Raw genomic sequence first — 72089 nt, 5'->3', positions numbered from 1 at the left:
CCGACAACTCAGTAATTCCGGCCTCCTTTTATACTGGAGAGTGCGCTTCTCGTAATATCTATTGATGAATTCCGCCTTCCATAGTGGTATCTGGGAAAGTTTGAGCAGTTGGTATACTTGCTGACGTATGGGTCATGCCGTGCTATTACAGTCCCGTGTCTGCCGATATTACAGGTGTGGTTATCACTTGTCGTTACACACCTTCAGGCTCTCCTTCTCAAACATACCTGTCTCTCTGCCCTCATATGTGGTCACATTTATGAAACTCACGGTCCTCTTAACCCTTAACCATTAACATATAATATCATTCACGGAAGTACCCATGAGTGGTCTGGGAGACCTCAAAAATATTTAATACCAAGAAATCAGATAACTGCCATGGAACTTCTCAACATTGATCTATTTATGCCTTAATGCATGTAACACGAATTACACCATTCCAACTTTAAAAAAAAAATTGACTACATACATATGAAAAAGCCCAATGCATTACGTTTATAACGCTGCTTTTTGTTCATTATACATAGAAACTCTTAGTTTAGGAACGCATTTATATAATTTAAATAAGAAGTTGAGAAGGAATATATTTATTCAAGAAAACTGCTAGCAACATTTTACAACTATAAATTCAGTTGGTTGGATTTATTACATACTTTCATTATACTTAATTACAAGTCTTCTTCGCATTGCTTATCACACATACACAGATAGAGACATATCCTCATGTATGGTGACAATTCAGCAAACTTGTTACATTGGATACCTGAAATGAAGGCTTCGCGAAACAACTGCACTTGTATATCGTTTTCTTCTTTTGCTGGAAGGATACGTACAGCACACTTCCCGCTCTTGAAGTTTCTCTTCAAAGCATGGTTGTTCTCCTAATAAAGTTTAGACATTCAACGGTCAGATGTTTGTCAGTAACTCGAATTTCCGTAAATGGACTAACGAGCTCCATTTCAAGCACTTTCATGAAATCTAATCTAGAAACTGGGGAATTGCTTTTGTAACAGCCGTACATCGCATATTCATTTACTGCTGTAATGTCAAATATTTCGTAAAAAAATGGACACAGACCGTCACCGAGTTCAACGACAGCAGCTATACTGAGTGCATTTTGCATCTTCATTATGTTCTCTCTCATCGTCGGTCATCTCTAGTTGAGATGCCCATTCATGATCAGTATGTACAACGAACTCTTTGTCACAATCACTTACTTCTTCCTCTAACCATTGCAGTATTTTGTGGTCAAAACCGGGATCATTCACCTTCAACCCTCGGGAAGGACCAGCCATCCATCACATAGCTGATACCCAGGTTTGGTCCCTCAGACCACGCGCAGAAATTCGCAAGCCTCAAAGTTGTCCCTAATAAGAAAACTGCAACGAAACAACCACACATCCACTAACCGACAGCTGTGAAGGTATAAGTGTCCGCATAGTTCTGTAAGTATGTTAGTTTAAATGAAGCAACAAGTACTACCAAACTCTGAGGTGTGACAGACAACACGTGGGGATTAATGGTGTATACCACGTTGTCACTGGGTGTTCAAGGGACCAGTGCTTTTTAAATGACCTGTAGCAGCAAATATAAGGGATTAAATTAAGGTGAAGGGGAGACAATGCTAGTGTGTGTGCCCCACGTCTCCCAGCGCTCGGTATGTACTGCGCTACAAGGCGTAGAAAATTTGGCAGTGCACCATTGCGCAGCTCTATAATAACGCAGGTAATTTGAGGCGTAAAATTGGTAATAAAGAACATTTGTTAACATGTCCAGTAAAGTGTACGCATGGCCCTTGAATCTGCCACCCAAAATTAACCACCCGTTGACACTAAAGAGAGGGGTTTAACGTCCCGTCGACGTCGAGGTCATTAGAGTGCTCAACCGAAACAGGTGCTTTGTTCCACGATGTTCCGAAGATTTCTATCTGCCCACACGTGTTTATTCTGGTAAGTCATCCGCCCGATTATCCGTAAATGAAATGTAAGCTATTAACTGTGGAATTCCAGCGCTCTGTTTTATAGCATCTATTGGCAGAACCGTAATCTGGCGTAGCGCCGTCGTAGTCGGACAGCTTTTCAAAATGAGTTACATTGGTAAAGTAATAGTGAGTGCAGAATTAAGTGTTTTATGCCTTGAACAGCTCCGTTTCTCCACATCCTCGGTTCAGGCTATACTTCCTTTCATCTCGACTCTTGCTTCTTCATATCTGGCGCCCGTGAACTGTGCGAAGTCTGTCTCGATCCCTCGATGATGCCTGCGGAAGATTCAGTAAGTCGCAGTTCGTGACCGCTAGCAGCCGGTACCACATGGCAGCCCCGTGAACCGGCTTCCCCTGTCATTCGGAGCCCTTAGTCTTAAGATGCTCGTATAGAGCGAAACAGATTAACGGAATTAAAAACAAAACCAAAATGATGTGATCTAGACTGCTTTTTTAAATTATTAAGTACTACTGCTGTGCTTACACAATTACTCAGAAAATAATAGCAAAATATTCCACAGATATATTGCTGGCTGTTAGCGCCCAAAAAGCTCTATATTTCGCCGATCGATCGGCTATCGGCCGCGATGAAGAACTGACCGCCTGGACCACTGTGGAAGGGGAAGACAGTGCTCAGTCTCCCCCCCCCCCCCCCCATCCCTTCCACACCGCCGTCCATCCCTACGACGCTGTGGCAGTCGAGGCTCCATCAGTGAAGTATCTCGAACAGAACAACCTCTCCAGTGCCAACCATTTGAAATCGAACTCACACTTTCCTCAAGCGACATCCTGAAAGCCATGGATCAAGGCAGTCGGGCTGATGGGCAAATTTTTCGATTTCAGAGAAGAATTTGACTCAGTACCACATCTACTCTTATTATCAAAAGCAAGATCTTATGGAACATCAGGCGTAATTTGTGACTAGGTTGAGCATATCGGAAGCAGAATGATATATTTAATGGACATCAACTAAGAGTGGTGGGTCCCTTTCTGTTCACGTTGTGTGTTTATGACCTTGAGGACAATATTTATAATAATCTCAGATTCCTGTATATGATGCAGTTACCTACAGCTAAGTACAGTCTGAACGAAGCTGCACAAATATTCGTCCAGACCTTGATAAGATCTCAGAGAGGTCCAAATAGAGCAATTTCATTTACATGTTCAGAAATGTGAAACTCCGCACGTCACAAAACAGAAAATCGTAGTACCCTATGAATATAATATCAGTGAGTCGGTTGAAATCGGTAAAGTCATACAAATACCTGCGTTTAGCGATACTAGGGACATGAAATGGAACGATCAAGGCTCAGTCATGGGTAAAACCGGTGGCAGACTTCGTTTTGTTTGTAGAATATTAGGGAAATTTGGTCTTCAAAGTGATCCATCCTGGAGTATTGAGTAAGTGTATGGGACCTTAGCAAATTGGACCAACTGGGCGTATTGAACGTGTATAGGAAAGAGCAACACGAATGGTCACAGGTTTGTCTGACACATGGGAGAGCGTCACGGAGATCTTGGATGAACTGAATGGCAGACTCTCGAAGAAAGACGGAAACTTTTCTGAGAAAGTCTACTAACAATGTTTCATGAACCAGCTTTAAATGATGACTCTACGAATATGCTACAATACCTTGCATGTCGCTCTCACAGGGATTGTGAAAACAAGTTAGATTAGTTACAGCACACACAGAAGCATTTGAGCAATCTTTCTTCCTGCACTCCATATGTGAATGGAACGAGAAAAAAGCCGTAGTAACTGGTACAATGGGACGTAACCGACTGCCATGCACTTTGCTTAATTCGCAGAATGTAGATGTAGAATACCAGGAGTCACCTCCCTAGATTTGTTACAGGTTTCGTCCTCGGTCCCGATTAAACCAATATCGGTGTTCCGAGTTCTCCAGAGGATGCCGTCAGTGTCACGATTCATAAATTGGTCCCTGATTTAAATGGCAATGTATGGTTCAGTTTAGTTGGTACTGAAGACTTCGCATGAAGCATAATTTCTCATCACGATTCCTAGTCCATTTTCCCATGCCGATTTACACTGTGACATAACGTTCGAACTTTCACTACAAATTATATTAAAAACGACGTCATGCCTTTCTTCAAATTAATCAGACGCTCTCACTAGAATCGAATACTCCAGTGCCATTATCAACAACGAATGAATCAACTCAGACAGGTACGTTTTGTTCTCTGCATTTTTAAAGACGTGGTATCTCACCTTGTCTGACCTGTTTTTCTCCTACCTATGTGCATGATGGAAGGAGTTAGAATTACATAAACATCAGTCTAGCACTGGCAGAAAGGACATTTCCGGCCAATAGGATACTGATAGTACCAAACAGAGGTCTTAATTTGTGGAAGAAATTTCTGAGAATGTACGTTTTGAGCTCAGCATTGTATGCAAGTGAATCGTGGACAGTGGGAAAAACGGAACAGAAGAGAATCGAAACATTTGAGATGTGGTGCTACAACAGAATGTTGAGAATTTGGTGGACCGCTAAAATGAAGGATGAGGAGGTTCTCCGCAGAATTGGCTAGAAAAGGAACATACGGGGAATACTGACAAGAAGGAGGATTAGCATGATACATCCTATGTTGCGAAGTCAGGGAGTAACCTTCGTCATACTAGAGAGTTCTGTAGAGAGTAAAAACTGTAGGGAAAGACAGAAGTTTGAATACATCCAAGAAATAATTGAGGACGTTGTATACAAGTGCTTCTCTGAGAGATGGAAAGAAAAGCATAACATACGAGGTGCATTCAAGTTCTAAGGCCTCCGATTTTTTTTCTCCAGACTGGAAAGAGATAGAAACATGCGCATTGTTATAAAATGAGGCCGCATTCATTGTCAATACGTCCCAGAGATGGCAGCACCGTACGGCAGATGGAATTTTACCGCCAGCAGCGAGAATGAGAACTGTTTTAAATACTTAAAATGGCGAAATTATTCTTACTTGAACAGCGTGCAATCATTCGTTGTCTGAATTTGCGTGGTGTGAAACCAATTGAAATTCATCGACAGTTGAAGGAGACATGTGGTGATGGAGTTATGGATGTGTCGAAAGCGCGTTCATGGGTGTGACAGTTTAATGAAGACAGAACATCGAGTGACAACAAACCGAAACAACCTCGGGCTCGCACAAGCCGGTCTGACGACATGGTCGAGAAAGTGGAGAGAATTGTTTTGGGGGATCGCCGAATGACTGTTGAACAGATCGCCTCCAGAGTTGGCATTTCTGTTGGTTCTGTGCACACAATCCTGCATGACGACCTGAAAATGCGAAAAGTGTCATCAAGGTGGGTGCCACAAATGCTGACAGATGACCACATGGCTGCCCGTGTGGCATGTTGCCAAGCAATGTTGACGCGCAACGACAGTATGAATGGGACTTTCTTTTCGTCAGTTGTGACAATGGATGAGACATGGATGCCATTTTTCAATCCAGAAACAAAGCGCCAGTCAGCTCAATGGAAGCACACAGATTCACCGCCACCAAAAAAATTTCGGGTAACCGCCAGTGCTGAAAAAATGATGGTGTCCACGTTCTGGGACAGCGAGGGCGTAATCCTTACCCATTGCGTTCCAAAGGGCACTACGGTGACAGGTGCACCCTACGAAAATGTTTTGAAGAACAAATTCCTTCCTGCACTGCAACAAAAACGTCCGGGAAGTGCTGCGCGTGTGCTGTTTCACCAAGACAACGCACCCGCACATCGGGCTAACGTTACGCAACAGTTTCTTCGTGAAAACAACTTTGAAGTGATTCCTCATGCTCCCTACTCACCTGACCTGGCTCCTAGTGACTTTTGGCTTTTTCAAACAATGAAAGACACTCCCCATAGTCGTACATTCACCAGCCGTGCTGATATTGCCTCAGCGATTTTCCAGTGGTCAAAACAGACTCCTAAAGAAGCCTTCGCCGCTGCCATGGAATCTTGGCGTCAGCGTTGTGAAAAATGTGTACGTCTGCAGGGCGAATACGTCGAGAAGTAACGCCAGTTTCATCGATTTCGGGTGAGTAGCTAATTAGAAAAAAAATCGGAGGCCTTAGAACTTGAATGCACCTCGTACTTCGATACCTGAAAAGCATAATGCAAGGAATAGAAATAAGAACATGGTCAAAAGGATTTTTACTAAAATAATTAGGACGCAGGGGAACAGTAGCACAACTAAGACAATATTTTTATTCATTTTTCATTACTATGTTGGCGTTCCGTTTCTAAAAGGATGAACGGCCTTGACCATGATGCAGAAATTTTAACACTAAAAGGTTTTTGTACTCAAACAAATGTTCTGTATAATTAAAAACTGTATAGAAAATCTAATCCAATGGCAACAGACAGTTTTTAAACATTATTAAGGAACAAGAGTGGCAGGATGTTCATAGTGCTGATAAGATAGATGACAAATACCGGGTGATCAAAAAGTCAGTATAAATTTGAAAACTCAATAAACCACGTAATAATATAGATGGAGAGGTAAAAATAGACACACATGCTTGGAATGACATGTGGTTTTATTATAATAAAAAAAAAGTACTGCAAGACGGGTGAAATATCTCTTGAACGCGTTGTTTGGTGATGATCGTGTGTTCAGCCGCCACTTTCATCATGCTTCGCCTCCCTGGTCCCCAGACCTCAGTTCGTGTGATTATTGGCTTTGTTGTTACCTGAAGTCGCAAGTGTATCGTGATTGACCGACATCTCTAGGGATGCTGAAAGACAACATCCGACGCCAATGCCTCACCATAACTCCGGACATGCTTTACAGTGCTAGTCACAACATTATTCCTCGACTACAGCTATTGTTGAGGAATGATGGTGGACATATTGAGCATTTCCTGTAAAGAACATCATCTTTGCTTTGTCTTACTTTGTTACGCTAATTATTGCTATTCTGATCAGATGAAGCGCAATCTGTTAGACATTTTTTGAACTTTTGTATTTTTTTGATTCTAATAAAACCCCATGTCATTCCAAGCATGTGTGTCAATTTGTACCTCTCTATCTACATTATTCTGTGATTTATTCAGTTTTCAAATTTATACTGACTTTTTGATCACCCGGATAGTGCTTTCCTTAACACATCTCTCACGCTCTTTGAAGTTGCTTTCCATTAGAATTTTCTAAATAAGGTAGTAGCAGTAAAAGGCAGCCTGAGTCTGTTTAGTATGATAAGGATATTATGTAGAAGAAAGTGGGAATTACATGAAAATGTTAGAAGCAGTCACAATTGAGCTACAGCTGCCCATTACAAACACTACTGTAAGGTGCTTAAAATGTTATTTGGAAGGCACAGAGTATGTGGTATCCCAATAGAATAGCTAATTCTCAGGATACTTCCTTGGGGGACGCCAGATGTCACTACCGTTTTATTCAATGACCTTCCCTCAGTTACTACGAACTGTTGGTTGTCATCCTGACAGGATGTATAGTTGCACAACGGAGACGACACTCAATAGACACACAAATTTATAGCTTCTGTAGAACTTAGCACATCTTGAGGATTTTGGGATCTTTTAAATTTGGCGTGCTTTTTCAATAGCTTCTGCAAGATGAAATGTATTTGCCCTTCGTGGCAAAAGTGGATCGAATTGGTGGGTAATCACACAATATTTTATTTCCATAATTTTAGGAAAACGATTCATTGGTCTCTACTCGATACTCCGTCCTGTGCTTCTCGTACGGGATCCTGAAATTGTTCGCCACATTCTGATAAAGGACTTCGCTTCGTTCCGTGAGCGGGGGATCTTCATGGACGACGAGGAGCCACTCAACAAGCACTTGTTCTGGCTGCCTGCTCAGGAGTGGCACCATCGCAGGGCCAAACTGACGCCTGCATTCAGCTCCGGCAAACTGAAAGGCCTGTTCCAGGTGAGTTGAATAATGATAATGGTATATACACTACAGAGTTACGTACTTATTTAGTTCCGACTTAAACAGAACACTGCAAAGACATACAGCAATAATACGGAATGAGTCCTACACTGACGGAAGAAAAAAACCAAGACACCAAGAAGGTGTTGTGTAACATAGACAAAACTTGATAGGCTTGTTTCTACGTCTGATAGGTTATGACTATTCAAATTTTCGCCAGTCGCATAAGAGTGGCGCTGATAGCGCTAGGGTGAGAGTACGAATGAGGTTTACCTTAAGTAGACGCTGCAACGGTCATGAGCGTTAGTTATCTTAAAAGATTGGACACGATGACTTGATGTCAGTTAAAAATGTCTTTAAAACGACAAACACGTCATTAACAACGCGTGACTGATTTTCAATAAGGATGTTGCATCTACAGAATTGCAGAAAGACTTGGCAGGGATATAGCCACCTTACACGGTTGCTGGCAGCGTAGCTCATGACAATGTTCGGTCGTAAGAAGATCGGGCTCTGGAGAGCCTGATGACACTACCGAGAGGGAAGACCGTCATGCTGAGCGTGCATCGTACTGCTTTTGCTGCAGCAATTAGAGCAGCAGTCGGCACAATGATGCAATCAACTGTTACAAATCGGTTACTTCAAAGACATCTCAGAGCCAGACGCACTGTAGCGTACATTGCACTAACCCCAAACCGCCACCATATGCGACTTCAGTGAGGGCTAAGTGGAGGGTAGGGTGGAAGTCTGTTCTGTTTTCTGTTGAAAAGTGGTTCTGTCTTTGTGCCAGTGATACCTGTGTGTTGATTAGGAGGAAGCCGGTTGAGGGCCAGCAACCAACCCATCTGCATGCCAGACACACTAGAGCCAAACATGGATTTATGGTCTGGGGTGCAATTTCGTGTGACAGTAGCAGCACCCTCGTGGTGATCTCACGCACGCTGACTGTAAATTTGTATGTCCATCTAGTGGATCGACCTGTTGTGCTGCCATTCATGAACAGTATTCCCAAGGGTGTTTGCCAACAGAATAATGCTCGCCCACAAACAGCAGTTGTAACCCAACATACTCTACAGAGTGTTGACCCATTGTCTTGGCGTGCTCGATCACTGGACCTGACACCATTCAAGCACATATGCAACATATTGGACAACTCCAGCTTTATCCACAACCAGCATTAACAGTATTTGTATTGTCCAACCAAGTGGAACAGTCATGGAACTCTATCCCATAACTGACATCTGGAACATGTACATCACAAAGCATTGGCACTGGAATACTTGCCTTCAACATTCATGCAGTTTACATCGGTTATTAAAGTACCAACATTTCTCATTTTTAATGACTTATCTCACACTTACATTAAACCACGATCTTGCAATGTTAATCAGTTAAATATGTTACCTAGACAAATATATTCAGAAAATTTCATTACTCTACATAAATATTTTGGTTTTGCGAATTTTTTCTGTCAGTATATAATGGCTTGCCTAACACCATTCTTTTCATTTCCATTGAAATGCCACCAAAGCTTATGACAGCCGAAGTAAAGATTTAATCCTCGTAGTGGATGAACAACATTGGTAGATACGGAAAAAGATTACTTCTTTAGTACAAAGAAGAACATCATGGCCAGACAGGAAGTATCAATTGCACTATGTTTGATGTGAATTGAGACACACACAAGACATGGTCACATGTCAATATAACTTCGTAGATCTACACACTATCGGTTGCTATACAATGATTAGAGTGGCAATTATTCTCGGTGACAGGTAGAACAGTCACCTGACTGTATCACTGTTGTTCATGTTTAGCGTAGGGTATATAAGCAGGTAGGATATAAAGGGGCCGGGACACCTTCAGATGTTGAGTAGTCACTGTGGAGGACAAGGGGATGTCGAGTACTCGTATGTGGCAGCGTTGTCAGCACCTTGTAGGTTTTTAAAGTGGCCTCATTGTGGGTGTCCACAATGCTCGAACAGTATAGTATCTATATTTGTGGGGAAATCCGATGTGACAGTGGCTCATTGTTGGACTGCATGAGAACGCAAAGGCAGGTGTACTCATGATGATGTTCCAATCGACTACATCTGCCTACAAAATTGATGGATCGGTGTATTGTGCACCAAGCATAGCTTCAACACATACACATGCGTGCCTGACATCTGAGAACAAATAACATGCTCCCTGTAACATTCTTGATCATAACATTACTTTGGCCAGTGGCTAGCAGCAGCCAGACGACCGAACGACCATCTCAGCATAAGTTGTTGGCAACACCACAATGCAAAGGGTTGAGTTTGGAATGATTCTGCGATTGGGAAACATGACTGACGAATGGTCTGGCTCTGTGTTGAGTGAATGGTGTGCACTGCCCCAGATTGCCGTCTTCAGTGAGTGTAGTAGTGATGTGGGAGAGGTCTTGGAAAAGTGCAGTGGTGTTAGTCCTGGATATCAAGAATCAGTGACAAAAGATGTGGGCCAGTTTATCTTAAGAGAGGGTACAATGGCTTTATAACACCCCGTCTCAACCGAATTAGTGCATGCAACCACGCCTGAATGGGTGCAATGTCAACTGACAAGCACAAACTGCCAAGTACCAACCCCACAAAGTTTAATTTCGTTTACTCCTCCCCACCTCGATGCTATGCTTTTTCATTAGACACTGTATAAAAATTACACACTATATTCTCACTTCAGTTATTGTTACAAAATTTGATTTACATAATCATCTACAAATTTCAGTTATATGAACAAAAATGAGAAAAAGTTTTCTATCTGGCCTTTGTGAGCCTGTCATAGTGTGGCATGACATATCGATACCACACCATGGGCATCACAACAATTGAATTGCAAGTCTATGGGAGACGCCGACAGCTGTCATGCAGGATGTAGCAGATTCACTGGGCCATTCCCACTATGATACACCTCCAGCAGCTCTGTACTCTGGGCGCCCTCTGCTGCCACAGTATAGGATGGCCGTCGGTAGCCATTCAACCCACTCACAATTGGCGCCCATTGCAGTAACACTGTAGTTCATGCGCAGTACAATGAGCTTCATCCTTGTTGATACTGTGATAGCTGTACTCCACTTCTTGCTGTATATTTGTAATGAGTCTACGTTTGTTTGGAGAAACAGAAGCTAAGTAAATCTTCCATTTGCTGTGTTTCTTGTTCCCTAACCATTTAGGCTTTTGGAATAAAGTGAAACACCTACAGCCATCATTATGATGTTCCAACACCTACAGGCCTTAGTTGATGCTGAAGGGGTTAACACCATCTGTGTACACGCTGTATTAGTGGACAAAATCTATAACTGGTTTTCGCAGACTAACTGTAGCCGCGATTTTGTCTCTCCAACCATCCACTATCAACTGTAGTTCCTAGTTGGAGAGACAACATCGCAGTTACAGGTAGTCTGCAAAAACCAGTTATAGTTGAAGGTTGGAGAGATAACATAGCAGTTACAGGTGGTCGGTGAAAACCAGTTAGGCTAACCACTGATGCATCGTGTATATGAATGGTGTTAACCCCCTCAGCATCAACTAATGCATGAAGACGGTGAACTGAAGCACCGAATCTGGTAGCCATACAATAAATGATGTCATAAGAACGGCTTTATTACCAAATTGAATGGCTGGAAGTAAAATAGTCCCCCATTCGGATCTCCGGGCGGGGACTACTCAAAAGGACGTCATTATCAGGAGAAAGAAACCTGGCATTCTACGGATCGGAGCGTGGAATGTCAGATCCCTTAATCGGGCAGGTAGGTTAGAAAATATAAAAAGGGAAATGGATAGGTTACAGTTAGATTTGGTGGGAATTAGTGAAGTTCGGTGGCAGTAGGAACAAGACATTTGGTCAGGTGAATACAGGGTTATAAATACTAAAACAAATAGGTGTAATGCAGGAGTAGGTTTAATAATGAATAAAAAAAAAAGGAGTATGGGTAAGCTACTACAAACAGCGTAGTGAACGCATTATTGTGGCCAAGATAGACACGAAGCCCACGTCTACTACAGTAGTACAAGTTTATATGTCAACTAGCTCCGCAGATGACGAAGAAATTGATCAAATGTATGATGAGCTAAAAGAAATTATTCAGGTAGTGACGGGAGACGAAAATTTAACAGTGATGGGGGACTGGAATTCGGGAGTAGGAAAAGGGAGAGAAGGAAACATAGTAGGTGAATATGGATTGGGGCTAAGAAATGAAAGAGGAAGCCACCTGGTAGAATTTTGCGCAGAGCATAACTTAATCATAGCTGACACTTGGTTCAAGAGCCGGCCGCGGTGGTCTCGCGGTTCCAGGCGCGCAGTCCGGAACCGTGCAACTGCTACGGTCGCAGGTTCGAATCCTGCCTCGGGCATGGATGTGTGTGATGTCCTTAGGTTAGTTAGGTTTAAGTAGTTCTAAGTTCTAGGGGAATGATGACCACAGCAGTTGAGTCCCATAGTGCTCAGAGCCATTTCAACCATTTGGTTCAAGAATCATGAAAGAAGAATGTATACATGGAAGAACCCTGGAGATACTAAAAGGTATCAGATAGATTATATAATGGTAAGACAGAGATTTAGGAACCAGGGTTTAAATAGTAAGACATTTCCAGGGGCAGATGTGGAGTCTGACCACAATGTATTGGTTATGAACTATAAATTAAAACTCAAGAAACTGCAAAAAGGTGGGACTTTACGGAGCTGGGACCTGGATAAACTGAAAGAACCAGAGGTTGTACAGAGTTTCAGGGAGAGCATAAGGGAACAATTGACGGGAATGGGGGAAAGAAATACAGTAGAAGAAGAATGGGTAGCTTTGAGGAATGCAATAGTGAAGGCAGCAGAGGATCAAATAGGTAAAAAGACGAGGGCTAGTAGAACAAATATTGAATTTAATTGATGAAAGGAGAAAATATAAAAATGTAGTAAATGAAGCAGGCAAAAAGGAATACAAACGTCTCAAAAATGAGATCGACAGGAAGTGCATAATGGCTAAGCAGGGATGGCTAGAGGACAAAAGTAAGGATGTAGAGGCTTATCTCACTAGGGGTAAGATAGATACTGCCTGCAGGAAAATTAAAGAGAACTTTGGAGAAAGGAGAACCACTTCCATGAATATCAAGAGCTTTGATGGAAACCCAGTTCTAAGCAAAGAAGGGAAAGCAGAAAGGTGGAAGGAGTATTTAGAGGGTCTATACAAGGGCGATGTACTTGAGGACAATATTATGGAAATGGAAGAGGATGTAGATGAAGATGAAATTGGAGATATGATACTGCGTGAAGAGTTTGACAAAGCACTGAAAGACCTGAGCCGAAACAAGGCCCCGGGAGTAGACAACATTCCATTAGAACTAGTGGCAGCCTTTGGAGAGCCAGTCTTAACAAAAGTCTACCATCTGGTGAGCAAGGTGTATGAGACAGGCGTAATACCCTCAGACTTCAAGAAGAATATAATAATTCCAATCCCAAAGAAAGCAGGTGTTGACAGATGTGAAAATTACCGAACTATCAGTTTAATAAGTCACAGCTGCAAAATACTAACGCGAATCCTTTACAGACGAATGGAAAAACTGATAGAAGCCGACTTCGGGGAACATCAGTTTGGATTCCGTAGAAATGTTGGAACACATGAGGCAATACTGACCCTACGACTTATCTTAGAAGCTAGATTAAGGAAAGGCAAACCTACGTTTCTAGCATTTGTAGACTTAGAGAAAGCTTTTGACACCGTTGATTGGAATACTCTCTTTTAAGTTCTGAAGGTGGCAGGGGTAAAATCCAGGGAGCGAAAGGCTATTTACAATTTGTACAGAAAGCAGATGGCAGTCATACGAGTCGAGGGGTATGAAAGGGAAGCAGTGGTTGGGAAGGGAGTGAGACAGTGTTGCAGCCTATCCCCGATGCTATTCAATCTGTATATTGAGCAAGCAATAAAGGAAACAAAGAAATAGTTCGGAGTAGGTATTAAAATCCATGGGGAAGAAATAAAAACTTTGAGGTTCGCCGATGACATTGTAATTCTGTCAGAGATAGCAAAGGACTTGGATGAGCAGTTGAACGGAATGGACAGTGTCATGAAAGCGGGGTATAAGATGAACATCAACAAAAGTAAAACGATGATAATGGAGTGTAGTCGAATTAAGTCGGGTGATGCAGAGGGAATTAGATTGGGAAATGAGACAATTAAAATAGTAAAGGAGTTTTGCTATTTGTGGAGCAAACTAACTGATGATGGTCGAAGTAGAGAGGATATAAAATGCAGACTGGCAATGGCAAGGTAAGCGTTTCAGAAGACGAAAAATTTGTTAACATCGAGTATAGATTTAAATGTCAGGAAGTCGTTTCTGAAAGTATTTGTATGGAGTGTGGCCATGTATGGAAGTGAAACTTGGACGATAAATAATTTAGACAAGAGGAAAAATGAAGCTTTTGAAATGTGGTGCTACAGAAGAATGCTGAAGATTAGATGGTTAGATCACATAACTAATGAGGAGATATTGAACCGAATTGGAGAGAAGAGGAGCTTGTGGCACAACTTGACTAGAAGAAGGGACCGGTTGGTAGGACATGTTCTGAGTCATCGAGGGATCACCACTTTAGTATTGGAGGGCAGCGTGGAGGGTAAAAGTCTTAGAGGGAGACCAAGAGATGAATACACTAAGCAGGTTCAGAAGGATGTAGGCTGCAGTAAGTACTGGGAGATGAAGAAGCTTGCACAGAATAGAGTAGCATGGAGAGCTGCATCAAACCAGTCTCAGGACTGAAGACCACAACAACAACATGGCTGGAATCCCCAAGACCTCCAATCACAACGATGTTGTTGTTGTGGTCTTCAGTCCTGAGACTGGTTTGATGCAGCTCTCCATGCTACTCTATCCTGTGCAAGCTTCTTCATCTCCCAGTACCTACTGCAACCTACATCTTTCTGAATCTGCTTAGTGTATTGATCTCTTGGTCTGCCTCTACGATTTTTACCCTCCACGCTGCCCTCCAATGCTAAATTTGTGATCCCTTGATGCCTCAAAACATGTCCTACCAACCGATCCCTTCTTCTAGTCAAGTTGTGCCACAAACTTCTCTTCTCCCCAATCCTATTCAATACCTCCTCATTAGTTACGTGATCTACCCACCTTATCTTCAGCATTCTTCTGTAGCACCACATTTCGAAAGTTTCTATTCTCTTCTTGTCCAAACTGGTTATCGTCCATGTTTCACTTCCATACATGGCTGTACTCCATACAAATACTTTCAGAAACGACTTCCTGACACTTAAATCTATACTCGATGTTAACAAATTTCTCTTCTTCAGAAACGATTTCCTTGCCATTGCCAGTCTACATTTTATATCCTCTCTACTTCGACCATCATCAGTTATTTTACTCCCTAAATAGCAAAACTCCTTTACTACTTTAAGTGTCTCATTTCCTAATCTAATACCCTCAGCATCACCCGATTTAATTTGACTACATTCCATTATCCTCGTTTTGCTTTTGTTGATGTTCATCTTATATCCTCCTTTCAAGACACTGTCCATTCCGTTCAACTGCTCTTCCAAGTCCTTTGCTGTCTCTGACAGAATTACAATGTCATCGGCGAACCTCAAAGTTTTTATTTCTTCTCCATGAATTTTAGTACCTACTCCGAATTTTTCTTTTGTTTCCTTTACTGCTTGCTCAATATACAGATTGAATAACATCGGGGAGATGCTACAACCCTGTCTCACTCCTTTCCCAACCACTGCTTCCCTTTCATGCCCCTCGACTCTTATAACTGCCATCTGGTTTCTATACAAATTGTAAATAGCCTTTCGCTCCCTGTATTTTACCCGTGCCACCTTCAGAATTTGAAAGAGAGTATTCCAGTTAACGTTGTCAAAAGCTTTCTCTAAGTCTACAAATGCTAGAAACGTAGGTTTGCCTTTTCTTAATCTTTCTTCTAAGATAAGTCGTAAGGTTAGTATTGCCTCACGTGTTCCAACATTTCTACGGAATCAAAACTGATCTTCCCCGAGGTCCGCTTCTACCAGTTTTTCCATTCGTCTGTAAAGAATTCGCGTTAATATTTTGCAGCTGTGACTTATTAAACTGATAGTTCGGTAATTTTCACATCTGTCAACACCTGCTTTCTTTGGGATTGGAATTATTATATTCTTCTTGAAGTCTGTGGGTATTTCGCCTGTCTCATACATCTTGCTCACCAGATGGTAGAGTTTTGTCATGACTGGCTCTCCCAAGGCCATCAGTAGTTCTAATGGAATGTTGTCTACTCCCAGGGCCTTGTTTCGACTCAGGTCTTTCAGTGCTCTGTCAAACTCTTCACGTAATATCTTATCTCCCATTTCATCTTCATCTACATCCTCTTCCATTTCCATAATATTGTCCTCAAGTACATCGCCCTTGTATAAACCCTCTATATACTCCTTCCACCTTTCTGCCTTCCCTTCTTTGCTTAGAACTGGGTTGCCATCTGAGCTCTTGATATTCATACAAGTGGTTCTCTTCTCTCCAAAGGTCTCTTTAATTTTCCTGTAGGCAGTATCTATCTTAGCCCTAGTGAGACAAGCCTCTACATCCTTACATTTGTCCTCTAGCCATCCCTGCTTAGTCATTTTGCACTTCCTGTCGATCTCATTTTGAGACGTTTGTATTCCTTTTTGCCTGCTTCATTTACTGCATTTTTATATTTTCTCCTCTCATCAATTAAATTCAATATTTCTTCTGTTACCCAAGGATTTCTATTAGCCCTCGTCTTTTTACCTACTTGATCCTCTGCTGCCTTCACTACTTCATCCCTCAGAGCTACCCATTCTTCTTCTACTGTACTTCTTTCCCCCATTCCTGTCAATTGTTCCCTTATGCTCTCCCTGAAACTCTGTACAACCTCTGGTTCTTTCAGTTTATCCAGGTCTCATCTCCTTAAATTCCTGCCTTTTTGCAGTTTCTTCAGTTTCAATCTGCAGTTCATAACCAATAGATTGACATAGATGGGCATACAAAAATATTTGCTTCTATCCAGGTTGCCACACCATTCTGTAGCCCACCTCTCCTTGTATACAGGTATACAAACAATTCTTTAATTAATACATCCAACCTGTACTTTGAGGTACAAAGGTTGCCACATCCATAGCTCGGAATCATTCCTGTCAACATGAAGGATTTGTACTAAGAGCATGAACCTGTATCGCTCAGTCATATCTAAAATTTGTACGTTTCGATTCTACCAGCAATGTATGAGACTGAATCTTTACTTTGTGACGACACCTACAACGTGCTGACATGAGGAAAGTTTCCATCCGACTTCTCATACACAAACAGTAGTTGACCGTCGTTGCCTGGTGAAACGTTGTTGTGATGCCTCGCGTAAGGAGGAGAAATGCGTACCATCACGTTTCCGACTTTGATAAAGGTCGGAATGTAGCCTATTGCGACGGCGGTTAATCGTATCGTGACATTGCTGCTCGCGTTGGTCGAGATCCAATGACTGTTAACAGAATATGGAATCAGTGGGTTCAGGAGGGTAATACGGAACGCCGTGCTGGATCCCAATAGCCTCGTGTCACCAGCAGTCGAGATGATAGGTAGCTTATCCGCATGGCTGTAACGGATCGTGCAGCCACGTCTCGACTCTGAGTCAACAGATGGGGACGTTGGCAAGACAACAACCATCGGGACGAACAGTTCGACGACGTTTGCAGCAGCAGCTCAGAGACCACGGCTGCGTTTACCCTTGACGCTGCGTTACAGACAGGAGCGCCTGCGATGGTGTACTCAACGACGAACCTGGGTGCACGAATGGCAAAACGTCATTTTTTCGGATGAACTCCGGGTTCTGTTTACAGCATCATGATGTTCGCATCCGTGTTTGGCGACATCGCGGTGACCGCACATTGGAAGCGTGTATTCGTAATCGCCATACTGGCGCATCACCCGGCGTGATGGTATGGGGTGCCATTGGTTACACGTCTCGGTCACCTCTTGTTCGCATTCACGGCACTTTGAACAGTTGACGTTACATTTAAGATGTGTTAAGACCTGTGGATCCCTGCGAAACCCTACATTTCAGTATGATAATACACGTTTGGATGGTGCAGGTCCTGTATGGGCTTTTCTGGATACAGAAAGTGTTCCACTGCTGCCCTGGCCAGCACATTCACCAGATGTCTCACCAATTGTAAACGTCTGGACAATGGTGGCCGAGCAACTGGCTCGTCACAATACGCCAGTCACTACTCTTGATGAACTGTGATATCGTGTTGAAGCTAGGCAGCTGTACCTGTACACGCCATCCAAGCTCTGTTTGACTCAATGTCCAGGCGTATCAAGGCCGTTATTAATGCCAGAAGTGGTTGTTTTGGGTACTGATTTCTCAGGATCTATGCACCCAAATTGCGCGAAAATGTAATCACATGTCAGTTCTAGTATAATATATTTGTCCAATGAATAACCGTTCATCTTCTGGATTTCTTCTTGGTGTATCAATTTTAATGGCCAGTAGTGTAGCAATGTTATAGAAATAAGAATCCTATTATCACGTGTGCATATGTGTTTTATTGGTGTTTTACTAAAATTTTCTATTTTATTTTCTCATTGTAAATAACGGCATTTTGCTATGGTAGCTGGATTTTAAGACTGATTCGAGAAGATACTAGTACACGCATAAGAACAGAATGAAACAAAGGGCGGGATTTTGAGGATTCTAAACCTTAGCTCTGCTTTTCTCTCGAGGTTTTACAAATTCTTTGATTGCATTCCGGCAAAAGTCAACTGACAAAAACCAGTTGCTAATAAAAGATCAGATAGTAAAATAAGAGTTGGTAATTAACTACTTACCTCCTGGAATACATTCCGTTTAAAACATTTGGGTCTGATTCCGCTGAACAAAAATATGTCATCCGAATGGCACAGTACTTCTCCAGGCCGGCTAGATAGGCGCGCGTCTCACAAATAAATGCCGAGTAGGATTTAAAATTCAGCTCCTAACTCCGAACCTTTTTTTACGTCCATTTTTTCAGCATTCTGGCCCACTTTGAGTCGCTGTAAAGAAACTTCGTGACTGAGATGATCCCACAGAACAAACTCAACGGTTGAAAGGTCAGGTGAGCCCGCCGGCCATGATTTGTGTCCAAAAAATTTCGACATCAAGCATCAACCATTAAGCTCCTTGAGATGAAAGTTTGCTTCTTCAGACATCACAGGATTTGTCTGAAATCTGTTATCCTGGTCGATTCAGTCCAGTAATGCACAAAAATTGCACCTACTCTCTTTATCTCGCAGCCGTAACTGTCGAGCTACTCGCAGAATGTAGGGATGAAACTTTAAATCCTCGTTCATAATCCCCTGCAAAGACCTGAGAGAGATTTTTAATATTCCGGAATGATGACTGGCAGGTCACGATGCACTTTTTTGTTGAAGTGCACAAAATCTTCGAATATTTTGAGGCGTAACGACGGCCATTTCAGGTACGTTATGCTTCACGCGGGTTACAGACACCGTCTCACACCGTTCTTTTATCCACATGGGTACACAGGGTGCCAAAATTTGAACACAGATCTACAATCTCTAGAAGCGACAATGACTCTTACCCAGCAAAGCATGGAGTCGAACTGAGCCTGGATGACGACATCAGTCACAGTGGCTAGTGACTGGTGGTATGACAGTCTCTCGGAAATCCGTGACCAGTAGTTTCCAACTAATTCCTAATTCATCATCATAGTTCCCCAGCTCCAGTTTCAGTGCTCGCCACCTCCTCCTGAACAGTGCTGTATGAGCCTTCCGCATGGTCTTTTACCTCAGACATTTATTTCATAATATGTACGGGCTGGTCTTTTCTCGCCCAATATCATAATGTGCCCACAAGACTGCAGTCTGCTTAACACGGAGAAATGTACTGAGAAGTGTCTCCGTTACTATCAGAAAGATTCGGGAACCATGTGATGTTGTACTGACGCACATGCAAAATTTATTTACACATAAAATCCGGTCCGAGATGCAAAGTTAGTGTTTCGTTATTTCAGTTTCACATAATTATACTCGTAGTATTTTACTGGCCCGTAAAGTTCTTTTCAGATGAGTGACATGTCCTGCTGTAGGAGGTAAAAGAAGGGAACCAGCGGGAAAATGCTCCTATTGAAGCAATATATGCTCGTATTTAAATGACTATTGCTGGAAAGTGGGGTACCAGCTAGCTAAATCTCCCTCAGCACATTTAAAAATTTCCCAAAGATTTTGGCATGCGAACATATTCGCCGTTTTTTATGCTGAGAGAGGAGACAGTGGCAGAGGGATAGGGAGGGAAAAGCAAGAAATTCTGCAAGCGTATACAGTGGTTGTAGTATAGAAAAAACATAGGAGCCAGTGACAGTGTGAGGGAGAGAGTGGGATACAGTGGCAGTGGAACATTGTTGACAATTACAGAACAGTGATAGGAAAAGATTGACGGAGACAGAGCTAATGGATGACGAATAAAGAGAAGGAAGAAATGAGTGAGAGCCAGTGATAGCGAGAGAGAATGACAACGGTGACGAGAGAGACTGTGACAGTGAGAACAGACTGCAGTAGTGCGAAGAAATGAAAGAGAGAGTAGCAGCAACAGAGAGCGAGAGGAGACAGTGGTGATTAGAGGAGACAGTAATAGGAGGACTGAACGAAGGAGACTGAGGTCGTGAGACAGGAGACAGTGACACAAAGACACAGAAATATGATGACAATGAGTTCATCCGAATGAGCCAATGAGAATCCGCAATCGGAGGTGGATGGTTGTGAGCGACTCACTGTGATGGCCGAACTGTTAGAGCTTGTGAGAGTGAGTGGTGAGTAAAATGTCACAGAGAGCGCGAACATGTTCGCATGCCAGATGTTTGGGAAAATTTTGAAAGGTGGTGAGGGAGATAGAATGAGGCAGCTGGTACCCCACTTTTCAGTGAGGATCTTTAAGAGGAGCATACTCACCTATTTTAGGCTCCGGTAGAAATATTTTTCCACTGGTCTTTTCAAGGCCTCGCTATTTTGCGCATAAAACTTCACACTCGTGTGATATTTAACTATCGAAATGATTTTCTCCGAATCAAAAACAGAGAACAGAAGACGCTGAGAAAACAGAGGACGTCTCTAAATGATCATTCTTCCTGAACAAAACTTTAAAATGAAAAGGAAATTTGAAAAAAATCGGTCAAATATTTTGTGATATTATTCGTGTAAAGTTAAGAAATGAAACAGATTAGAGATTCATTGGAACCGCCTTCGAGTGATGGTCAAAGTCGGGGACAGCTAATGCAGTGCGTCAGATATTTCTCTAATCTATTTTGTTTCCTCCTTTAGATAAAACATTTCGCAAAACATTTGACCGAGCTATTTTTCACTTTTTAACATTATTATTATTCATATTTTGCCTAACCCTTTTGGGATCACTAATTTCGTAACTATTGTTGTAGTTGTTTTTGTGGTCTTCAGTCCTGAGACTCTCCATGCTACTCTATCCTGTGCAAGCTTCTTCATCTCCCAGTACCTACTGCAACCTACATCCTCCTGAATATGCTTATTGTATCCATCTCTTGGTCTCCCTCTACAATTTTTACCCTCCACGCTGCCCTCCAATACTAAATTGGTGATCACTTGATGCCTCAGAACATGTCCTACCAACCGGTCCCTTCTTCTTGTCAAGTTGTGCCACAAACTCCTCTTCTCCCCAATTCTATTCAATACCTCCTCTTTAGTTACGTGATCTACCCATCTAATCTTCAGCATTCTTCTGTAGCATCACATTTCGAAAGCTTCTTTTCTCTTCTTGTCTAAACTATTTATCGTCCAAGTTTCACTTCCATACATGGCTGCACTCCATACAAATACTTTCAGAAATGACATCCGGACACTTAAATGTATACTCGATGTTAACAAATTTCTCTTCTTCAGAAACGCTTTCCTTGCTATTGCCAGTCTACATTTTATGTCCTCTCTATTTCGACCATCATAAGTTTTTTTGCTCCACAAATAGCAAACTCCTTTACTACTTTAAGTATCTCATATCCTAATGTTATTCCCTCAGCATCACCCGACTTAATTCGACTACATTTCATTATCCTCGTTTTGCTTTTGTTGATGTTCATTTTATATCCTCCCTTCAAGACACTGTCCATTCCGTTCAACTGCTCTTCCAAGTCCTTTGCTGTCTCTGACAGAATTACAATGTCAAACCTCAAGTTTTTATTTGTTCTCAATAGGTTTTTGATACCTATTCCGAATTTTTCTTTTGTAATTTTTTCTTTTGTAATTATTATATTATTTAATTTCAAGCTTTTGAACTGATAAATAATGAAATTATTTGATCTGCGCAGGTATGTTGTCTGAACAGGGTTCTAATTATATCCTCGTTCTACTTTGCTTCTACGACACTGGTGTTTGCGTGCCTGTGTGCTCTTGTATTCAGTCAGTTATTCGAATATCAGTATCTTTTCCTTCTCCCGTAGTATTTGCTCAGAATTCTTTATGAAATGACAAATGTATCTTCAGCCTTCACCTTCTAGCTTTACTCTGATCCTTTAACGCACAATGGCACGATATGTCTCAGTCTCAATGCTGTTTTCCGGATATTGTTGTTTTTCATTATATTACACGTGGCACATATCTTCCATCTGTTGTTCTGCGTTTTGGTGACAAAGGTCTTCAGACAGCGGTATGCTCATATACCTCACATATCGGGTGCACAAGGCATAAAACGGCAGTTCTTTGGTGGCGCTGTCATTTGTACTGAGGTGATTCAGGTGAAAAGGTTTTCGACGTGAATCTGGCACGAATTAACAGATTTTGAATGCAGAATGGTACTAGTTTGAGCTAGACGCATAGGATATCCAATTTAGGAAATCGTTAGGGCATTCAGTATTTCAGGATCCACAGTGTCAGTAGTGTGCTGAGAATACAAAAATTTCAGGTATTACTTCTCACCGAAGGTCTTCACTTAATGACTGAGAGCTATGGTGTTTGTTTAGAGTCGTTAGTGCTAATAGACAAGCAACACAACGTGAAATAATCGCAGAAATCAACGAGGGACGTACGACGAACGTATCGGTTAGAACAGTGCGGCGAAATTTGGCATTAATGGGCTATGGCATCAGACGTGCGACGCGAGTGCGTTTGCTGACTGCACGACGTCGCCTACAGCGCCTGTCCTGGGCTCTTGACCACATCGGTTGGACGTTGGACGACTGGGAGACCGTGGCCAGGTCAGACGGTAAGAGCTGATGGTAGCATTCGAGTGTGACGGAGAGCTCACTAAGCCAGGGACCCAAGGTATCTGCAAGGCAGTGTGCAATCTGGTGGTGGGTCCATAGCGGTGTGGGCTGTGTTTACGTGGAATGGACTGGATGCTCCGGTCCAAATGAACCGATGATCGACTGAAAATGGTTGTGTTTGGCTACGTGGAGAACATTTGTAGCCACTCATGAGCTGGATGTTCCAAAACATGTAACCGGTCCCAATCGTTCACGATTGGTTTGAAACGCGTTGTCGATATTTCAAACGAATGATTTGACCACCCATACCACCCGACATGAAGCCCATCGAATATGTATGAGACATAATCAAAATGCCAGTTCCGGCATAAAATCCTGGAGCGGTATTCCTTTCGAAATTATGGATGGCTGTACATGATGCAAGAGTCTGTATTTCTGCAGGGAGCTTCTTCCAACGACTTGTTGAATCCACGCACCGTCCAGTTGCTGCACTACGACTAGAAAAAGCAAGTCCACACGATATTAGGACGTACGCCATGACTTTTTTGACCTCTGTGTATTATCACTAGAGGCCAATAGCGAAGCTTTGTATGTAGTTCTGAAAATATCCCATCTACTGAGGTTACCTGCACTGTCTACTTAAGCTTGTTAATATGTAATTTGGCTTGTTCCATATCCAAGGAAATTCTCCACAATGAACATATTTATGATACATGGTGTGTAAATTAATGAATTCATAGATTAGGGTTAATGTAGGGCAGCGACTTTGCGGTCCCATTTACAACAACAAACATTTAATGCTCTCTCTGTTTCGAATCTGCAGTTTCTAGCAGATAATTTCTCTTGGCTTTCATTCGCAACAGTTCAAATTTTGCGTTCTGCAATTAGAGTGACAGCGAACATTGATGCAGGAAACTTTTTTACTTTGTTTCTCTGGCGTCATTTTGTTCAGTGAGCAAATAATTTAGTTCGTAACATAGTACTGTTGCCTCACTACTTTATGTGTTATATGCTAAAACTGTTGCCACGCGGGGTTAGCCGAGCGGTCTCAGGCGCTGCAGTCATGGACTGTGCGGCTGGTCCCGGCGGAGGTTCGAGTCCTCCCTCGGGCATGGGTGTATGTGCTTGTCCTTAGGATAATTTAGGTTAAGTAGTGTGTAAGCTTAGGGGCTGATGACCTTAGCAGTTAAGTCCCATAAGATTTCACACACATCTGAATTTTTTTAACTATTTGCTGTGCAAAACGATCAATATCGTAATTGATATTAAGCATTTCTGCTTTTCAGGATAAAGGGTAGCTTCAAAGAAGCTAGCATCCCTTTTCGGAAAATGATAGCAGACAATGTAGAATACAGGGAGAAGAACAACGTGACCAGGAACGATTTTTTTAATCTTCTCATGCAAATTAAAAATAAAGGATTCGTTGATGGAGTCAAACCGCAAATAGGAAAAAATACGGAACGAATCGGTGAGTTTATCTCTTATAAGTCTAAGTTGAATGACCGAAACAGTTATGTCGAAGCTGGTGAAATAATAAGAGTGGGATTTTATTATTTTCTTTATTCTTGTCTTCCTAGAACATGTTGTTCAATCATCCATGTAGCTTAACGAATTTTATTCACTCCTTGAAATTGCCCTATGATATCCTCTATATAAAGTGAATAAATCCCGGAAGATAATAAGTTTATTATGCGATCTGACTGCCCTCAGGAATACTTCGTCACAGACACACATACTGTGCACAACGGCTAGAGGAATGGAGGAGGTTATGAAATACAGTTTTCTTTTATGTAAATAACTTGTAGGATATTTATCCAAAAGAAAGTGTTTTAACATAGATTTATTGGAAATTAATCTCTTTCAATCACTGTCCAAATATATCTAATTCGTAAATACACTGCTGGCCACCGTAAATGCAACACCCTGAAGGAAGCATCCGAATCAAGTGAAATTTACACCATGGGTTTGCAGCGATGAGATATGCAACTGATTAGAATTTCAGCGCAGACGCACATCACGCGCGCCTGTGGCGCCACCTCATAGCGCCATTTAAGGCTTGGCGATTTCGACGAGTGTACGTTCGGCACGTGTGTTTACCTTGTGGTTGATCCACAAGACGATCAGTTATGCCTCGTAGACAACAGCGAACATCTTTTGATCAAGTATCCGAGTTCGACAGAGGAAGGATAGTGGCTTACCGAGATTGTGGATTATCATACAGAGAAATCGCTAGTCGTGTTGGACGAAACCAAACAACTGTAATGCGGATATGTGACCGTTGGATGCAGGAGGGTACGACGGACCGACGTGGTCGATCGCATTCACCTCGGTGCACCACTGCACGTGCTGATAGGCAATGACGGATCGCTCAGTGACATCCCGAACCATAGCACAGCACATTGCGTCTGTAACGCATCATCCAGTGTCTGCGCGTACCATTCGACGCCGTTTACAGCAGAGTGGTCTGTCCGCAAGACGTCCATTGCTTCGTCTACCATTGACGCAGAACCACAGACGTCCCCGTCGCCAATGGTGTGATGACAGACGGATGTGGACGGCAGAATGGAATGACGTTGTCTTTACTGACGAGGCACGCTTCTGTCTGCAGCACCACGATGGTCGGAATCGAGTGTGGAGACACCGTGGAGAGAGGATGCTGGACAGCTGCATTATGCACCGCCACACTGGTCTTGCACCGGGTATTATGGTATGGGGCGGTATTGGATATTACTCTCGCACGCCTCTAGTACGCATTGCGAGTACTTTAAATAGCCGGCGCTACATATCCGAGGTGCTGGAGCCAGTTGTCCTTCCTTACGTTCAGGGCTCGGCCACAGCCATATTTCAACAGGATAATGCGCGACCACACGTGGCACGCATTGTCCAAAGGTTCTTCGTCAATAACCAGATTGAATTGCTTCCCTGGCCGGCTCGCTCTCCGGATCTTTCGCCGATAGAAAACATGTGGTCCATGGTTGCTCAACGAGTGACCCAGATTACATCCCCAGCTGCCACACCAGATGATCTTTGGCAACGTGTGAAAGCTGCCTGGGCTGCTGTACCCCAGGAACACATCCAACGTCTCTTTGACTCAATGCCGAGACGTGTGGCAGCGGTGATCTCCAACAATGGCGGCTACTCTGGCTACTGATTCTGGCAGGAACCACATGTCACAGACGTCTGTAAACGTAATCATTTGATACTTGGTCAACATGTTATCTACAAAATAAATCTTGTTGTGCTACCTCTTGTCTTTCTTGGTGTTGCATTTGCTGTAGCCAGCAGTGTAAAATGTGTAAATTATTATAACGCGCGTTCACAAGGAAATGAGCCGGAGGCATAATTGCAGAAACCAGTACCTGTATGTTAGAGGTATTCACCTTGGCTGTTGAGACACTTGTCCCACTGTCACCCAAGGCGGTGAATGACTGTCACATACAATTCCCGGGGCTGCGATGTTAACCAGTTCCGCACGTACAGCTGGACGTCGTGTCTTCTTTGACCAAGACGGCTCCCTTCTGATTCACTTCCTGCAGCACGGGACAACCCTGACCACCCTTCACCAAGCGATCAAATCAAAACGACCCGGCAATCTCACACGCGGGGCCATTCTGCTCCACGACTCATACGGCCAACACAGTCGTGCCACTCCTGCAGAAATTCAAATGGGAGTTACTCGGCCACCCTCAATTCAGTCCGGACCTCTCTTCATGTGATAAGACCATTTTTGGTCCCCTTAAAAAGTCTCTGAGGAGCAAAGATTCACCTTGGACGACGTCCAGCTGTATGTGCGGAACTGGTTAACATCGCAGTCCGGAGAATTTTATGAGATAGCCATTCACCGCCTTGTGTCACAGTGGGAGAAGTGTCTCAACAGCCAGGGTCAATACTCATACAGGTACTGGTACTCGTTTCTTTTTGAACGTCCCTTATATCAGAAAACTGAAGACAGAAAAATGTGAGGGTTATGGAATATCGACGGGGATATGGAACAGTAGAAACTGTAGTCAATGAAATGTTTTTTGAAGCACAAACATCATAAATATACTGATCTTTACCACAACCGGGACACCTTAAATGCGCCTTCGCATTGTATTCGTTGTACCAGGTATTACCCACAACGTCGCGGGAAAGTTTGCTTCACAAAAAGCATTCTGTATCTCCACTTCCTGTTGCAGAATGCATCCTGACCTCCTCTTTGTTAGTGGAGTCAAGCAGTTCCACTATATCTGTATCACTGAAGTCAGTGGTTTGGGGCTATTTTCTCTTTTCAAGCTCCTTTGAGATTCTCTTTGCCCCAAAATCATTTCTGGGTGATGTCTATGGGCGTTTAGATCCTCTTGCTTCAAGTAAGGGTTCCATTTCTTTATAGGGAGAAATGTAAAAAAAAATGGTTCAAATGGCTCTGAGCACTATGGGACTTAAAAGCTATGGTCATCACTCCCCTAGAACTTAGAACTACTTAAACCTAACTAACCTAAGTACAACACACAACACCCAGTCATCACGAGGCAGAGAAAATCCTTGACCCCAACGGAAATCGAACCCGGGACCCCGTGCTCGGGAAGCGAGAACGCTACCGCGAGACCACGAGCTGCGGACTGGAGAAATGTCAAGGCCTGCTCTGAATCTTTTGGTGTCTCGCAGTTTCATGTCGTCTTTGCTGTGTAGGCGCTATGTCACTGGAACTCCATAGTAACTGGGACAGCAGACGACTGTGGCAAACGGAAAATGCTGTGTCTTTATTCATGAAGTGTAGATTGTTTTGAGCAATGTAGAATAGCTTATCAAGGCTTTGTTTTAACAGGCAATAAATAATTCTAATTCTACTAACCTGCTTTCGTTTCATGCGCATTCAGCACCGCTTGACTTTCTCACTCGACAGGACGTTGGGTAGCTCTATTCTCTCGACATCTATCGTTTTTAGCAACGAAGTCATGTTCTCTGAACACTTTTTTGTTGACAGGGAAACTGCTAGTGACCCTGAACCCACTGACAGGCTCGACCAAATTCTTCTGCAACATCAAATGGTCCCAGTGTTCTGTCTTGTGTCCATTCGCTGCAGTAGATCTTGAGGGATCCCATGATCGCTTTATCCGGTGGCTCAATCTCATGAGTGCAGTGAGGAGGGAGGTTAACTGGACGAACTATATGACTCCTAGGGAGTGCAATTACCTCAACGTTTTTGCTGTGACTGTAATGGCCATCTAGGACGAGAAGCACAAGGGACTCCTTACTCAGGTTTCGTAAATGAAATGTGCAAACCGCTACTTGAACAGATTTCTCTACTCAGCCACAGGAATGACAAGCAGAAATAGACGCAACTGATGCTCCTCTCATTAACTGCTGGTTCATTGTCTTCTTCAGGAAGATAATCATTGGAGGAAGAACCACCAGTGATCATCCGTACAATGACGCTCCTATCTGTCACTTCCTCTTATGGCGTACGATGTGGGGAAGTTTGCTTTGAACGACCGACAAACTTTTTCGTTACACTGAATAATCTTTCAGTAGGGAATCTGTGCTAAAGAAGCCGTTCATGAGGAATATCGAAAGATTATGAGATTCATTATCGGCTGATTCCAGAGCCAATGACCTGTGATATCCGAGTTGACTTCTGAACTGATAAAATGCTTATGTGCCTCCTGAAAAACTTTGTCAGCGAGTCCTCTCCTTCAATGAAACTGCTACCAAAATGATTGTTGATATCGTTCCTGATACCCAGCTGATATGCATCCGGAGAATTTCCCTTCTCTTTAACCTTTAGAAAAGATTTTCAGTAAGAAAAACAGTCTGAGTTCCAACATACACTGCTTTTCTTACTGAAAGTTCATCACTAAGGTTGCTACACAGTAGCCATGGAGCGGGAAGATTTCAGTAGAAAAGACACTTCATGTGTAGCCAGCAAACAACCGGCGTCTCTTCGAGATTCACCGGCAGCACAGTTGTATCTTCTAAATCTGCTGCAGTTGCATACTTTTCATGAGAAGTTTCAGATTTATCCAGACGAAAAAGTGTAGTCTGAGGAACATCAAATATTTTTGCAGCTTGGAAATGTGTCCCAGAATTTTCTCCGTTATTAAATTAATAGCTTTAGACATCTGCTCAGAATCCTGTTTCTTTCGTTGATTGAAGAAAAGTTTGACCACCTGCATCAGAGGGTCCTACACCTTGAAAATATCCTGTCAAAGGGTCAACAAATTCCTGTGTAAACACGCAATATTTAATGAAATACCAATGTCGTGCAATGGAGATATCTTATTGCCTCATACCTAATAGGGACGTAAAAATAAAGCACGAAAATATGGGCACTGCAACACACATGGATATGTTAATGAAGGAGCTCATCTACCTACAACAGAATCAAGTAGGCACTGTAACAATTTCCTTCATTACTATAAAGCATCACGCCGGCCACGGTGGCCGAGCGGTTCTAGGCGCTTCAGTCCGGAACCGCGCGACTGCTACGGTCGCAGGTTCGAATCCTGCCTCGGGCATGGATGTGTGTGATGTCCTTAGGTTAGCTAGGTTTAAGTAGTTCTAAGTTCTAGGGGACTGATGACCTCAGATGTTAAGTCCCATAGTGCTCAGAGCCATTTGAACCATTTTATAAAGCGTCAACACATGAATTACCCATTCAGATAAGTACATGAACATTTAGTGAATGGACAGTGGATTGTAACTGTGAACTCTAACTTCAGCATATTTCGATGAGCACAATACATAAAACAGTAATCATGAGAATAAACCGTGGATATGGCCAGCGAATCCAAGAATGATTAATGGTTTCAAAAACTAACCCGGAAGTATAAATATGAACATCAGTAGAATCACTGAAGTGCGTGATTAAAGTAACTAGGTGGCTGAAAATGTAAAAACTGTGCAGTACCTCCTGATGAAGCTTAACTAGCGCCACTTCCCCCTCTACTCGGTGACCGCATCGCCGGCTCTATCGTGCTACCCTTGTACGGTATGGAGGTCGAAGGCGACAGCAGCATGGCAGATCGGAGTCCCGCTCGCTCTCTGTACCAGGCAAGCCTCGTCTCATTGGTCATATGTCAGCAAGTCTTTACTCTTCCATCTCCCAGCAGCAAGAGTTGTATATCTGAACCCTGTGGAACTTTGCAGTTTTTGCCAGTGTAGCAATCGCACCAGCCAGCTGCAGTACACGTTACGAGTCTCAACCAGTAATAATTTTGTAAATAAGTACAACAAGCTCCTCCTTGTGCAGATTTTGTTGTCATCAACCAATTATGCTGTGCTATGGGGAGCAAAGCACAAAACCTCTCCCACTATATGACACGATTCTGAAACTGATAAATAAAAGGGCTTGCACGTAGATGTACATTCTGCAGAAATAAATATGAGCCTATCGGAAAACCCATTGCAAGGATTTTAATCAAACATTCCTGCGGTGGCGTCGCTTCTAAGGAAAATGACAGGTATCGTGCATGCTCTGCCGTCTCTGAAGGCTGCACCTGGCTGAGATTTTATATTTTCTAAAAGGATTCCTCTTAGTTTCTTGAAGAATACAGTTTTACCTATGGTAGTTGGATCTCCGGGCTTCCTGGTGTGCAGAGGTGCAACAAAGAGAATTCTGCTTCACCTACCTCATCTGAAGCAGAGCTTTCAACCCTAAACATGTTTGTGACTCTCCCTCGTCCTTTTAAGTAAACTCCCACGTTGCGAGCAAGCTAGAAAAGCTCTCCAAGGCTGCAGACAGTAACATGCCCCTCACAGAAGTAATTTGCGGTCTTCAGTTATTATGTAGCGTTAAATTGTCAACTACGTCGACCATGGTGACGTGCATACAACGTTATGAAACATATTGCGCGACAGTTTGGGTATACACTGCCGTATAACACGATGTCTCCTTCTGTACCCCTTCAGCTGTAACCCCAGGCATAGGTTCCGTTATACTTCCCACGAAATTGAGTCCCTGCCTGAACTCAGCATTCTATCACTTCAACCTATTGATGTGTAGGGTGTCCACGCCCGCCTCGTGGATGTGTCAGGCAGGCATCACTCAAGTGGCAGAACAGGAGTAGTGGCTCTGCCCCTTGAGTCGTGTCAGTGGTTGTGTATGTTGTTAACAGTTGTGTATGTATGCCACAAGCAGAATCTTAGGTCACTCACCAAACGTACTTTAACCACGGCACTAGCAGTTCCCACACAATGCGGCATTCAGTAATAATTTGTAACGTTCAACTGGTTAAAACGTGCGTTACACAAAAACACTTCTATAGAGACAGTACTATCATTATCAGGTCGTCAATACTCGACTCGTACGGTTTAAAAACTAAAGCTCTAACAATCCATTGTGGGATTCATGAAATAACTTGAAGTAAAGACGCATTGCACTGTTGGCCCTGATTTAATTTTAAGATCGCCCATTTGGGTGCTTAACCATCGCTCACACTCTACAACCGAGGAAGAGGCCGTGTGCTCTTCAACTGTGGACAGCAACAGGGCCCAGCAGAAGCATCAGCAGCTGCTGTTCATTCACCACCTGTCCACATGTATCTGTACACCCCTACGACATGCGAGCTTGACCACTAGATCTTCCGAGAGGTGGACACACATGTTCAAACTGATGCACGAAGTAATGTATTGTCAGTACAGAATTACACTACTGGCCATTAAAATTGCTACACCAAGAAGAAATGCAGATGATAAACGGGTATTCATTGGACAGATATATTATACGAGAACTGACATGTGATTACATTTTATGGCAATTTGGGTGCATAGATCCTCAGAAATCAGTACCCAGAACAACCACCTCTGGCCGTAGTAACGGCCTTGATACGCCTGGGCATTGAGTCAAACAGAGCTTGGGTGGCGCGTGCAGGTACAGCTGCCCATGCAGTTTCAACACGATACCACAGTTCACCAAGAGTAATGACTGGCGTATTGTGACGAGCCAGTCGCTCGGCCACCATTGACCAGACGTTTTCAATTGGTGAGAGATCTGGAGAATGCGCGGGCCAGGGCAGCAGTCGAACATTTTCTGTATCCAGAAAGGCCCCTTACAGGACCTGCAACATGCAGTCGTGCATTATCCTGCTGAAATGTAGGGTTTCGCAGGGATCGAATGAAGAGTAGAGCCACGATTCGTAACACATCTGAAATGTAACGTCCACTGTTCAAAGTGCCGTCAATGCGAACAGCAGGTGACCGAGACGTGTAACCAATGGCACCCCATACCATCACGCCGCGTGATACGCCAGTACGGCGATGACGAATACACGCTTCCAATGTGCGTTCACTGCGATGTCACCAAACACGGATGCGGCCATCATGATGCTGTAAACAGAACCTGCATTCATCCGAAAATAATGACGTTTTGACATTCGTACACCCAGGTTCGTCGTTGAGTACACCATCGCAGGCGCTCCTGTCTGTAACGCAGCGTCAAGGGTAAACGCAGCCGTGGTCTCTGAGCTGCTGCTGCAAACGTCGTCGAACTGTTCGTCCCGATGGTTGTTGTCTTGCCAACGTCCCCATCTGTTGACTCAGAGTCGAGACGTGGCTGCACGATCCGTTACAGCCATGCGGATAAGCTACCTATCATCTCGACTGCTGGTGACACGAGGCTATTGGGATCCAGCACGGCGTTCCGTATTACCCTCCTGAACCCACTGATTCCATATTCTGTTAACAGTCATTGGATCTCGACCAACGCGAGCAGCAATGTCACGATACGATTAACCGCCGTCGCAATAGGCTACATTCCGACCTTTATCAAAGTCGGAAACGTGATGGTACGCATTTCTCCTCCTTACGCGAGGCATCACAACAACGTTTCACCAGGCAACGACGGTCAACTACTGTTTGTGTATGAGAAGTCGGATGGAAACTTTCCTCATGTCAGCACGTTGTAGGTGTCGTCACCGGCACCAACCTTGAGTGAATGCTCTGAAAAGCTAATCATTTGCATATCACAGCATGTTCTTCCTGTCGGTTAAATTTCGCGTCTGTAGCACGTCATCTTCGAGGTGTACCAATTTTAATGGCGAGTAGTGTAGTAACAGCGAAATGGGTCGGTCAGCAGAGGTCATTGACTTCCAGCATACCACTGGATGTCATCTGAGAAACAAATGCACAAGAGACATTTCAGCGTTTCGGAAGCTGCTCAAGTTGACTGTTGGTGATATGATTCTGAACAGAGGACGCAAATAATCAGTCACAGATAAACAAAGACTAGTTATAATTGATGTACTGATGGACAGGGACCGGCCAACATCGCGCAGGGTGGTTGTAGAAACGAGCAGGAGGTGAGTGGAACGAAATGCTCGAGAGTTCCGAAGTGCTATCAGCAGCCCAGCTAGGACAGTGACTCTGAGTAGGGAATTTAAAAGAACTGGTTATAAAAGTCAAGTAGCTCCTCATAACCCACACTTTTCTGTAGTAAAAGATAAGCGATACTGTAGGTGGTGTACAGTGGATGACTGGAAACGACTGATTTGGAACGATTAGTCACGCTAGACCATCTGAAAATCCGATGAATGGGTTTGGCGAAAGCCTGCATAATGTGACCTCCTTTCAAATATAGCGCCAACAGAGAAGCACATTGGAGGTGGTGTTACGGTATAGGGATGTTTTGCGTGTTTGGTATGTGTCCTCCTTATCGCGCTTTAAAACACTAAATCATGAAGGACATGAAGACAAAAACAGCATTGTGAACTGCGAACAATAGAGGAACTTTTTGGAGGCGATGATTTCGTCAGCATTGCAATGCAGACTGTCATAAACCTGTACCTACGAGGAAATGACATAACATTCCAGAAGTATATTGAGTTGCCCAGATACCAGACCTGAACTCAATGCAACACCTTTAGGATGAGTTAGAATGTGGACGTCACTCCTTCGCCGCTACCTTCTCTGGCCTAGGCACCGGTGGAAAAATGGGCTGCCTTTGAGGGTGTCCACAGCAGCGATCAAGATTTCACCAAGTGGAAGGGTGCACACACCTTATATTATGTCCACTAACAGATGTACGGATACTATTAATCAGATAGCGTTCAGTTGTACCTCGTGTGTAGGAGACAGCAATAACATCCGGCGGACACTAGGTGAAGCATCAACTGGGGACTCCTAGAACCTACAGCTGAGATGGGCACGGCATTGTGCGTATATTCTGAGTGTGATGTCACAGTCAAGGACAGAAAGAAACGATCTTAAACGAGGATCTAGATAGATCCACAGCCCATTGTATTTTTATTTCATTTTACTTCCTGAACGCCGAAAATGTGGTGTTAGAGGTTTAGTGTTTTAACTGCGTGTGTTCAGTTTTGACAGTCAGATGACGAGAGCATTCTCTTCGTAATGTGCTCTGAACGTGTGTGAAACAACATTAAAGTGGGTGAATACTGCCCATTATTACTAATAAAATACAGCCGCTACATCACCTCCCAGAAGTAGGTAATATTAAGTGTGATCGCCGGCCGGGGTGGCCAAGCGGTTAAAGGCGCTACAGTCTGGAACCGCGCGACCGCTACGGTCGCAGGTTCGAATCCTGCCTCGGGTATGGACTCGGGTATGGATGTGTGTGATGTCCTGAGGTTAATTAGGTTTAAGTAGTTCTAAGTTCTAGGGGACTGATGACGTTAGAAGTTAAGTCCCATAGTGCTCATAGCCATTTGAACCATTTTTTTTTTTTTTTTTTTTTTTTTTTTTTTTTTTGTAAATGTGACATTGTCAGCGAAGAAAGATAACTTACAGGAGTCACTCAGGTAATGTTACGGCGCTATATCACAATACGACAGTAAATCAAAATCAATTCACCGTAGATTCACTAAAAGGTCGGTGTTTCTTCTTAATCAGTAACAGAATCAAAACTTTACGCCACTACAGATTTTTCATTGGAGGACCTGGCGGCAGAATGTCTTGGCTTCTTCGCTGGGGGCTTCGAGACTTCGGCGTCCACCATCAGCTACAGTTTATACGAACTGGCGCTGCATGAGGACATCCAAAGTAATCTGCAGCTGGAGATAGACTCTGTGCTGCAGCGACATGACGGCAATATTACGTACGACGGCATAGCGGAGATGTCCTATCTGGACAAAGTGGTGTCTGGTAAGTTTCATAACTTTCTACCTTTATTCTGCAGTGACATGGACGCTAGAGTTAAAACGGGGACCATGTACAATTTTGTCATTTCTGAGTTTCACTTTGCTTCTTGTAGTCGAGACAGGTAAATGTCAGGAGAATAAACAGTCCATATCGTGCAATGTATATTCCCCCGACATCCGTTAACAGATTTGTGGATTTCTAAGAAGTGAGATCTCTGTGTTCATTAATACGCACAAAGGAAGAAAAAAATAAAAGCGACGCACCACGAAGGAATTATGCGAAGGGGATGGAAATCGGTAGATGTTACGTACATGACAGGCAAACAAATGATTACAATTTCGGAAAGTTTGATGATTTATTCAAGAGAAAGATCTTCACAAATGAACAAGTCAATAAAGCGTTGGTCCACCTCCGGTCCTTGTGTAAGTTTGGTGCTGTTTGGAAGAGTTACTGGATGGCCTCCTGAGGGATGTCGTATCAAATTCTGTCATATTGGTGCGTTAGGTCGTCAACATCCCGATCTGTTGGGAGGGCGCCTTCCGTTGTGCTCCAAACTTTCCCAATTGGAGAGAGATATGGTGACCTTGCTGCCCAAGATAGGGTTTGGCAGTCACGAAGACAAGCAGTACAAACGTTCGCTGTGTGCGAACGGGCCTTATCTTGCTGAAATGTAAGGCCAGGATGACTTGCCATGAAGTGCAACAAAACGGGGAGTAGCATACCGTCGACGTTGGGGCTCCTTCAGACACGTCTTCGCTGGTCTCACGGCTCAGTTCGAAGCGCGACCCATCACTGAATACACTTCTACTCCAGTCAATGAAATTCAGTCGAAGACGTGTCTCGAGACGGTCCAGTTAGTGGGTGGATACTAAACGGGCTGTGGTCTTCCATATGGGTAACGAGCTACAGTGACCAGGGTGCCGTTTCGTTTCGTAGCTGGACCCAGTTCGTTGTCATCCGCGGCAGCCTTACATACAGCACAGCAGTACCTCGGCGAGATTTACGCCCCGTTTGGTTGCCTTTATGGCAAGATATGGTGGCCTTATCTTTCAGCAACACAATGCCCGCTGGCAGACGACGAGAGTTTCCACTGCTTGTTTTCGTGCTACACAAATCTCAAGTTGGGCAGCGAGGTCGTCAGATCTCTCTGTAATTGGGAAAATTTGGTGCATTATGGGTAGTGGCCTCTAACCAAGTCAGGATTTGTAAAACGTCAATTGGACGGAATTTTCCACGATATTCCTCAACAGGAGATCCAACCAGTCTATTGATGAATGCCAAGCCGAATAACCGCTCGCATAAGGCCCAGAGAAGGGCCAGCTCGTTATTGACTTGCTCAGTTTCTGAAGCTCTTTCTACTGAATAAATAATCTACTTTTTCTGTGCTGAAATTGTTTGTCTGTACAAGTACATCTCATCTACCCATTTCGGTCCCATTCGGAAAATTCCTTCGTAGTGTGTGGTTTTTTCCCTTAGAGTGTCTACTTAGCATGTCCACTGAAAGTTAAGTTTGGCGGAGTGTGTTTCGAAGTCTCATATTTGTAGTACTTCCGGAAGTGATACAAGACAATCACTAATTTGTATGCATTCCAAGTTTTAAATTAATGTTTATGGTTTGTGTGATACTGGGTAGGAGTGTAATTTCAGCATTTAGTTTCACATTGAAATTGTCTGTATTGGTTTTTTTTGTGAGAACATAATTACAGCCATTTCAGGAATGGGCATGACGACCAAGTTTTAATATATATTTAAACCTGTGTTCCCTTGTAACAAAAAAAGAGAATTGTCAAATATACATTAAATTTAAAACTGATAACTGGATTGCAAACGAAGAATGAAATTAAACACTGACAAACGCTCATGAGCTGCAAGAGGTAGCGAAAGGGGCCCTAGAAAAGCTAAATAACCACAAGAAACTTCCGCTTGCATAGTGCTTGTGTACCGTACTTTCTGCCTGAATCTAAAATCGGAGAATATTTACGATCAAGAGTTTCTAAAGACGGAGATAGTGAACCAACATCTCCTGTAGAATAACGACGGGAATGCTTTGGTTTTTGTAAATATTTAGATATGTTATCCATATGAATTTAAACACTTCCGATGGCCACTCTCCAGTGAGCATATCTGGGATGCCTTGCAACGTACTGTTCAGAAGATATCTTCACCGCCTCGTACTCTTACGGGTTTATGGACTACCTTGCAGGATTCATGGTGTCAGCTCCCTCCAGCACTACTCCAGACATTAGTCGAGTCCATGCCACGTCGTGTTGCGGCACTTCTGTGCTCTCGCGGGGCCATAGACGATGTTAGACAGATTTGCCAGTTTCTTTGGCTCTTCTGTGTATCTTTCATTTTAGACAAATGTAAATTAGATGAGAATAAATGGAATAGAGTTAAGCTGAAAAGGACGTCTCAAGTAGGATGGTAAATATTTACTAAACTGGCCTTTTGTGACAAGTTGAAGCTGTGTCAGTTTTAAAGCTGGTACCATTGAGTGATTCGAGGCCTCAACTGCAGATGTGAAGTGGACACGGGCGCCTGCTGGAAGAGTTAATTTGGCGGCGTTGTCGCGTAAAACGGCAGGCATACCAGACGGACGGGATTGTGTTTCGAAGACAAGAAAGACGCTCTCTCGTACTTTCCGGGCCTGTAGTTGATCCAGTATTCTGCAGAAATGGAATGGCCACAACTCGAAACAGACGTGATAGTCGCCCGGTTGGCATGGTATGAAGCACGAGGGTATGATCTTGCCTTCACGTCTGTACTGGGTCAGTGCGGTGGATCCAAATGGCTGACGGAGACTAGTCACATGGTCTAACCGCAGAACTGTTCAATATTGAACTGAGATACTGACACACCGTCTAAAGGTTTGGGTGAAAATTTCGCTAAGATACTGTACGTTTGTGATCTTCGTCCAGAGGAACTCGATTGATTTATGAAGGTCTCTTTCAATCGACGACATCTAATTACAAGGGAACTGCTTGAGCTGGACAAAAGTTTCGAATTTGAATTCTACTGCGAGACATCTGTTCACGAACGTTAATATTTTTACTTTAGGTTGACACCACAAAGCTCTCGAAATCTTCGGAGGGCTATAAGAGTTTGAGATCATCGGCGTATTTGGCTAGCTGATGTACCATGTTCCCAGCCCACTTTCTTCCATAGATTTAACATGATATGCATCATAATTGAAAAGAACGCATACATGGTACGCAATATTCTCAACTTGTAGAATCTGATGGATATTGATATAGAGCTGTCCAAATTAGTTGCAGGACAGTAATTATTTGAACAGTTTGATACTGGTTTACACACGTATGTACATTACTATCTTGTCCTACAGGTTATTACGTATGAAAGAATATAGTATTCCGAAAGTTTAGCAGTCATAATAGTGAACCTTCGCCCATACTGTATGAGAACCAGATTGACCCCTCCAACAGGTGTCAGCCGGCGCTCCAGTGGAGAGTTGTGCTGTTTAAATTTAGATGCCAGACCTCTGACTCAGTGCCCTCTTCTTGCTTTCTGGCAGAGACGCTCAGGAAGTACCCTCCGCTGTCTTTCCTGAACCGCGACTGCGTGAAGCCCTACAGGATCCCGGACAGCGACGTCGTCGTGGACAGAGGAACGGGAATCCTGATCAGCCTCTTCGGCCTCCACTACGATCCGGAGCACTTCCCTGACCCAGAGCGCTACGACCCCGAGAGGTTCTCAGAAGAGCAGAAGGCCGAGAGGAACCCTTACGTGTACCTGCCATTCGGGGACGGACCTCACATCTGCATTGGTTTGTTGCCTACAGTTGTTCTATCATTGTTCATGATACAGATTAATATAAGTATACAACTATAGTTAGAAGTATCAGCAGTGTAGACAATAAAACATAGATAAAGAAATTTACTGTACAGTTAAGTTTATTTTACGAGCTTTCAGGATGCTGGAGAAGCTTACGTCAGCAACTTCTGTTAATCAGTAGAAAGAAAAACCAGTCCGAGCTGCAAATTTTCACTTTTTATTCCTCCGATGACTAGTTTCGGACGGAGGCTCATTTTAAAATCATCATAACATTGTCGAAAATGCCATCTTCGAATATGTCAAAAAATGTAGAATGAACATTTACAGTGCATACAGGGAACAGTTACCTGTATGCACTGTAAATCTTCACTGCACATTTTTAAAATCTTCGCAACTGCCATTTTCGACAATGTTATGATGATTTGGAAGTGGGTCTCGGCCCGAAATTAATCGTCGAATGAATAAAAAGTAAATATTTGAAGCTTGGACTGGTTTTTCGTTCTCCCAAGTTTAGTTGATTTGTTGTGTGTTTTCCTGGATCAGATACACTAGTTTGAAAGGTTTCCTCGAGTAGACTGTTTGCTGGATATTTACAGAGCTGCATTTATATCCACTTATCAGTGTTTATGACGAACTGAACTACTTCAAAGTTTACTACGGAGAATGAAGTATCATACGTTAGAAATACTACCATGTAATAGAAAAAGTTTGAATCACATATTTTCTTTAGTTGTAATAGGCACACTGAATGAAAGGTACCAGACAAAGCAAGCACGCTCAGGGGAAACTCAGCTTGTTCTTTTCTCGCATGATATCCTGCAAACGAAGGATTAGGGGTAGTAGGTGGATTCCCTACTCCTAGATTTCCGCAAAGCGTTTAACACGGTGACCCACTACAGACGTTTAACGAAGGAACTAGTATCTGGAATAGGTGCCCAGACATGCGAGTGGCTGAAAGATTTTTAAGTGACAAAACTCAGTACGTTGTCCTCGGCGACCAGTCTTCATCGGAAACAGGGGTATCGTCATGTGTGCGCGGGGAAGTTGATAGACGGACAGGAAGAGTGGTTGTCTGAGACTGTTTGCTGATGACGTTGTGTTGTAAGGCGTGAGGTGTCGTCGTCGAAAAACTATAGGAGCACACAATCGCTAATCGTTGTGATGAATGGCAGTTTGCTCTGAATATAGAGAAATGAAAGTTAATGCACATAATTAGGGAGAACAATCCCGTAATGTTCGGATACAACATTGGTAGTGTACTGCTTGACACAGTCCCATCGATTAAATATGTGGGTGTAGCGTTGCAAAGCGACCGGAAATGGAAAGATCACGTAAGGACGGTAGTAGGGAAGGCAAATGGTCGACCTCGGTTTATTGGGAGAATCTGACGAAAGTGTGGTTCATGTTTAAAGGGGACGCCAAATACACTTGATACATCAAAAAGACTCATTAGAGTCTAGTACACCTGCCTAATATCGTGTATGACTTCCACGAGCAAGCAAAAGTGCCGCAACACGACGTGGCATGGTCTCGACTAACATCTAAAGTAGTGCTGGAGGTAACAGACACCATGACCCGTGCAGATATCTTCTGAACAGCACGTTGCAAGGCATCCCAGACATGCTCAATAATGTTCATATATGGGAAGTCCGATTGCCAGAGGAAATGTTTAAACTCAGGAGGTTTGACACCCACACATGAAGAAATTAATGCCATTAACTGAGGGTTGGAGCCAGTAATACTCTTAAATTTCAGGTAATTTCTACGTTTCGCCTGCTGTTCAAAACAGTCGCAGACTTTTGTATGACACTAAGTGCTTTGGAGATTGAACGGAGCAGTCGAGGTGTATTAGGATTCCTGAAAATCCAACAAAGGCGGAAAGTGTGTGTGTGGACCCGTAAACACGGCTATTGTCATCTTGGGGGACTGGAGAGTCCACAGCATACTATTAATGAACATGGACAAGGAACCGGAACAACTGATCACCGAGCAAGTTGAAATATACATCCTGGTTCATACTCGCGATATGCTATATTAGTGGGCCCAAGTCACAGTACGAAAAACAATCCCCAAAACTGTAGAACTACCTCCTGCCTCTATATTCAGGGGCTTAAATGTTTCATTCGAAAGACTGTGTATTCGATTCCTTCCATCATTCAAAAGAGACATACTCGCGACCCGTCGGACCGCACTATTCTCCTCGAGTCAGCTGCTCACTAGTTTTCGTGTCATTTGGCACAATGAAGATGTTCAGCTTTACGTCACGCTGTGAACAATGGATCTATGCGGAGTATACGATTCCTAACGTCCATTGCACGCCGTGCCCTGTACGAAGACTGGACGAAATGGACGTGCAGTCATTGACAGCGGCAGTTCCAGTGAGTTTTGAAACTGTCAGTGACAAGTCGTGCCGATCGGTTGGTTCTTTGATTTGGGGGAGGGGACCAAACTGCGAGGTCATCGGTCCCATTGGATTAGGGCAGGATGGCGAAGCAAGTTGGCCGTTCCCTGTCGAAGAAACTATCCCAGCATTTGCCCGAAGCGGTTTAGGGAAATCACGGAAAACCTAAATGAGGATGGCCGGACGAGGGTTAGAACCGTCGTCCTCCCAAATGCGAGTCCAGTGTGCGCCACCTAGCTCAGTCCCGATCATAATGAAAGAAATGTTTGCTGCATTGGCCGCTTTTTATTTCTGCTTCATTTTTATTCTGTATACTATCAAGTTTGGGCTGTACAGCAGAACTGAAGCAATATGTTTCACCCGTTAAACAAATATGTTTCGAAAAACTGGACGTATTTGGCCCAGGGAGTTATCCGCGACCCTTATGTAACCAAAATAGGATTATTCTATTCTGTCACTCGTTGTTTTTAATTCTGGTAATCTCTTCCATCACCTGATGTGCTCGATTTGAAAGCGCGTGATTACTGCTAAGATTTTTGAATTCCAGTAGTAGCTTATTGAAAATGGGTGCAGCAGTATGCTGCACACCTTTCTGCACAAGAGTTAAGGAAGTCAGATCCAAATGCACTTTTGATTTTTGCCGAGTTTTAACTGTGTGAAAGCTGTCTATTCTTGAGAATAAGCTAATATTGTTAACAAGAAATGACGGTAAGGAATATATATATTGAGAGACCAATGTCAAAATACCCAGACTAGTGAACAGGGGGCGACAAGTGTTTCGTGGACTTGCACCACTTATTGCCCGAACCACCCGTTTCTGAGCCAAAAATATCCTTTTAGAATCGGAAGAGTTACCCCGAAAAATAATACCATACGACATAAGCGTATGAAAATAAGCAAAGTAGACTAATTTTCGTGTCGAACGACGACTCGCTTCAGATACCGTTCGAATAGTAAAAATGGAAGCAATAAGTCTTTGAACAAGATCCTGAATGTGGGCTTTACACGACAGTTTACTAACTATCTGAACACCCAGAAATTTGAACTGTTCAGTTTCACTAATCATATGCCCATTCTGTGAAATTAAAAAGTCAGGTTCTGTTGAATTTTGTGTTATAAACTGTAAAAACTGAACCTTACTGAGATTTAGCGTTAGTTTATTTTCTAAAAGCCATGAACTTAGGTCATGAACTGTTCTATGTGAAACCAAGCCTATGTCACACACAACATCCTTTACTACCAAGTTAGTGTCATCAGCAAACAGAAATATTTTAGAAGTTACCCATAATACTAGTGGGCACATCGATTATGTAAATATGGAACAGGAGTGGCCCCAACACTGATCCCTGGGGCATCCCCAATTGAGCATACCCCACTCAGACCCCACGTCACAGCCATTCTCGACATTTTGAGTAATGAGTTTTTGCTGTCTGTTGCTAAAGTAAGAGGTCAACCAATTGTGAGCTATTCCCCGTATTCTATAATGGTTCAACTTCTGGAGCAATATTTTGTGATCAACACATTCAAATACCTTAGTTAAATCAAAAAATATGCCAAGCTTTCGAAATCTTTTGTTTAACCCATCCAGTACCTCACAGAGAAAAGAGAATATAGCATTTTCAGTTGTTAAGCGGCTTCTAAAGCCGAACTTTAGAGTTGATAGCAAATCGTGTGACATAAAATGATCAATTATCCTTACATACACAGCCTTTTCAATAACTTTAGCAAACAGTGATGACATAGAAACTGATTTAAAATTGTCTACGTTATCCTTTTCTCCCTTTTTATAAAGCGGCTTTACTAACAAGTACTTTAATCGTTCAGGAAACCAACCATTCCTCAAGGAAAAATTACAAATGTGGATAAATACAGGGCTAACGTTTGCAGCACAGTACTTTAATATTCTCCTACGCACTCCATCATGATCATGAGAGTACTTCAGTGAATTAATTATTAATTCAGTCTCCCCCTTGTCTTTATCACACAGGAGTATTCCAGACATCAATCTCGGAAAGGCATTTGCCAAGTGAGATATATGATTCCCTGTAGAAGTTAAATTTTTATTTAATTCACCAGCTATGCTCAGAGTCTGTACAGATTTCACTCCAGTCGCATTAGAGAGTGCTAGTAGCGCCACTACGACGATGAAGATCAGGTTTGCTTTAAATGCGCACTGTAACAGTCGTGAGTGTCAGTTACCTTTGAGGTTGGACGTGGTGGGTTGATGTTAGTCAAGTATGCCTTACAGGTGACAAAGACCCCGTTCTGAGCGCATCACTGAGTTTAAATGAGGCCGTGTAGTGGGGCTATGAAAAGCTGGGTGTTCCTTCTACGATATTGTAGAAAAACGTGACAGGAGTGTAGCCACGTTACATGATCGCTTGCAGCGGCGGTCACGAGAATGTACGGGCGCAAGGAGACCAAGCTCCAGAAGGCCATGTAGCACTACGAAGAGGGAAGACCATCGTGTTTGGCATATGGCTCTGGTGCATCATACTGTACCTGCAGCAGAAATCTGAGTAGCAGTTGCCATCACAGTGGCACAAAGAACTGTTACAAATCATTTTCTTCAAGGACAGACTCGAGCCAGACGCGGTGTAGCTTACGTTGCACTGACTCCAAATCGGCGCCACTTGTGGCTTCACTGGTGTCAATAGAGAGCTGATTCGATGGCAGGGTAGAGGCCTGATGAAAGCTGATTCTGTATCGGTGCCATTGATGGCTGTTTCTATGTCGGAAGGAGACCAGTCGAGGATCTGCAACCAGCCTGTGCTGTAGTTCGTGAGCAGCAGTCCACGAGGTTTTCAACTGGATACTATCGCTCACATACCGCTGCTGTAGCGCAACACGCTATATAGAGTGTCGACATGTTGCCTTGGCCTGCTCGATCACCAAATCTGTCTCTAACACAGCACATGTGAGTCATCATCGAACAACTTCAGCGTTATGCACAAACAACATTAACCGTCCCTGCACTGACAGTTCAAGTGCAACGGACATGGAAGTTTATAGCACAAACTGACTCCGGCACCTGTATAACACAATACATGCATTCTTGCATTCAACATTCTGACGGCTACGTCGGGTATTATTGTACCAGCATTTAACATTTGCAGTGGCATGTCTCTCGCTTATATGAACATGTGATCATGCAATGTTAATCACTTAAATACGTCACCTAGACAAATGTATTCCAAAAATTTCATTACTGTACATTAATTGTTTTTGGTGTTGCTATTTTTTCCGTCAGTTTCGGGAGACGTACAGAAATCTGCATCTGGACGTGCGCATGTGTGTTTGAACCTTTCATTTGCACTGTGGCAGGATGCGAATATTTTCGAACGCCGTCCCCCTTGCCACAAGGGCCCACCTATGCACGTCGTGGGAGGTAACCTCTTGTCGGAACTGTTTACAAGGGCTGGAGGTTGGCTCCTGATAGGCCTGACATCACCTATAAACGACGAATGCGCAACAGCCTACTTCACCAAGCCCAATGGCTCCTCCACTGTTGGTCGTTATCAGTTGATTTGCTACTCTACGATCACTTACCTCAATAAATATTATTTCGGTTTTCAAACCAGTACTGACAGCGGAATCTTAGTGTATTTCGTGTCGGTGAATTTAGTATTTCAGCTTGTTGGGGGCCGACCTCCGTTTGTTTTTATGTTCACTGAGTAATCGCATTGGTCGAAAGGTTTAATGCTTTATCAACAACTTTCGATAGTTTCTGAACTCGTATACAAATGATGTCGTAGGAAAATCACCGGCAAGATCATGAGAATCTCTTCCTGTGAACTGTACCTAAGATATAATCTACAACACGGGGCATAATATAGTTCTAAGTTCCCAAAATCACGGATCATGCACATATCTGTAATTCTAATAACTTGTATTTTCCTGTACCTAATTTCTAGTTGCATGTTCGCTTCAGTCACATTTATTCTTATTAGTTCTGCAATTTTCAGAATGATTAATGCACTTAAAAGTTGTACACATTTTCATATTTCTAAAGTACCTGAAGAGCAAAGGCAAAACATGTATTTGAATTATTTCATTGTCAAATCCCATGCGCTATCCAGAAACCTGGAATCTTAATATGACGTAAGTTATAGGCAAACAGATCTGACGCTCTCTTTTCACTTTGCAGGTAAGAGACTCGGTTTGCTGCAGACCAAAGTGGGACTTGTGAACATCCTGTCCAAGTGCAGCGTGCGACCTACGGAGAAGACGACCAGGCACGTCACCTACAACAGCAGAGGTGTAATGCTCGCGCCCACAAAGGAAATCGAACTGAAATTTGTGAAACGATGATTGGAAATTCAGTACCAGCCAGACAGAATCTTAAAGACACTCTGTGGCTGAATCGTCTGATTAATTTGCAGCAGTACTGTTTTTAATAATAAAATACACTTACAAAACCATTTTCACACATTTATATTGTTCCTCCCATTACGGACAGAGTGTCGCCAAAGTTTACAGTGAATGCTGCACAGCGCTCAACGCAGGCTCAACTCTCGTATTCGGATCACTGAACTTTCTCTCTGCCTCCACAAGCAGATTGTACCATTCTGGAAGTAAACTGCAACTTTTTGCATGAGTACACAATGTTTTCAACTCACCTGTCCGTGACTAAGAATATTATTGGTTTAGTTAACTGCATCAGATAAGACTTCTGTATCCATCATTCAACCATACCAAGCTTTACCAGTGTAGATTCTAAAAACTACTTCTTATATAAGGGCAATCCAATGAAAAGGTGAGAGGTTGAGAAAGTAATTAAACTGTTTATTATTTCAAAATTAATGGCTATAACTGTTAATAAATTCATCACACTGCTTTCCCAGATCAGAACCAGTTTTATCGACATACAGAAACTCAAATAAAAGATGTAATAAGTGTCCTGTGACCCTACATAGCGTTTGTTTCGTCACTAGAAAGAAATAACTAGTATAAGAAAGGTTACTGGTGATAGAGTTTCTACATGTTGCCACTCCAGACTTTATTGTGGTTTAACCTAACGTCTACTTGGTAGAGAAGGAATATCATGTTTAATGTGAATTTCAGACCATAATGTAAATAGACAGACACACACACACACACACACACACACACACACACACACACACACAAAACCTTCATCGTTTGTCCCGCTCTTGCAGGATCTTTTTCCGGCCGCAGCGATGCCGGAGATTTGATGTTTCATCTGATTCCTGATATTCACGGCACACTCGTGAAATGGTCGTACGGCAAAATCCCCACTTCATCGCTACCTCGGAGATGCTGTGTCCCATCGCTCGTGCGCCGACTGCAGCAGGACGTTAAAAACTCCCATAAATCTTGATAACCTGCGATTGTAGCAGCATTAAGCGATCTAATAACAGCGCCAGACATTTGTTGTCTTATATAGGCGTTGCCAACCGCAGTGCCGTATTCTGCCCGTTGCATATCTCTGTACTTGAATACGCATGCCTATACCAGTTTCTTTGGCGCTTCAGTGTATTATAAAGAGGTGATAGTAAAGTAGAAACAGTGTAAAAAATACTGAACATAAATAATTCCAACATGCATAATTGTAGACGAAAATGTTCTTCGTTTTCTTTCAGCTTAACGGATATGTATACACATTCCAACAACTGATTAACGTGGTCAGTATGGCGAGTGACCATCTTTGGCAACAATACAGGCCTGACAACCACTGAGTATGCTGTGAATGATGTCTTCAATTTCATGTTGAGGCAATAATGCCCATTCTTCCTGCAGAGCTGTTCGCAAGTCTTGCAGAGTGGTTGGTGGATGCTTACGTGATGCAACCTGCTTCCCTAGTGCATCCCAGAATGGAGTTCAAACCGGGAGAGTGAGCAGGCCACACAATGAGTGCAATATGTTCTGTTTCCAAGAAAACATCAGCCATCCCGTAAGGCAGAGCGTTATTGTTCATCAGTACCAAGTCTGGTCCCACAGTACCTCGCGACAATCACATACGATATCCCAAGATTTCGTCACGTTACCTGACAGCAGTTAGACCTTGCCAGTTCAGCTGCACTATCTCATGAAGAGGTGTTTGAGTGATCAACAGAGCGCCTGCCAACACCATTAGGATCCTCCTCTATATCGGCCTCTTTCCACAATGTCTGCGTCCCAAGCTCATGTTTCACGTTCTCTCCAGATGCGAATCTGTCGGGATCACTCTCCAGACCAAACGGGGAATCATCCGTGAAAAAAGAACATTTGCCCACTGTTCGACCATGCAGATGGTACGTTGACAGCTCCGCCCTTGACGTTCCCTTCTGTTAGGATGAGTCACAGATACACATACAGCTTGTCTCCGACAAAAAAGGCCACTCTGCCGAAGCCTTCTGTTCACCGTTGGCCTCGATTCAAAGTGGAGGCAGCGAGGTTAGATGCCAGATCCCGTGTAGTGGCAAGGCAGTACTGTCGCGTCCTTACAGCCAAATAACGGTTCTCTCTTTCTGATGTCACGTGGTCAGCCGTGCCCTGGTGTCAGGGATACAGTTTAGGTCTCCATAAACTGTGGGCACATCCTAGAAACAACAGAACGATTCACATTAAGCGATCGGGCCACATCTGTTTGCGACTGCTGTGCTCTCATCCTTCCTGGGCCCTCCAGCACAGACAGTCTTGCAGGCGTCTTCTCTGAACCTTGCTGCACCATGTGTGACTGTGTACACAGTGACTGTGGATGTGGGACTACCCGGCAAACACTGTCCTGTTTACCCGACAAACACTATCCTGTTTGCCAGATGCCCTGACGCCGTAGTTGGCGTGGTGTCCGTTGGCCAGAGTGCCATCTTCCGTGAAGAACACGGTCGTAGGGACATGTTTTGACAGTTTGTATGATTATATCCTAAATCAGACACGGGACAGGGAAGTAATGGTTTGTTTTTTTAATTTTGAACACCATTGTACGTTCGATAGCGCCGTGGAGCTAGGAACGCTTCCAAACAGTTTTTCCGGCAAACCACCTAAGCGAAAGGAGTCATCACATAGAGAAGCTAGCGGAAACATTTGTTTGCACGGAAAAATACTAAATGTCGACATGAGTTAGGGAAAAAACAGTAGACCACACGCAACGTAAGAAATGCTGGAGGTGTCTTATGTGACGCTACGTACTCTGTGGCCAAACATTACCTCTATACTATGCACGATTATTCATACATACCTCCAGGATTTCAGAAGACGGCTGCTAGTAAATGACAAGACATACAGAATTGTGACACATGGTAGTGGACGGAGCATCTCTGCAAGTTTCAGTCCGTAGTAGGCGCCGTGGCATAGCTGCGCAAGGTTCAGACACGGCAGATCATGTAGCCAAATATAATTACGTGGGCTTCTAGCGGCAGAGTCTGCTGACATAAAACTTTTCCGCGTTTGGTAGCCCTTCATAAAGTAAAAAGTTATACTGGAGACACCAGTGGTTACATAGGCCTTCTTCTGGGTTTAATAGAGTGTTTAGCTGTGCAGAGTCATTAGATTTCATTATTGCTGCACATTGAGCATGACATTACATCACAGTTCTAAAAGATCGTTGTTGCGATTGCTCTCTCAAACGGATGGAGCGGGAACTTTATTGTAATGTATTACTACGGTGGGCCAACCCACCGCAGAAGAACATACACTACTGGCCATTGCTATACCAAGAAGAAATGCAGACGATAAACGGATATTCATTGGACAAATATACACTCCTGGAAATGGAAAAAAGAACACATTGACACCGGTGTGTCAGACCCACCATACTTGCTCCGGACACTGCGAGAGGGCTGTACAAGCAATGATCACACGCACGGCACAGCGGACACACCAGGAACCGCGGTGTTGGCCGTCGAATGGCGCTAGCTGCGCAGCATTTGTGCACCGCCGCCGTCAGTGTCAGCCAGTTTGCCGTGGCATACGGAGCTCCATCGCAGTCTTTAACACTGGTAGCATGCCGCGACAGCGTGGACGTGAACCGTATGTGCAGTTGACGGACTTTGAGCGAGGGCGTATAGTGGGCATGCGGGAGGCCGGGTGGACGTACCGCCGAATTGCTCAACACGTGGGGCGTGAGGTCTCCACAGTACATCGATGTTGTCGCCAGTGGTCGGCGGAAGGTGCACGTGCCCGTCGACCTGGGACCGGACCGCAGCGACGCACGGAGGCACGCCAAGACCGTAGGATCCTATGCAGTGCCGTAGGGGACCGCACCGCCACTTCCCAGCAAATTAGGGACACTGTTGCTCCTGGGGTATCGGCGAGGACCATTCGCAACCGTCTCCATGAAGCTGGGCTACGGTCCCGCACACCGATAGGCCGTCTTTCGCTCACGCCCCAACATCGTGCAGCCCGCCTCCAGTGGTGTCGCGACAGGCGTGAATGGAGGGACGAATGGAGACGTGTCGTCTTCAGCGATGAGAGTCGCTTCTGCCTTGGTGCCAATGATGGTCGTATGCGTGTTTGGCGCCGTGCAGGTGAGCGCCACAATCAGGACTGCATACGACCGAGGCACACAGGGCCAACACCCGGCATCATGGTGTGGGGAGCGATCTCCTACACTGGCCGTACACCACTGGTGATCGTCGAGGGGACACTGAATAGTGCACGGTACATCCAAACCGTCATCGAACCCATCGTTCTACCATTCCTAGACCGGCAAGGGAACTTGCTGTTCCAACAGGACAATGCACGTCCGCATGTATCCCGTGCCACCCAACGTGCTCTATAAGGTGTAAGTCAACTACCCTGGCCAGCAAGATCTCCGGATCTGTCCCCCGTTGAGCATGTTTGGGACTGGATGAAGCGTCGTCTCACGCGGTCTGCTCGTCCAGCACGAACGCTGGTCCAACTGAGGCGCCAGGTGGAAATGGCATGGCAAGCCGTTCCACAGGACTACATCCAGCATCTCTACGATCGTCTCCATGGGAGAATAGCAGCCTGCATTGCTGCGAAAGGTGGATATACACTGTACTAGTGCCGACATTGTGCATGCTCTGTTGCCTGTGTCTATGTGCCTGTGGTTCTGTCAGTGTGATCATGTGATGTATCTGACCCCAGGAATGTGTCAATAAAGTTTCCCCTTCCTGGGACAATGAATTCACGGTGTTCTTATTTCAATTTCCAGGATTGTATTATACTAGAACTGACATGTGATTACATTTTCACGCAATTTGGGTGCATAGATCCTGATAAATCAGTACCCAGAACAACCACCTCTGGTCGTAGAAACGGCCTTCATACGCCTCGGCATTGAGTCAAACAGAGCTTGGATGGCCTGTACAGGTACCGCTGCCCATGCAGCTTCAACACGATACCACAATTCATCAAGAGTAGTGACTGGCGTATTGTGACGAGCCAGTTGCTCGGCCACGATTGAGCTGACGTTTTCAGTTGGTGAGAGATCTGGAGAATGTGCTGGCCAAGGCAGCAGTCGAACATTTTCTGTATCCACAAAAGCCCGTACAGGACCTGCAACATTTGGTCGTGCATTATCTTGCTGAAATGTAGGGTTTCGCAGAGATCGAATGAAGGGTGGAGCCACGGGTCGTAACACATCTCAAATGTCCACTGTTCAAACTGCCATCAATGCGAACAAGAGGTGACCGAGACGTGTAACCAACGGCACCCATACCATCACGCCGGGTGATACGCCAGTATACACGCTCCCAATGTGCGTTCACCGGGATGTCGCCAAACACGGATGCGACCCTCATGATGCTGTAAACAGAACCTGGATTCATCTGAAAAAATGACGTTTTGCCAATCGTGCACCCAGCTTCGTCGTTGAGTACACCATCGCAGGCGCTCCTGTCTGTGCTGCAGCGTCAAGGGTAACCGCAGCCATGGTCACCGAACTGATACTTCATGCTGCTGCAAACGTCGTCGAACTGTTCGTGCAGATGGTTGTTTTCTTACAAACGTCCCCGTCTGTTGACCCAGGTATCGAGACGTGGCTGCACGATTCGTTATAGCGATGCGGATAAGGTGCCTGTCATCTCGACTGCTAATGATACGAGGCCGTTGGGATCCAGCACGGCGTTCCATATTACCCTCCTGAACCAATGATTCCATATTCTGCCAACAGTCATTGGATCTCGACCAACGCGAGCAGCAATGTCGCGATACGATAAACTGCAATCACGATAGACTACAATCCGACCTTTATCAAAGTCGGAAACGTGATGGTACGCATTTCTCCTCCTTACTCGAGGCATCGCAACAACGTTTCACCAGGCAACGCCGGTCAACTGCTGTTTGTGTATGAGAAATCGGTTAGAAACTTTCCACATGTCAGCACGTTGTAGGTGTCGCAACCGGCGCCAACCTTCTGTGAATGCTCTGAAAAGCTAATCATTTGCATATCACAGCACCTTGTTCTTGTCGCTTAAATTTCACGTCATCTTCGAGGTGTAGCAATTTTAACGGCCAGTAGTGTAGTTATCCGATCTTCAGCGCCTAAGCGATGCTCAAAACAGAATACACGAGTTCAAAAGGGTACGTACAACTTTTCTGGCTAACGGTTACAGCCATAAATCGAAAGAGACGAAAGAGTCAGCCAACAAAAGAAAGCAAACTAGGCAAAAAATTGAGAAACTGTGCCGGCCGGAGTGGCCGAGCGGTTCTAGGCGTTACAGTCTGGAAACGCGAGACCGCTACGGTCGCAGGTTCAAATCCTGCCTCGGGCAAGGATGTTTGTGAGTCCTTTGGTTAGTCATGTTTAACTAGTTCTAAGTTCTAGGGGTAGCGTCTTTCATTCATAATCAAAACGTCTTCGGTCCCGGGTTCGATACCCGCCACTGCCTAAATTTTGATAAATAATGAGCATTGGCGGCCGAAGACTTCCGGCATAAGAAGTCAGCCTCATTCTGCCAACGGCCTTGTCAAAGAGAGCGGAGGAGCGGATAGAGGTTTATGGCACTCTCTTGTCCTAGGGGTGGGAAATTTCCATTAAAGGCGGAAGAATCAGCGATGATCAACGACATGAGGATGCAAAAGGCAATGGAAACCACTGCATTAAAGACACGTAACGTTTATCCACAGGACATGTGGCCTGTAATTGAAGAAGTGTCATGATGATCTCTCCATTGGCAAAAAATTCCGGAATAGTCCCCCATTCGGATCTCCGGGAGAGGACTGCCAAGGGGTAGGTTACCATGAGAAAAAGATTGAATAATCAACGAAATGATAACGTTCTACGAGTCGGGGCGTGGAATGTCAGAAGCTTGAACGTGGTAGGGAAACTAGAAAATCTGAAAAGGGAAATGCAAAGGCTCAATCTAGATATAGTAGGGGTCAGTGAAGTGAAGTGGAAGGAAGACAAGAATTTCTGGTCAGATGAGTATCGGGTAATATCAACAGCAGCAGAAAATGGAATAACAGGTGTAGGATTCGTTATGAATAGGAAGGTAAGGCAGAGGGTGTGCTTCTGTGAACAGTTCAGCGACCGGGTTGTTCTAATCAGAATCGACAGCAGACCAACACCGACAACGATAGTTCAGGTATACATGTCGACGTCGCAAGCTGAAGATGAACAGATAGAGAAAGTGTATGAGGATATTGAAAGGGTAATGCAGTATGTAAAGGGGGACGAAAATCTAATAGTCATGGGCGACTGGAATGCAGTTGTAGGGGAAGTAGTAGAAGAAAAGATTACAGGAGAATATGGGCTTGGGACAAGGAATGAAAGAGGAGAAAGACTAATTGAGTTCTGTAACAAGTTTCAGCTAGTAATAGCGAATACCCTGTTCAAGAATCACAAGAGGAGGAGGTATACTGGGAAAAGGCCGGGAGATACGGGAAGATTTCAATCAGATTACATCATGGTCAGACAGAGATTCCGAAATCAGATACTGGATTATAATGCGTACCCAGGTGCAGATATAGACTCAGATCACAATATGGTAGTGATGAAGAGTAGGCTGAAGTTCAAAACATTAGTCAGGAAGAATCAATACGCAAAGAATTGGGATACGGAAGTACTAAGGAATGAGGAGATACGTTTGAAGTTCTCTAACGCTATAGATACAGCAATAAGGAACAGCGCAGTAGGCAGTACAGTTGAAGAGGAATGGACATCTCTAAAAAGGGCCATCACAGAAGTTGGGATGGAAAACATAGGTACAAAGAAGGTAGCTGCGAAAAAACCATGGGTAACAGAAGAAATACTTCAGCTGATTGATGAAAGGAGGAAGTACAAACATGTTCCGGGAAAATCTGGAATACAGAAATACTAGTCGCTTAGGAATGAAATAAATAGGAAGTGCAGGAAAGCTAAGACGAAATGCCTGCAGGAAAAATGTGAAGACATCGAGAAAGATATGATTGTCGGAAGGACAGACTCGGCATACAGGAAGGTCAAAACAACCTTTGGTGACATTAAAAGCAACGGTGCTAACATTAAGAGTGCAACGGGAATTCCACTGTTAAATGCAGAGGAGAGAGCAGATAGGTGGAAAGAATACATTGAAAGCCTCTATGAGGGTGAAAAATGGCTCTGAGCACTATGGGACTTAACATCTGAGGTAATCAGCCCCCTAGACAGAACCACTTAAACCTAACAACCTAAGGATATCACACACATCCATGCCCGAGGCGGGATTCGAACCTGCGACCGTAGCAGTCGCGCGGTTCCAAACTGAAGCGCCTAGAACCGCTCGGCCACGACGGCCGGCCTATGAGGGTGAAGATTTATCTGATGTGATAGAAGAAGAAACAGGAGTCGATTTAGAAGAGATAGGGGATCCAGTATTAGAATCGGAATTTAAAAGAGCTTTGGAGGACTTACGGTCAAATGAGGCAGGAGGGATAGATAACATTCCATCAGAATTTCTAAAATCATTGGGGGAAGTGGCAACAAGACAACTATTCACGTTGGTGTGTAGAATATATGAGTCTGGCGACATACCATCTGACTTTCGGAAAAGCATCATCCACACAATTCCGAAGACGGCAAGAGCTGACAAGTGCGAGAATTATCGCACAATCAGCTTAACAGCTCATGCATCGAAGCTGCTTACAAGAATAATAGACAGAAGAATGGAAAAGAAAATTGAGAGTGCGCTAGGTAACGATCAGTTTGGCTTTAGGAAAAGTAAAGGGACGAGAGAGGCAATTCTGACGTTACGGTTAATAATGGAAGCAAGGCTAAAGAAAAATCAAGACACGTTCATGAGATTTGTCGACCTGAAAAAAGCGTTCGACAATATAAAATGGTGCAAGCTGTTCGAGATTCTGAAAAAAGTAGGGGTAAGCTATAGGGAGAGACGTGTCATATACAATATGTACAACAACCAAGAGGGAATAATAAGAGTGGACCATAAAGAACGAAGTGCTCGTTTAAGAAGGGTGTAAGACAAGGCTGTAGCCTTTCGCCCCTACTCTTCAATCTGTACATCGAGGAAGCAATGATGGAAATAAAAGAAAGGTTCAGGAGTGGAATTAAAATACAAGGTGAAAGGATATCAATGATACGATTCGCTGATGACATGGCCATTCTGAGTGAAAGTGAAGAAGAATTAAATGATCTGCTGAATGGAATGAACAGTCTAATGAATACACAGTATGGTTTGAGAGTAAATCGGAGAAAGACGAAGGTAATGAGAAGTAGTAGAAATGAGAACAGCGAGAAACTTAACATCAGGATTGATGGTCACGAAGTCAATGAAGTTAAGGAATTCTTCTACCTAGGCAGTAAAGTAACCAATGACGGACGGAGCAAGGAAGACATCAAAAGCAGACTCGCTATGGCAAAAAAGGCATTTCTGGCCAAGAGAAGTCTACTAATATCAAATACCGGCCTTAATTTGAGGAAGAAATTTCTGAGGATGTACGTGTGGAGTACAGGATTGTATGGTAGTGAAACACGGACTGTGGGAAAACCGGAACAGAAGAGAATCGAAGCATTTGAGATGTGGTGCTATAGACGAATGTTGAAAATTAGGTGGACTGATAAGATAAGGAATGAGGAGGTTATACGCAGAATCGGAGAGGAAAGGAATATGTGGAAAACACTGATAAGGAGAAGGGACAGGATGGTAGGACATCTGCTAAGACGTGAGGGAATGACTTCATGGTACTAGATGGAGCTGTAGATGGCAAAAACTGTAGAGGAAGACAGAGGTTGGAATACGTCAAGCAAATAATTGAGGACGTAGGTTGCAAGTGCTACTCTGAGTTGAAGAGGTTAGCACAGGAAAGGAATTCGTGGCGGGCCGCATCAAACCAGTCAGCAGACTGATGACAAAAAAAAAAAAAGCTCTAGGGGACTGATGACCTCAGACGTTAAGTCCCATAGTGCTCAGAGTCATCTGAACCATTTTTTTTCTTAGAAACTGTAGCCAGCAGCGCCTTTACCCATTGTGAAAAATTTCATACATTAGTGCAGTGTATGTGTTTGACAGCGTCAGTCAAGTTCGACGCGATGTTCCTTCGGACATATCTGCCTCCCTGTGAGGGCGTGGAGCAGTTCCACGAGCACTGCGAGAAGCAGACACTGGTACGTATGGAAGTCTGCGTCTGTCCCTGAAGCGTGCTATGGTAGCCGGACGGTTCAAAATGGTTCAAATGGCTCTGAGCACTATGGGACTTAACTTCTAAGGTCATCAGTCCCCTAGAACTTAGAGCTAATTAAACCTAACTAACCTACGGACATCACACACATCCATGCCCAAGGCAGGATTCGAACCTGCGACCGTAACGGTCACGCGGTTCCAGACTCTAGCGCGTAGAACCGCACGGCCACTTCGGCCGGCCCGGACGGTTCAGACGACCACTCACATAAAGGGCGATATCCGGGTTCGTGCCCCGGTCCGATAGAAATATTCATTTGTTTAGTCAGTTGTACAGATATACTGGTAACGTATTAACAATTTGCGAATACATTTCATGATAAAAACATCTTACTGAGTGTACATCTTCGCCGGGTGGGTGTGTTCACGCTGTCAGCCACAGAAGCTGCAAGATTCAGCACAAGACAACTGCTTTAAAGGCTGCATGTAAACACGGGGTCAGTGTGGAGAAGTGTACATCGGTGCGACTGGCAAGCCAGTAATAATGCACGTGTGGGAACACGGGCGTTACATTACTCTAAAGGAACACAGCAAGTCTGCGGTGGACGAACACCACCAGAATTGCGGCCTATAGCACTCCGTCTTCAGGCCACAAGTGGCCCACCGGGACCATCCCATCGCCGTGTCGTCGTCAGCCGAGGATGCGGATAGGAGGGTCGTGGGGTCAGCACACCGCTCTCCCGGTCGTTATGATGGTTTTCTTTGACGGGAGCCACTAGTATTCGGTCGAATAGCTCCTCAATTGGCATCACCAGGCTGAGTGCACCCAGCAAAACGGCAACAGTGCATGGCAGCCCGACAGCGCTTAACTTCGGTGATCTGACGGGAACCGGTGTATCCACTGCGGCAAGGCCGTTTCCACCGGAATTGCGGCAAGGAAATAAAATTTAAAAAAGACTTGCGTACTTGCAAAGCACCCTGGTTTGATAAATCGCAAGATCAGAAAAGTCAAACAAATATTAAACCATCGTAACAACATAGACAGAGAGGATGGATACAGGCTTGCCCCATCCTAACTTCCAGCCTCGTAATATAACAGACAGCACCAACAACGCGTGATGCGTCACGCAGGGGGAAAGCAGGAGCCCACGCATCATTCGCACACAATGGAAGGAGCAATAGACGGCAGCAGATCCCCACTGCCTCGACCATAGTAACCTGTTATAACAAGGTCCCCGCTCCTTGCCCCTCAGCAGACCAGTCACAATAGCGATGTTTTAAAACAGTGACGTAACGTCACGCTCAGTGAGCAGTAATAACAATAATATATGTGACTCTGTACAGCCAAATTACACTAGTAGATCCCGGAAATAGGCCACTGCAACCGCGGTCGAAACGTTGGTTTCTCCCGTATATTTTTTTACATTATGACGCGATACCACACTCAGAAATCTTCCGCTCCATACTGTCGCATCTAATTAATCTGCAACTGCAGACAGGCATCACAATGAACAGATCTCCGAAACAAGCTGTTGCGCCCCTGAAACGTCCCCTTAGAAAAATTATAAATGACTGTGCTTATAAACCTCTTACATTATTTGATTTTCAAACAGCTGAGCAGAACTGAACGTACTCAGACATTTCGCTCTTTACCTATTCTGATCAACACTAAACTGACACACAACATTTTTAGCGCAACGCAATCTGACTTTGAAAAATCCCTACAAAAGAATGGCCCTGACTAACAATAAGCTATGCCTTTCATGAATCACTTACCTCACAAAAATCTTCGTTACGCGAACTACTGCAATACAGCGAGCGCCAATACTGCCACCTAAATAAAAGATTCTAACTACTGAAGGCACTAACTACTGATAGGCATACTTAGCAAATGAAAGGTTTTGATAGAGAACAAACAATGTATTTACCTTAGTAGTGTTCAAAAGTCATAATCTATAAATATATTATTATTATTGGTGTTTTGCCCTTAAAGAGCGCATTTGGACTAAACTAGTAAACATTTGCTGCCTTCCTTGCTGCCCAAACTTCCCTCATTCGCTCGCTGTGTTTCTGTTCCCGGTCCTCTGTCCATGCTGATATATATACACTCCTGGAAATTGAAATAAGAACACCGTGAATTCATTGTCCCAGGAAGGGGAAACTTTATTGACACATTCCTGGGGTCAGATACATCACATGATCACACTGACAGAACCACAGGCACATAGACACAGGCAACAGAGCATGCACAATGTCGGCACTAGTACAGTGTATATCCACCTTTCGCAGCAATGCAGGCTGCTATTCTCCCATGGAGACGATCGTAGAGATGCTGGATGTAGTCCTGTGGAACGGCTTGCCATGCCATTTCCACCTGGCGCCTCAGTTGGACCAGCGTTCGTGCTGGACGTGCAGACCGCGTGAGACGACGCTTCATTCAGTCCCAAACATGCTCAATGGGGGACAGATCCGGAGATCTTGCTGGCCAGGGTAGTTGACTTACACCTTATAGAGCACGTTGGGTGGCACGGGATACATGCGGACGTGCATTGTCCTGTTGGAACAGCAAGTTCCCTTGCCGGTCTAGGAATGGTAGAACGATGGGTTCGATGACGGTTTGGATGTACCGTGCACTATTCAGTGTCCCCTCGACGATCACCAGTGGTGTACGGCCAGTGTAGGAGATCGCTCCCCACACCATGATGCCGAGTGTTGGCCCTGTGTGCCTCGGTCGTATGCAGTCCTGATTGTGGCGCTCACGTGCACGGCGCCAAACACGCATACGACCATCATTGGCACCAAGGCAGAAGCGACTCTCATCGTTGAAGACGACACGTCTCCATTCGTCCCTCCATTCACGCCTGTCGCGACACCACTGGAGGCGGGCTGCACGATGTTGGGGCGTGAGAGGAAGACGGCCTAACGGTGTGCGGGACCGTAGCCCAGCTTCATGGAGACGGTTGCGAATGGTCCTCGCCGATACCCCAGGAGCAACAGTGTCCCTAATTTGCTGGGAAGTGGCGGTGCGGTCCCCTACGGCACTGCGTAGGATCCTACGGTCTTGGCGTGCATCCGTGCGTCGCTGCGGTCCGGTCCCAGGTCGACGGGCACGTGCACCTTCCGCCGACCACTGGCGACAACATCGATGTACTGTGGAGACCTCACGCCCCACGTGTTGAGCAATTCGGCGGTACGTCCACCCGGCCTCCCGCGTGCCCACTATACGCCCTCGCTCAAAGTCCGTCAACTGCACATACGGTTCACGTCCACGCTGTCGCGGCATGCTACCAGTGTTAAAGACTGCGATGGAGCTCCGTATGCCACGGCAAACTGGCTGACACTGACGGCGGCGGTGCACAAATGCTACGCAGCTAGCGCCATTCGACGGCCAACACCGCGGTTCCTGGTGTGTCCGCTGTGCCGTGCGTGTGATCATTGCTTGTACAGCCCTCTCGCAGTGTCCGGAGCAAGTGTGGTGGGTCTGACACACCGGTGTCAATGTGTTCTTTTTTCCATTTCCAGGAGTGTATATACGAGTATATATATATATATCAGTTCATGACATCCAGTCTTACAAATTTACTGCCTCTGATGGACACACGTCCAGGTCATCCGCTCTCAAAACTCCGCCATCTCTCTCCCCACATCCACCACAGCTGGCAGCTCACCTCCAACTGCGCAATGCTACGCGCTGTTCACATCTAGCTGCCGAACACTACAATAGCAAACAACGATGCAAACCAGCCACAGACTGCACAGGGCACAGTGAGTGATTTTCACATAGAGCCCTACATGGCTTTACCAACATAAAAACCTAAACAGCCTACTTACACCCTGTTGTTGTTGTGGTCTTCAGTCCTGAGACTGGTTTGATGCAGCTCTCATACAGTAACCTATCCCGGGCAATTCGTCTCAATGAGTTACGTGTGAACTGCACACACTTATTGCCATTTGCCGCATTACAAACTCTACCGATACTTAGCACCTGTAATGTGAGTCAAGAACCAGGACAGGTGCCCTTTCACTGCGTTCTGTAGTTTTTCAGCAGCCGTCTCCTGTAAGCTCAAAGGCATTTATCAACAGCACTCTATGTGTTATGCTCTAGATATCTCTCACTTGAACCTTCAGGATTTCTGCAGTTGCCTCATTTCAAAGCATGAAATTCCCCGTCGGACACTAAAAGGGAAATGCAGCACACAGCTCCAAAGATTACTTTCGGTTTCCACATCAGATTTGAAGCATTATCATTGAATTAGGCGTGGTTTGAATTTACATATGAGTGACGTAATGGACATACGCGACATCTCCTACCTTCTGAGTATCAAAACAGACCAATAGATTCATAGGTCCTAAATCGTGCAGTATGCACAGTACACCCCCACAAACGAGTATAAAAGTCTGCTCCTTTATTTCATTTTTTTATGCACATGTTGTCGCGGATGACTTGAACTTCTTTCCCACATATGTATAAAACAAACTACATGTTCTGCCTCCCCATATTTGGTTCGGAACACTGGATAACAATTTAATCAGTAGTTTGTAACAATAGATTAAGTTACCTATAAGCATTTAAGAGACTAACTCTCTTTCGACTGCCTTCATCCCGTGAACAAACTCGGAAAAATGAATAGTGCTCACGTTTAGAGCGAACTTCCAACAATAAAGGAGATACATGAGGGGTCCGGAATTCGGGAAATGGAAAAAAAGCAACATAAGTACTACGACAATTTTCGGTTCGAATTTTTGTTTTGTAGTTCCGTCAATTTGTTTAATCTGTAGAACCAACAAAATTTTCGAAACCAACATTTAACGACATTTCACTCTCAAAATGGGCAGCATGTTCTACCTTCTCCAGTTAATGTCTCGTCCAAAGCTTTCCTAATTAAATGATCTTATATGTTCTGCGAAGAAGGCAGTCGATAAAGTTGGTAACAAATCTTTAGTTTTTTGACATCTTCTCCCAGGTATAGCAGGTGACGTTCCAAAGGTAGCCACGAGATCTAAGTATGGCGTCAGGCCAGTTTTCTGATATAGTTTCATTTGTCTCTGCAAATACATTTTCACTTGGAGTTCGTTGTGGTGCAGCTGAGAAGAGAAATCTCTTCTTTTTTCAGTAAACCAATTCCTCATCATGGCTGACATTTGTATTGAAAACTAATCTTTCTGGAAGTAGATTAACTGCTCAGAATGTAGTTGTTACGCTGATTTCAATTTTAAATAATAACAGAAAACAGAATATTCCTTTTCCAGAAAAGTATTTGTATCTTCTTGGAAGGAGCAGTTCGCGTAATTTTTGAAGTCATATTTCCAGTTCGACAAATGTCGAATGCAAAATGAAAACGTGACATTTCGTATTTCAGTTGTGAAGTTGTTGGACAGGACTTTAACACTGCCCGTGACTGCCATTAACCAAGATATGTATCTTTAAAGGAAATTTTGTTAAGTAGATTTGCATAAATTAAAGTGTTCTGCGTGGAAAAATGTTAATGAATCAAAATATGTGCATTCATACGAACCTATTTCATTGCAAAATAGTTCTTCATTAAGCATGACAGTGCTAATTAACTCTGCAGCTGTGGAGTGAGAGACTGTTACCAGGAAAGCACTCTTGTACAAAAACATAATTCTGCTGATTATTTTCAATACAATCTTCGTGGAGTCAATGTTATCTCTTTTTTTAAAAAAAAAAAAGATTAAGTGCCTCACAACCTCGATGATTACTGTATGTGTAAGTACACATAGGAAGCTGACAGTCAGCATGCTGACTGGCTCACTGCGTTGCCCAGCACAGTTACATGAGCCTGGAGGAGCTCTCAGTGACCGCTGGTTATCCTGCTAGTCAAGGTGTAACAGTGCGACTACATCTATAATACCGCATGCACTACGACTACCCTGCAAATTTACTCAGATGATTTGTAAACAAACTGTCTGCTAAAACAAATTGAGTCTTTCAAATCTTGTAGTTTCATTCGTTAACTTTACGCTGAAGTGCGTATAATACGTTACTGTTCATAGTTTTTGTGATATTTCGCATTCATGTAACACACTACGCAAAATTCGAATAGATTGCAACGAAAAGTAGAGTCACTATGAATTTATGTCAGGTGCATAACAGATACGAAATTTAGTTAACATACTGACATTTTCTTTATACTTGGAAGGAGGCTATGCAATAATGTAATTTTTAAGCGTCATCAACAGCCGATGAAGTGAAAATCAGTGTGTCTCTGCAACAGCAAAAGTTAGAAAGTACACATTTCTATTTTTAAGGAGAATATCCTTTTTCAGAAACTATTCATCTGACTTGCCCTTAGTATTCTTTTAATAATTAATTGTCCCGGGATTCCGTCGCAATTGGACAGTTAGCGAGTTGAGGTGGCGTGCACATGGTTTTTTTTTTAGGCTAGATAATAGTGCGAGGTGTCCTGATGAACACTCACCAGTCGACGTGCAGGCAGGAAAATCAGGACGCGCTCAGTGCAAAGACACTTCAGCTATCAAGGTATTACCAGTAAATTTTCAGAGTGTTCTGAATAAAGTTCCTGAATTTACTGCCCTCCAGGAAGCGTGTGGCGCGCGTTCTGAAATATTCAGTGAGGGTTGGAACGTGTATCGGAAAGACAGATTAGACAACGTAGGAGGTGGTGTCTTCATTGCAGTTGAGAAAAATATTGTGTCTACTGAGGTCGAAGTACAGTGTGATTGTGAAGTTATCTGGACACATTTAACAGGGCTAGGGGAAATAAAGTTAATTGTGGGGTGTTATTACCGGCCACCAGGTTCCACCGTGACAATTCTAGAATCATTCAAAGGGAGTCCACATTCTGTATCGCAGAAGCACCCGGATCATGCTATATTAGTCGGAGGCGACTTCAACCTACCTAGTATACACTGGGAAGTCTATGGATTCATTACAGGTGGTACAGACAAGCCGTCGTGTGAATTACTTTTGAACACATTATCCGAAAACTGTCTTGAGCAGCTAAATCGACAGCCAACGCGTAATGGAAATATTTTAGATCTGGTAGCCACGAACAGACCAGACCTCATCGACGGTGTCAGTGTTGTGACAGGGATTAGTTGTCATTACGACTATGGTTACGAAAGTTAAAAAGTCGGTCAAGTAGGCTAGGAGGGTATTCTTACTAGAAAGAGCAGATAAGCAGTTGTTAGCATCCCACTTAGTAAATGAATCGACTTCATTTACTTCCGGTACGATGGACGTGGAAGAATTATGGGCAAATTTTAAACACATTGTATGTGCCGAAAAAGTGGGTTACGGACGGAAAAGACCACCCGTGGTTTAACAGCTCAATTCGGAGCATCCTCAGGAAGCAAAGACAGTTGCACTCGCGGTACAAGAAAGACCGGGAGAATGAGGACAGGCAGAAGTTAGTAGAGATTCGTGCTGCTGTAAAAAGAGCGATGCGCGAAGCATTCAACCACTACCACCGTCATACCTTAGCGAAAGATCTTGCTGAAAACCCAAGGAAATTCTGGTCTTGCGTTAAATCGGTAAGCGGGTCGAAGGCTTCCATCCAGTCACTCACTGATCAGTCTGGCCTGGCAACGGAAGACAGCAAAACGAAAGCTGACATTTTAAATTTAGCATTTGAGAAATCTTTCACGCAGGAGTATCGTACAAACATACCGCCGTTTGAGTCTCGTACAGATTCCCGTATGGAGGACATAGTGATAGACATCCCTGAGTTTGTGAAGCGGCTGAATGGGTTGAAAATTAATTAATCACCAGGTCCTGATGAGATTTAGTTTTACAGAGAGTATTCTATTGCATTGGCTCCTTACTTAGCTTGCATTTATCGCGATACTCTTGCCCAACGTAAAGTCCCGAGCGACTGGAAAAAAGCGCTGGTGACGCCTATATATAAGAAGGGTAGAAGGACGGATCCTCAAAATTACAGACCAATATCGTTAACATCGGTTTGTTGCGGGATTCTCGAACATATTCTCAGTTCGAATATAATGAATTTCCTTGAGACAGAGAAGTTGCTGCACGGCTTTAGAAAGCATCGCTCCTGCGATACGCAACTCGCCCTTTTTTCACATGATATCTTGCGAACCAAGGATGAAGGGTATCAGACGGATGTCATATTCTTTGACTTCCGGAAAGCGTTTGACTCGGTGGCCCACTGCAGACTCCTAAGGTACGAGCATATGGGATTGGTTCCCAAGTATGTGAGTGGCTCGAAGACTTCTTAAGTAATAGAACCCAGTACGTTGTCCTCGATGGTGAGTGTTCATCGGAGGTGAGGGTATCATCTGGAGAGCCCCAGGAAAGTGTGGTAGGTCCGCTGTTGTTTTCTATCTACATAAATGATCTTTTGGATAGGGTGGATAGCAATGTGCGGCTGTTTGCTGGTGATGCTGTGGTGTACGAGAAGGTGTCGTCGTTCAGTGACTGTAGGAGGATACAAGATGACTTGGACAGGATTTGTGATCGGTGTAAAGAATGGCTGCTAACTCTAAATATAGATAAATGTAAATTAATGCAGATGAATAGGAAAAAGAATCTGTAATGTTTGCATACTCCATTAGTAGTGTAGCGCTTGACACAGTCACGTCGATTAAATAATTGGGCGTAACATTGCAGAGCGATATGAAGTGGGACAAGCATGTAATGGCAGTTGTGGGGAAGGCGGATAGTCGTCTTCGGTTCATTGGTAGAATTTTGGGAAGATGTGATTCATCTGTAAAGGAGACCACTTATAAAACACTAATACGACCTATTCTTGAGTACTGCTCGAGTGTTTGGGATCCCTATCAGGTCGGATTGAGGGAGGACATAGAAGCAATTCAGAGGCGGGCTGCAAGATTTGTTACTGGTAGGTTTGATCATCACGCGAGTGTCACGGAAATGCTTCAGGAACTCGGGTGGGAGTCTCTAGAGGAAAGGAGGCGTTCTTTTCGTGAATCGCTACTGATGAGATTTAGAGAATCAGCATTTGAGGCTGACTGCAGTACCATTTTACTGCCGCCAACTTAAATTTCGCGGAAAGACCACAAAGATAAGATAAGAGAGATTAGGGCTCGTAAAGAGGCATATAGGCAGTCATTTTTCCCTCGTTCTGTTTGGGAGTGGAACAGGGAGAGAAGATGCTAGTTGTGGTACGAGGTACCCTCCGCCACGCACCGTATGGTGGATTGCGGAGAATGTATGTAGATGAATATTTAGATGTAGAGGTTGTGTGAACTCCGCTGTGTTTTGGCTGAAGAAGCAAATTTTGACATGGCAACAAGGGAAATTTAGATGTTACTCAAAATTCTCCACTGACGACCATAGAAAAAATCATAGGAACTGCTCCATGAAGCTGACGTATAAACCTCTCAGTAATGAAAGCCTTTAAACTTCAAACAATTTGTGTAAGAGCGTTTGAGAAAGTTGGCGATTCCGTCGTTTGGCTACCTGCCGTGCCGAGATTGAGAAACAAGGTTTCGTTCATTATTGCTAGCCATTCAGCGCGTGTCCGCTGAGGTTTTATTTTCTTTTTTCTTTTTTTTCTCGTGACCTTCACGTATTTGAAAATTGCTTAGACTCGGTTTAGCGGCAGGGAAGGGCGGAAACAGACAGCTTCCCGCTGGCGGTGACAAGATGGGTGGGGCGGAATTCCGAGGCCTGGCGTTGATGCCTCGCCTCTCACCCCCTCCCCCTCCTCCTCGCTTTACACTGTGCTGGTCCTACACGTGCTACTGGCCGTCTTCAGATTTTATCTTTATATATGTATTATTTTTTGTTGAAACCTTACAACTTGCTACTCAAAAAAGAAAGAAACAAAACTTAGTCCCACATGGTTTCCACCAATTAAAGAAACAAACAAAAAAGAATTCATTTTCAGTCGGGGTCTGCAACAATGTTTGTTTATTTTTTATTAATTAATAAAAAAAATCATCTGTCTAAAAGCACACTTAAAAAGGGACCATGACGAAAACACCAAGAGCAGCTGTTAGTTCAACACTTTGTTTCATGTCCTTGTTTTTCTCTTGTTTTCCTTGTCAAGCTGAAGCAAGGTAACAGGAATGAAACATTATAATAGCAAAGGGATTCTACATTTCATCCATCTCTTTGACGATTGAAAACCAGACACAGCATATTCTCAAATGGCTCACGATAGCGTATCATCCTTCGCCATTTCCAATGGGCCGTAACGAAATTCTGGTAGACCGAGCGAGGTGGCGCAATGGCTAGCACACTGGACTCGCATTTGGGAGGACAACGCTTCAATCCCGAGTCCGGCCATCCTGAGTTAGGTTTCCGTGATTTCCCTAAATCGCTCCAGGCAAATGCCGGAATGGTTCCTTTGAAAGGGCACGGCCGGCTTCCTTCCCCGTCCTTCCCTAATCCGATGAGATCGATAACCTCGCTGTTTGGTCTCCTACCCCAAACAATCCAACCCCAGCCCCAATACTGGTAAAAGGTACAAGGGTCCGTGTCATACCGGCTCCCCACCATGTAATGACCGTAATACCCGACTAGCCACGTACCTGTATTCCTGGGGAAGGAAGCTGGATCGGGATGCTGGAGAATATCACTGGAGATTGCCGCTTCCGACGTCCTGGCAAGAAAGACTAATTGTCGGCGGAGCCAGTTCCAATGTCTGTGTCCGCAGGCGAGCAACATATGACGTAATGTATCTGTTTCATGACAGCAACTGCATCGGTCTGTCTCACAAAGGCCAATGCAAAAAAGTCGAAAGGTCGTAGGAACAAAGTCTTGATCGACTTGGCGTCATGAGAACACCAGCCGGAAAAACAGATACGCTCTCGTTGGACGAAACAAGGGTCCAATCTGTCTCTGGTGACAGGGACCCCACAGAGGGAGGGCAATTTCAAAACTTTCACTAACACACCAGCTCATTTACAAAGAGATGCGGTTGGGAAAGAATATCAACCCTCAAATAATTGACATCAATAAAAAATATCCCTTAATTTATTTTTTATCCCAACAGGTTACGCTCGGTGCTGGCATCCAGCAGTCATGTGAGATGCCTCATTAAACAATACCTCAGGGCTACACAGGTAACACCAGCTCTCTTTGTGTATGTACCATCTGTCTGTACTATAGACATTAGGACATTCACTCCATATAAGTCATTTAAAGATTCTGTCAGTTTTAAGATTTTCATGTGCAGAATATGAAGCTCTAGCACACGCTTGCAGGACAGAACTTACACGTTGAGTGCGAGACGTGACTGTTTCAACACAGACAGTGAGAATGGTGTGGGTCTCATAAATATTTGAATCTATATCCTCGTGGAAGTTGTATTCGAATTCCGCCACCATTACATTCTTGAGTTACCTGAATCGTTCACGAAGAACCAGACACAAATTAACAAACTGAAACGAGACCACACTTGTTGTCAAACTGAGCTCTAGATATGTACTAGGGGCGTTCAGTAACAATGCAGTAGAGAGGTGGAGGTAAGTTCCTGTGAGACCAAACTGCTGAGTCCATCGGTTCCTAGGCTTACACACTACTTAATCTAACTTAAAACTAACTTACGCTAAGGACATCACGCACACCCATACCCGAGGGAGAACTCGAACCTCCAACGTGAGGAGCCGCGCGTGTAATGCAATACATTTATTTCCTGAAAGCAGGGTGGTTTTATTCAGGATTCCAGTTCACCGTATTATTCCCCACTCTCTTGGGTGGCGAAGCCCTATTTCTCAACATAATCTTCGTTCAATGCGACGGCCTTACTCCACCTAACTGGGAGAGCCTGTATACCTACGTGGTACCACTATACTGGCAGACGTCGGAGCTAGCGTTTTGATGGATTCATGAACTCACCGTCATCCACGTACTGTTTCCCACAAAGTGAGAGCATCCTTCACTGGGCCAGACAGATGGAAGTCGCAAGGTACGTGGTCTGGGCTGCAGGGGGGATGAGGAAGAACAGTCCAATGAAGTTTTTTGACCTCCTCTCGGGTGTACAGACTTTTGTGGGGCCTTGCGATGTCACGGAGAGGGAGAAGTTAGTTTCCGTTGTTGTGATGACGAACACTCTGAAGTCATATCTTCAGTTTCCTGCGGCTGTGTGCGGCCGGTCGGCACGCTGGAGATCGGACATGTTTGCGCGACCCTGTTGCAATGGGGACAGACGTCTCGCCCAACGTCTCACCCTGCTTTTGTTCACTGAAAGCTCTCCGTAGACATTTCGCAAGCGCCTCTGAATATCTGCGATGGAGGGTTTTCGCTAGAAAAACTTCAATTAAAGCTTTCTACTTGGATCGCACCCATGTTACAGACGTGTTGAGTGTTACGCATAGCGGCGTCACCGATCTTAACTTCATGAAACTGTTGGAACTGAAGTGGGAATATTCCACGATGTCCCACAACAAATTCCGCACCTTTTCAACAGAAATTGGCCAAGAAAAAAATGTGCTGCGCTATTTCTTGAGCGCCCCTCGGAACGGGTGTATTACTGAGGTGCTCAATTCATTAGTAATACGTGATGATTCCAAAGTGACCTGCAAATATGAAGGACAGAGCTGAAGTGGAGAAGATTTTGGTCTTCAGGTTTTCTCGCTGTGCATATTTCTAAAGCACAATATTAACACTCTGAATATCAGCAAGCATTTTCATTATTTTTACGATAATGTCATGCAGGAAGCCTGAAATGCTGACAGTTATTGACGTAACGTGCAGGTAAGCACAGATAGCAGAGACCAGTGTTGTTCATCAGAATATGTTGCCCAGGAAGATAACTAAGGCAAAGAACTGTGGTCAGCACTGCTACATTTCAGTCACGTAAAGAAACAGAGAAAAGGGAGGTTCGTGGGCACTACAACTGTATGCATACAGCAAATCCTGCACTAGCCCTGTGTGATTCACTGACATGAGAATCTGTGACATTTCCATGCTAGTAAAGACAGAGAATTAAGAAGTAACTGAGTTTCAATAGCAGCTGGCACATTAATCGAAGTTCCTCGCTAATGCCATTAAGAAACTTACGACCTGACGAATTTTCCCAGTCTGGCAGTGGGGCACAAGCAGATCAATATTTCATTAACGGAGTGTCTAAGTACATTGCTTCCAGTAGAGGATTAAATTAATTAGCACATATCTCCTATCCGAGGGTAAATGGCCAAACGAATTTTCAGTTACATTACCAAATGAAATATTTGTGTGTGTGGTGTTCTTCAGCTTGCAAGCACTGCAAAATATTATGTTATTATAAATATAAGGTGTCCATAAATTATCATTACACCTTTAGACACAAGTAGTATTCAAACTACACTCAATAATAACAGCTAGTTTTCAACATAGAACAGGATAACGCAACCAGCTTTTTATTTCTCCATTGCTAAAGACGGCAAGAATAATGTGGCTACCACAGGACTGAACTCATTGTTCATGGAGACAAAATCCGACACTAAATCACATCTAAACTTCTGGGGCACAGTGTTCATGGAAACCACCATCCCGAATAACTATTAGACCTTAGCTTAGGTGACTTAATGAAACAGGTAGTTTTCTACTTAAAATGGGGCGGATTGCCAACGTGGACAAGGTACGACATGCGTATGCAAGAAGTACGACAAAATCAGTGCAAGGAGCTAAAAATGCTGTGATTGTTAGTGTACAAAATCTGGTCATGTCTTAATGGCCGCAAGGTGCGACTGTTTCACGCACTAAAGCCGATGGAGAAACACAGCACGAACCGTTTCTACATCTACATCTACATCCATGCTCCGCAAGCGACCTGACGGTGTGTGGCGGAGGGTACCTTGAGTACCTCTATCGTTTCTCCCTTCTATTCCAGTCTCGTATTTTTCGTGGAAAGAAGGATTGTCGGTATGCCTCTGAGTGGGCTCTAATCTCCGATTTTATCCTCATGGTCTCTTCGCGAGATATACTTAGGAGGGAGCAATATACTGCTTGACTCCTCGGTGAAGGTATGTTCTCGAAACTTCAGCAAAAGCCCGTACCGAGCTACTGAGCGTCTCATTTGCAGTCTTCCACTGGAGTTTCTCTATCATCTCCATAACGTTTTCGCGATTACTAAATGATCCTATAACGAAGGGCGCTGCTCTCCGTTGGATCTTCTCTATCTTTTCTATCAGCCCTATCTGGTACGGATCCCACACCGGTGAGCAGTATTCAAGCAGTGGGCGAACAAGTGTACTGTAATCGACTTCCTTTGTTTTCGGATTGCATTTCCTTAGGATTCTATCATTGAATCTCAGTCTGGCATCTGCTTTACCGACGATGAACTTTATATGATCATTCCATTTTAAATCACTCGTAATGCATACTCCCAGATAATTTATGGAATTACCTGCTTCCAGTTGCTGACCTGCTATACTGTAGCTAAATGATAAGTGATCTTTCTTTCTATGTATTCGCAGCACATTACACTTGTCTACATTGAGATTCAATTGCCATTCCCTGCACCATGCGTCAATTCGCTGCAGATCCTCCTGCATTTCAATACAATTTTCTATTGTTACAACCTCTCGATATACCACAGCATCATCCGCAAAATGCCTCAGTGAACTTCCGATGTCATCCACAAGGTCATTTATGTATACTGTGAATAGCAACGGTCCTACGACACACCCTTGCGGCACACCTGAAATAATTCTTACTTCGGAAGACTTCTCTGCATTGAGAATGACATGCTGCGTTCTGATATCTAGGAACTCTTCAATACAATCATACAATTGCGTCTGATAGTCCATATTCTCTTACTTTGTTCATTAAACGACTGCGGGGAACTGTATCGAACGCCTTGCGGAAGTCAAGAAACACGGCATCTACCTGGGAACCCGTGTCTATGGCCCTCTGAGTCGCGTGGACGAATAGCGCGAGCTGGGTTTCACACGATCGTCTTTTTCGAAATCCATGCTGGTTCCTACAGAGTAGATTTCTAGTCTCCAGAAAAGTCATTATACTCGAACATAATAAGTGTTCCAAAATTCTAAAAATGATCGACGTTAGAGATATAGGTCTATCGTTCTGCACATCTGTTCGACGTCCCTTCTTGAAAACGAGGATAACCTGTGCCCTTTTCCAATCCTTTGGAACGCTACCAGGTCTTCTAGAGAGCTACAGTACAGCGCTGCAAGAAGGGGGGCAAGTTCCTTCGCGTACTCTGTGTAAAATCGAACTGGTATCCGATGAGGTCCAGCGGCCTTTCCTCTTTTGAGCGATTTTAATTGTTTCTCTATCCTCTGTCGTCTATTTCTATATCTACCAATTTGTCATATGTGCGATAATCTAGAAAAAGAACTACAGTGCAGTCTTCCTCTGTGAAACAGCTTTGGAAAAAGACATTTAGTATTTCGGCCTTTAGTCTGTCATCCTCTGTTTCAGTACCATTTTGGTCACAGAGTGTCTGGACATTTTGTTTAGATCCACCTACCGCTTTGACATAAGACCAAAATTTCTTAGGATTTTCTGCCAAGTCAGTACACAGAACTTTACTTTCTAATTCATTGAACGCCCCTCGCATAGCCCTCCTCACACTACATTTCGCTTCGCGTAATTTTTGTTTGTCTGCAAGGCTTTGGCTATGTTTATGGTTGCTGTGAAGTTCCCTTTGCTTCCGCAGCAGTTTTCTAACTCGGTTGTTGTACCACAGTGGCTCTTTTCCATCTCTTACGATCTTGCTTGGCACATATTCATCCAATGCATATAGTACGACGGTTTTGAACTTTGTCCACTGATCCTCAACGCTATCTGTACTTGAGACAAAATTTTTGTGTTGAGCCGTCAGGTACTCAGTAATCTGCTTTTTGTCACTTTTGCTAAACAGAAAAATCTTCCTACCTTTTTTAATATTTCTATTTACGGCTGAAATCATCGATGCCGTAACCGCTTTATGATCCCTGCTTCCCTGTTCTGCGTTAACTGTTTCAAATAGTTCGGGTCTGTTTGTCACCAGAAGGTCTAATATGTTATCGCCACGAGTCGGTTCTCTGTTTAACTGCTCAAGGTAGTTTTCAGATAGAGCACTTAAGAAAATGTCACTGGATTCTTTGTTCCTGCCACCCGTTATGAACGTTTGAGTCTCCCGGTCTATATCCGGCAAATTAAAATCCGGCGAACAGTGGCCAGCTCCTCCTGCGTCCGTACACAGCAGTCACACATCCTATCCGTCCTAAGAAATCAATTTACTCTAGAGAGTTAATCAACTTTTAACTAGACTGCTAATTCACTAAAGGCGGCTGATAATTGACTAAACTGTGGTTACTAGACACTTCTT

General features: G+C 44.0%; 1 protein-coding gene across 1 annotated transcript; it reads left to right on the top strand.

The window, feature by feature from the left end:
* The first annotated feature begins 19853 nt into the window (after positions 1–19853).
* On the top strand, positions 19854–45670 carry LOC124594706 (cytochrome P450 6k1-like). Its single transcript, XM_047133074.1, has 4 exons — positions 19854–19860; positions 34948–35169; positions 38699–38950; positions 45507–45670. The coding sequence occupies exons 1-4, from the start codon at positions 19854–19856 to the stop codon at positions 45668–45670; spliced, it is 645 nt and encodes a 214-aa protein (XP_046989030.1).
* Positions 45671–72089: the final 26419 nt, after the last annotated feature.

This window comes from Schistocerca americana, chromosome 2 (genome assembly GCF_021461395.2).
Source record: "Schistocerca americana isolate TAMUIC-IGC-003095 chromosome 2, iqSchAmer2.1, whole genome shotgun sequence".
NCBI classification, from domain to species: domain Eukaryota; kingdom Metazoa; phylum Arthropoda; class Insecta; order Orthoptera; family Acrididae; genus Schistocerca; species Schistocerca americana.
This window is presented reverse-complemented; position numbering and strand designations above follow the sequence as displayed.

What these genes read in the sequence shown, in the direction of transcription:
- LOC124594706 (XM_047133074.1), top strand. An exon ending in TCTGGACAAAGTGGTGTCTG is followed by an intron (nt 35,170 to 38,698) that starts GTAAGTTTCATA and finishes GCTTTCTGGCAG; the next exon opens with AGACGCTCAGGAAGTACCCT. An exon ending in CGGACCTCACATCTGCATTG is followed by an intron (nt 38,951 to 45,506) that starts GTTTGTTGCCTA and finishes TTCACTTTGCAG; the next exon opens with GTAAGAGACTCGGTTTGCTG.